The sequence below is a fragment of the Neoarius graeffei genome, chromosome 1 (genome assembly GCF_027579695.1).
Source record: "Neoarius graeffei isolate fNeoGra1 chromosome 1, fNeoGra1.pri, whole genome shotgun sequence".
Taxonomy (NCBI): domain Eukaryota; kingdom Metazoa; phylum Chordata; class Actinopteri; order Siluriformes; family Ariidae; genus Neoarius; species Neoarius graeffei.
Window position 1 is genome coordinate 27008323 of NC_083569.1, and position 60948 is coordinate 27069270.

General features: G+C 47.3%; 1 protein-coding gene and 8 non-coding genes across 9 annotated transcripts; 5 read left to right on the top strand and 4 right to left on the bottom strand.

Annotated features, from left to right (window-relative positions):
- Positions 1-40305: 40305 nt before the first annotated feature.
- LOC132897086 (U2 spliceosomal RNA) lies at positions 40306-40496 on the top strand. The gene has a single exon (XR_009656237.1). It is a non-coding gene; the product is annotated as a U2 spliceosomal RNA (small nuclear RNA).
- A 1504-nt stretch (positions 40497-42000) lies between these two features.
- Positions 42001-42115, top strand: LOC132895995 (U5 spliceosomal RNA). The gene has a single exon (XR_009655895.1). It is a non-coding gene; the product is annotated as a U5 spliceosomal RNA (small nuclear RNA).
- A 346-nt stretch (positions 42116-42461) lies between these two features.
- On the bottom strand, positions 42462-42652 carry LOC132897079 (U2 spliceosomal RNA). The gene has a single exon (XR_009656234.1). It is a non-coding gene; the product is annotated as a U2 spliceosomal RNA (small nuclear RNA).
- A 2653-nt stretch (positions 42653-45305) lies between these two features.
- LOC132887068 (uncharacterized) lies at positions 45306-46731 on the top strand. Its single transcript, XM_060922420.1, has 3 exons — positions 45306-45434; positions 45751-45927; positions 46301-46731. The coding sequence occupies exons 1-3, from the start codon at positions 45347-45349 to the stop codon at positions 46645-46647; spliced, it is 612 nt and encodes a 203-aa protein (XP_060778403.1). The 5' UTR covers positions 45306-45346; the 3' UTR covers positions 46648-46731.
- Positions 46732-52726: 5995 nt separating this feature from the next.
- On the bottom strand, positions 52727-52920 carry LOC132898699 (U2 spliceosomal RNA). Its single transcript, XR_009656574.1, has one exon. It is a non-coding gene; the product is annotated as a U2 spliceosomal RNA (small nuclear RNA).
- A 188-nt stretch (positions 52921-53108) lies between these two features.
- LOC132899177 (U5 spliceosomal RNA) lies at positions 53109-53223 on the bottom strand. Its single transcript, XR_009656656.1, has one exon. It is a non-coding gene; the product is annotated as a U5 spliceosomal RNA (small nuclear RNA).
- Positions 53224-53597: 374 nt separating this feature from the next.
- Positions 53598-53669, top strand: trnad-guc (transfer RNA aspartic acid (anticodon GUC)). The gene has a single exon. It is a non-coding gene; the product is annotated as a tRNA-Asp (tRNA).
- Positions 53670-56185: 2516 nt separating this feature from the next.
- LOC132899107 (U1 spliceosomal RNA) lies at positions 56186-56349 on the top strand. Its single transcript, XR_009656629.1, has one exon. It is a non-coding gene; the product is annotated as a U1 spliceosomal RNA (small nuclear RNA).
- Positions 56350-60069: 3720 nt separating this feature from the next.
- Positions 60070-60142, bottom strand: trnat-agu (transfer RNA threonine (anticodon AGU)). Its single transcript has one exon. It is a non-coding gene; the product is annotated as a tRNA-Thr (tRNA).
- Positions 60143-60948: the final 806 nt, after the last annotated feature.

Consider the following 60948-nt stretch of genomic DNA (forward strand, 5'->3'; position numbering starts at 1 on the left):
GGTACTCTCTCTTTCTTTTACAGACAATCGAACGTGAGTGGGACAGGCAAAGTGCCGCCAGGTACTCTTTCTTTCTTTTACAGACAAGCGAACGTGAGCGGGACAGGTAAAGTGCAGCCAGGTACTCTTTCTTTCTTTTACAGACAAGCGAACGTGAGCGGGACAGGTAAAGTGCAGCCAGGTACTCTTTCTTGCTTTTACAGACAATCGAACGTGAGCGGGACAGGCAAAGTGCCGCCAGGTACTCTTTCTTTCTTTTACAGACAAGCGAACGTGAGCGGGACAGGCAAAGTGCCGCCAGGTACTCTTTCTTGCTTTTACAGACAATCGAACGTGAGCGGGACAGGCAAGGTGCCGCCAGGTACTCTTTCTTTCTTTCACAGTCAATTGAACGTGAGTGGGACAGGCAAAGTGCCGCCAGGTACTCTTTCTTTCTTTTACAGACAATTGAACGTGAGCGGGACAGGCAAAGTGCCGCCAGGTACTCTTTCTTTCTTTTACAGAAAATCGAACCTGAGTGGGACAGGCAAAGTGCCGCCAGGTACTCTTTCTTTCTTTTACAGACAAGCGAACGTGAGCAGGACAGGCAAAGTGCCGCCAGGTACTCTTTCTTTCTTTTGCAGTCAAGCGAACGTGAGCGGGACAGGTAAAGTGCCGCCAGGTACTCTTTCTTTCTTTTGCAGTCAAGCGAACGTGAGCGGGACAGGTAAAGTGCCGCCAGGTACTCTTTCTTTCTTTTACAGACAATCGAACGTGAGCGGGACAGGCAAAGTGCTGCCAGGTACTCTTTCTTTCTTTTACAGACAATCGAACTTGAGCGGGACAGTCAAAGTGCCGCCAGGTACTCTTTCTTGCTTTTACAGACAATCGAACGTGAGCGGGACAGGCAAAGTGCCGCCAGGTACTCTTTCTTTCTTTTACAGAAAATCGAACTTGAGCGGGACAGGCAAAGTGCTGCCAGGTACTCTTTCTTTCTATTACAGACAATCGAACGTGAGTTGGTACAGGCAAAGTGCCGCCAGGTACTCTCTTTTACAGACAATCAAACGTGAGTGGGAGAGGCAAAGTGCCGCCAGGTACTCTTTCTTTCTTTCACAGACAATTGAATGTGAGTGGGACAGGCAAAGTGCCGCCAGGTACTCTTTCTTTCTTTTACAGAAAATCGAACTTGAGCGGGACAGGCAAAGTGCTGCCAGGTACTCTTTCTTTCTTTTACAGACAATTGAACGTGAGTTGGTACAGGCAAAGTGCCGCCAGGTACTCTCTCTTTCTTTTACAGAAAATCGAACTTGAGCGGGACAGGCAAAGTGCTGCCAGGTACTCTTTCTTTCTATTACAGACAATCGAACGTGAGTTGGTACAGGCAAAGTGCCGCCAGGTACTCTCTTTTACAGACAATCGAACGTGAGCGGGACAGGCAAAGTGCCGCCAGGTACTCTTTCTTTCTTTCACAGACAATTGAATGTGAGTGGGACAGGCAAAGTGCCGCCAGGTACTCTTTCTTTCTTTTACAGAAAATCGAACTTGAGCGGGACAGGCAAAGTGCTGCCAGGTACTCTTTCTTTCTTTTACAGACAATTGAACGTGAGTTGGTACAGGCAAAGTGCCGCCAGGTACTCTCTCTTTCTTTTACAGACAATAAAACGTGAGTGGGAGAGGCAAAGTGCCGCCAGGTACTCTCTCTTTCTTTTACAGACAATCAAACGTGAGTGGGACAGGCAATGTGCCGCCTGGTACTCTTTCTTTCTTTTACAGAAAATCGAACTTGAGCGGGACAGGCAAAGTGCCGCCAGGTACTCTTTCTTGCTTTTACAGACAATCGAACGTGAGCGGGACAGGCAAAGTGCCGCCAGGTACTCTTTCTTTCTTTTACAGACAATCGAACGTGAGCGGGACAGGCAAAGTGCCGCCAGGTACTCTTACGTTCGCTTGTCTGTAAAAGAAAGAAAGAGTACCTGGCGGCACTTTGCCTGTCCCGCTCACGTTCGATTGTCTGTAAAAGAAAGAAAGAGTACCTGGCGGCACTTTGCCTGTCCCGCTCACGTTCGATTGTCTGTAAAAGCAAGAAAGAGTACCTGGCGGCACTTTGCCTGTCCCGCTCAAGTTCGATTTTCTGTAAAAGAAAGAAAGAGTACCAGGCGGCACTTTGCCTGTCCCACTCACGTTTGATTGTCTGTAAAAGAAAGAGAGAGTACCTGGCGGCACTTTGCCTGTCCAGCTCACGTTCGCTTGTCTGTAAAAGAAAGAGAGCTGGACAGGCAAAGTGCCGCCAGGTACTCTTTCTTTCTTTTACAGACAATCGAACGTGAGCGGGACAGGCAAAGTGCCGCCAGGTACTCTTTCTTTCTTTTACAGACAATCGAACGTGAGCGGGACAGGCAAAGTGCAACCAGGCACTCTTTCTTTCTTTTACAGACAATCGAACGTGAGCGGGACAGGCAAAGTGCCACCAGGTACTCTTTCTTTCTTTTACAGACAAGCGAACGTGAGCTGGACAGGCAAAGTGCCGCCAGGTACTCTTTGTTTCTTTTACAGACAATCGAACTTGAGCGGGACAGGCAAAGTGCTGCCAGGTACTCTTTCTTTCTTTTACAGACAAGCGAACGTGAGCGGGACAGGTAAAGTGCAGCCAGGTACTCTTTCTTGCTTTTACAGACAATCGAACGTGAGCGGGACAGGCAAAGTGCCGCCAGGTACTCTTTCTTTCTTTTACAGACAAGCGAACGTGAGCGGGACAGGCAAAGTGCCGCCAGGTACTCTTTCTTGCTTTTACAGACAATCGAACGTGAGCGGGACAGGCAAGGTGCCGCCAGGTACTCTTTCTTTCTTTCACAGTCAATTGAACGTGAGTGGGACAGGCAAAGTGCCGCCAGGTACTCTTTCTTTCTTTTACAGACAATTGAACGTGAGCGGGACAGGCAAAGTGCCGCCAGGTACTCTTTCTTTCTTTTACAGAAAATCGAACTTGAGCGGGACAGGCAAAGTGCTGCCAGGTACTCTTTCTTTCTTTTACAGACAATCAAACGTGAGTGGGAGAGGCAAAGTGCCGCCAGGTACTCTCTCTTTCTTTTACAGACAATCAAACGTGAGTGGGAGAGGCAAAGTGCCGCCAGGTACTCTCTCTTTCTTTTACAGACAATCAAACGTGAGTGGGACAGGCAAAGTGCCGCCAGGTACTCTTTCTTTCTTTTACAGACAAGCGAACGTGAGTGGGAGAGGCAAAGTGCCGCCAGGTACTCTCTCTTTCTTTTACAGACAATCAAACGTGAGTGGGACAGGCAAAGTGCCGCCAGGTACTCTTTCTTTCTTTTACAGACAAGCGAACGTGAGCAGGACAGGCAAAGTGCCGCCAGGTACTCTTTCTTTCTTTTGCAGTCAAGCGAACGTGAGCGGGACAGGTAAAGTGCCGCCAGGTACTCTTTCTTTCTTTTGCAGTCAAGCGAACGTGAGCGGGACAGGTAAAGTGCCGCCAGGTACTCTTTCTTTCTTTTGCAGGCAAGCGAACGTGAGCGGGACAGGCAAAGTGCAGCCAGGTACTCTTTCTTTCTTTTACAGACAAGCGAACGTGAGCTGGACAGGCAAAGTGCCGCCAGGTACTCTGTTTCTTTTTCAGACAATCGAACTTGAGCGGGACAGGCAAAGTGCTGCCAGGTACTCTTTCTTTCTTTTACAGACAATCGAACTTGAGCGGGACAGTCAAAGTGCCGCCAGGTACTCTTTCTTGCTTTTACAGACAATCGAACGTGAGCGGGACAGGCAAAGTGCCGCCAGGTACTCTTTCTTTCTTTTACAGACAATCGAACGTGAGCGGGACAGGCAAAGTGCCGCCAGGTACTCTTTCTTTCTTTTACAGACAAGCGAACGTGAGCTGGACAGGCAAAGTGCCGCCAGGTACTCTTTCTTTCTTTTACAGACAATCGAACGTGAGCGGGACAGGCAAAGTGCCGCCAGGTACTCTTTCTTTCTTTTACAGACAATCGAACGTGAGCGGGACAGGCAAAGTGCAACCAGGTACTCTTTCTTTCTTTTACAGACAATCGAACGTGAGCGGGACAGGCAAAGTGCCACCAGGTACTCTTTCTTTCTTTTACAGACAAGCGAACGTGAGCTGGACAGGCAAAGTGCCGCCAGGTACTCTTTGTTTCTTTTACAGACAATCGAACTTGAGCGGGACAGGCAAAGTGCTGCCAGGTACTCTTTCTTTCTTTTACAGACAAGCGAACGTGAGCGGGACAGGTAAAGTGCAGCCAGGTACTCTTTCTTGCTTTTACAGACAATCGAACGTGAGCGGGACAGGCAAAGTGCCGCCAGGTACTCTTTCTTTCTTTTACAGACAAGCGAACGTGAGCGGGACAGGCAAAGTGCCGCCAGGTACTCTTTCTTGCTTTTACAGACAATCGAACGTGAGCGGGACAGGCAAGGTGCCGCCAGGTACTCTTTCTTTCTTTCACAGTCAATTGAACGTGAGTGGGACAGGCAAAGTGCCGCCAGGTACTCTTTCTTTCTTTTACAGAAAATCGAACTTGAGCGGGACAGGCAAAGTGCTGCCAGGTACTCTTTCTTTCTTTTACAGACAATCAAATGTGAGTGGGAGAGGCAAAGTGCCGCCAGGTACTCTCTCTTTCTTTTACAGACAATCAAACGTGAGTGGGACAGGCAAAGTGCCGCCAGGTACTCTTTCTTTCTTTTACAGACAAGCGAACGTGAGTGGGAGAGGCAAAGTGCCGCCAGGTACTCTCTCTTTCTTTTACAGACAATCAAACGTGAGTGGGACAGGCAAAGTGCCGCCAGGTACTCTTTCTTTCTTTTACAGACAAGCGAACGTGAGCAGGACAGGCAAAGTGCCGCCAGGTACTCTTTCTTTCTTTTGCAGTCAAGCGAACGTGAGCGGGACAGGTAAAGTGCCGCCAGGTACTCTTTCTTTCTTTTGCAGTCAAGCGAACGTGAGCGGGACAGGTAAAGTGCCGCCAGGTACTCTTTCTTTCTTTTGCAGGCAAGCGAACGTGAGCGGGACAGGCAAAGTGCAGCCAGGTACTCTTTCTTTCTTTTACAGACAATCGAACGTGAGCGGGACAGGCAAAGTGCCGCCAGGTACTCTTTCTTTCTTTTACAGACAAGCGAACGTGAGCTGGACAGGCAAAGTGCCGCCAGGTACTCTGTTTCTTTTTCAGACAATCGAACTTGAGCGGGACAGGCAAAGTGCTGCCAGGTACTCTTTCTTTCTTTTACAGACAATCGAACTTGAGCGGGACAGTCAAAGTGCCGCCAGGTACTCTTTCTTGCTTTTACAGACAATCGAACGTGAGCGGGACAGGCAAAGTGCCGCCAGGTACTCTTTCTTTCTTTTACAGAAAATCGAACTTGAGCGGGACAGGCAAAGTGCTGCCAGGTACTCTTTCTTTCTTTTACAGACAATCGAACGTGAGTTGGTACAGGCAAAGTGCCGCCAGGTACTCTCTTTTACAGACAATCAAACGTGAGTGGGAGAGGCAAAGTGCCGCCAGGTACTCTCTCTTTCTTTTACAGACAATTGAACGTGAGTGGGACAGGCAAAGTGCCGCCAGGTACTCTTTCTTTCTTTTCCAGAATATCGAACTTGAGCGGGACAGGCAAAGTGCCGCCAGGTACTCTTTCTTTCTTTTACAGACAATCGAACGTGAGCGGGACAGGCAAAGTGCCGCCAGGTACTCTTTCTTTCTTTTACAGACAAGCGAACGTGAGCGGGACAGGCAAAGTGCCGCCAGGTACTCTTTCTTTCTTTCACAGACAATTGAACGTGAGTGGGACAGGCAAAGTGCCGCCAGGTACTCTTTCTTTCTTTTACAGACAATTGAACGTGAGCGGGACAGGCAAAGTGCCGCCAGGTACTCTTTCTTTCTTTTACAGAAAATCGAACGTGAGTTGGTACAGGCAAAGTGCCGCCAGGTACTCTCTCTTTCTTTTACAGACAATCAAACGTGAGTGGGAGAGGCAAAGTGCCGCCAGGTACTCTCTCTTTCTTTTACAGACAATCAAACGTGAGTTGGATCAGGCAAAGTGCCGCCAGGTACTCTCTCTTTCTTTTACAGACAATCAAACGTGAGTGGGAGAGGCAAAGTGCCGCCAGGTACTCTCTCTTTCTTTTACAGACAATCAAACGTGAGTGGGACAGGCAAAGTGCCGCCAGGTACTCTTTCTTTCTTTTACAGACAAGCGAACGTGAGCAGGACAGGCAAAGTGCCGCCAGGTACTCTTTCTTTCTTTTGCAGTCAAGCGAACGTGAGCGGGACAGGTAAAGTGCCGCCAGGTACTCTTTCTTTCTTTTGCAGTCAAGCGAACGTGAGCGGGACAGGTAAAGTGCCGCCAGGTACTCTTTCTTTCTTTTGCAGGCAAGCGAACGTGAGCGGGACAGGCAAAGTGCCGCCAGGTACTCTTTCTTTCTTTTACAGAAAATCGAACGTGAGTTGGTACAGGCAAAGTGCCGCCAGGTACTCTCTCTTTCTTTTACAGACAATCAAACGTGAGTGGGAAAGGCAAAGTGCCGCCAGGTACTCTCTCTTTCTTTTACAGACAATCAAACGTGAGTGGGACAGGCAAAGTGCCGCCTGGTACTCTTTCTTTCTTTTGCAGGCAAGCGAACGTGAGCGGGACAGGTAAAATGCCGCCAGGTACTCTTTCTTTCTTTTACAGACAATCGAACGTGAGCGGGACAGGCAAAGTGCCGCCAGGTACTCTTTCTTTCTTTTACAGACAATCGAACGTGAGCGGGACAGGCAAAGTGCCGCCAGGTACTCTTTCTTTCTTTTACAGACAATCGAACGTGAGCGGGACAGGCAAAGTGCCGCCAGGTACTCTTTCTTTCTTTTACAGACAAGCGAACGTGAGCTGGACAGGCAAAGTGCCGCCAGGTACTCTTTCTTTCTTTTACAGACAATCGAACGTGAGCGGGACAGGCAAAGTGCCGCCAGGTACTCTTTCTTTCTTTTCCAGACAATCGAACGTGAGCGGGACAGGCAAAGTGCAACCAGGTACTCTTTCTTTCTTTTACAGACAATCGAACGTGAGCGGGACAGGCAAAGTGCCGCCAGGTACTCTTTCTTTCTTTTACAGACAAGCGAACGTGAGCTGGACAGGCAAAGTGCCGCCAGGTACTCTTTGTTTCTTTTACAGACAATCGAACTTGAGCGGGACAGGCAAAGTGCTGCCAGGTACTCTTTCTTTCTTTTACAGACAATCGAACTTGAGCGGGACAGGCAAAGTGCCGCCAGGTACTCTTTCTTGCTTTTACAGACAATCGAACGTGAGCGGGACAGGCAAAGTGCCGCCAGGTACTCTTTCTTTCTTTTACAGACAATCGAACGTGAGCGGGACAGGCAAAGTGCCGCCAGGTACTCTTTCTTTCTTTTACAGACAAGCGAACGTGAGCAGGACAGGCAAAGTGCCGCCAGGTACTCTCTCTTTCTTTTACAGACAATCGAACGTGAGTGGGACAGGCAAAGTGCCGCCAGGTACTCTTTCTTTCTTTTACAGACAAGCGAACGTGAGCGGGACAGGTAAAGTGCAGCCAGGTACTCTTTCTTTCTTTTACAGACAAGCGAACGTGAGCGGGACAGGTAAAGTGCAGCCAGGTACTCTTTCTTGCTTTTACAGACAATCGAACGTGAGCGGGACAGGCAAAGTGCCGCCAGGTACTCTTTCTTTCTTTTACAGACAAGCGAACGTGAGCGGGACAGGCAAAGTGCCGCCAGGTACTCTTTCTTGCTTTTACAGACAATCGAACGTGAGCGGGACAGGCAAGGTGCCGCCAGGTACTCTTTCTTTCTTTCACAGTCAATTGAACGTGAGCGGGACAGGCAAAGTGCCGCCAGGTACTCTTTCTTTCTTTTACAGAAAATCGAACTTGAGCGGGACAGGCAAAGTGCTGCCAGGTACTCTTTCTTTCTTTTACAGACAATCAAACGTGAGTGGGAGAGGCAAAGTGCCGCCAGGTACTCTCTCTTTCTTTTACAGACAATCAAACGTGAGTGGGAGAGGCAAAGTGCCGCCAGGTACTCTCTCTTTCTTTTACAGACAATCAAACGTGAGTGGGACAGGCAAAGTGCCGCCAGGTACTCTTTCTTTCTTTTACAGACAAGCGAACGTGAGTGGGAGAGGCAAAGTGCCGCCAGGTACTCTCTCTTTCTTTTACAGACAATCAAACGTGAGTGGGACAGGCAAAGTGCCGCCAGGTACTCTTTCTTTCTTTTACAGACAAGCGAACGTGAGCAGGACAGGCAAAGTGCCGCCAGGTACTCTTTCTTTCTTTTGCAGTCAAGCGAACGTGAGCGGGACAGGTAAAGTGCCGCCAGGTACTCTTTCTTTCTTTTGCAGTCAAGCGAACGTGAGCGGGACAGGTTAAGTGCCGCCAGGTACTCTTTCTTTCTTTTGCAGGCAAGCGAACGTGAGCGGGACAGGCAAAGTGCAGCCAGGTACTCTTTCTTTCTTTTACAGACAATCGAACGTGAGCGGGACAGGCAAAGTGCCGCCAGGTACTCTTTCTTTCTTTTACAGACAAGCGAACGTGAGCTGGACAGGCAAAGTGCCGCCAGGTACTCTGTTTCTTTTTCAGACAATCGAACTTGAGCGGGACAGGCAAAGTGCTGCCAGGTACTCTTTCTTTCTTTTACAGACAATCGAACTTGAGCGGGACAGTCAAAGTGCCGCCAGGTACTCTTTCTTGCTTTTACAGACAATCGAACGTGAGCGGGACAGGCAAAGTGCCGCCAGGTACTCTTTCTTTCTTTTACAGAAAATCGAACTTGAGCGGGACAGGCAAAGTGCTGCCAGGTACTCTTTCTTTCTTTTACAGACAATCGAACGTGAGTTGGTACAGGCAAAGTGCCGCCAGGTACTCTCTTTTACAGACAATCAAACGTGAGTGGGAGAGGCAAAGTGCCGCCAGGTACTCTCTCTTTCTTTTACAGACAATTGAACGTGAGTGGGACAGGCAAAGTGCCGCCAGGTACTCTTTCTTTCTTTTACAGAATATCGAACTTGAGCGGGACAGGCAAAGTGCCGCCAGGTACTCTTTCTTTCTTTTACAGACAATCGAACGTGAGCGGGACAGGCAAAGTGCCGCCAGGTACTCTTTCTTTCTTTTACAGACAATCGAACGTGAGCGGGACAGGCAAAGTGCCGCCAGGTACTCTTTCTTTCTTTTACAGACAAGCGAACGTGAGCGGGACAGGCAAAGTGCCGCCAGGTACTCTTTCTTTCTTTCACAGACAATTGAACGTGAGTGGGACAGGCAAAGTGCCGCCAGGTACTCTTTCTTTCTTTTACAGACAATTGAACGTGAGCGGGACAGGCAAAGTGCCGCCAGGTACTCTTTCTTTCTTTTACAGAAAATCGAACGTGAGTTGGTACAGGCAAAGTGCCGCCAGGTACTCTCTCTTTCTTTTACAGACAATCAAACGTGAGTGGGAAAGGCAAAGTGCCGCCAGGTACTCTCTCTTTCTTTTACAGACAATCAAACGTGAGTGGGACAGGCAAAGTGCCGCCTGGTACTCTTTCTTTCTTTTGCAGGCAAGCGAACGTGAGCGGGACAGGTAAAATGCCGCCAGGTACTCTTTCTTTCTTTTACAGACAATCGAACGTGAGCGGGACAGGCAAAGTGCCGCCAGGTACTCTTTCTTTCTTTTACAGACAATCGAACGTGAGCGGGACAGGCAAAGTGCCGCCAGGTACTCTTTCTTTCTTTTACAGACAATCGAACGTGAGCGGGACAGGCAAAGTGCCGCCAGGTACTCTTTCTTTCTTTTACAGACAAGCGAACGTGAGCTGGACAGGCAAAGTGCCGCCAGGTACTCTTTCTTTCTTTTACAGACAATCGAACGTGAGCGGGACAGGCAAAGTGCCGCCAGGTACTCTTTCTTTCTTTTCCAGACAATCGAACGTGAGCGGGACAGGCAAAGTGCAACCAGGTACTCTTTCTTTCTTTTACAGACAATCGAACGTGAGCGGGACAGGCAAAGTGCCGCCAGGTACTCTTTCTTTCTTTTACAGACAAGCGAACGTGAGCTGGACAGGCAAAGTGCCGCCAGGTACTCTTTGTTTCTTTTACAGACAATCGAACTTGAGCGGGACAGGCAAAGTGCTGCCAGGTACTCTTTCTTTCTTTTACAGACAATCGAACTTGAGCGGGACAGGCAAAGTGCCGCCAGGTACTCTTTCTTGCTTTTACAGACAATTGAACGTGAGCGGGACAGGCAAAGTGCCGCCAGGTACTCTTTCTTTCTTTTACAGACAATCGAACGTGAGCGGGACAGGCAAAGTGCCGCCAGGTACTCTTTCTTTCTTTTACAGACAAGCGAACGTGAGCAGGACAGGCAAAGTGCCGGCAGGTACTCTCTCTTTCTTTTACAGACAATCGAACGTGAGTGGGACAGGCAAAGTGCCGCCAGGTACTCTTTCTTTCTTTTACAGACAAGCGAACGTGAGCGGGACAGGTAAAGTGCAGCCAGGTACTCTATCTTTCTTTTACAGACAAGCGAACGTGAGCGGGACAGGTAAAGTGCAGCCAGGTACTCTTTCTTGCTTTTACAGACAATCGAACGTGAGCGGGACAGGCAAAGTGCCGCCAGGTACTCTTTCTTTCTTTTACAGACAATCGAACGTGAGTGGCACAGGCGAAGTGCCGCCAGGTACTCTCTCTTTCTTTTACAGACAATCGAACGTGAGCGGGACAGGCAAAGTGCCGCCAGGTACTCTTTCTTTCTTTTACAGACAATTGAACGTGAGTGGGACAGGCAAAGTGCCGCCAGGTACTCTTTCTTTCTTTTACAGAAAATCGAACTTGAGCGGGACAGGCAAAGTGCTGCCAGGTACTCTTTCTTTCTTTTACAGACAATTGAACGTGAGTTGGCACAGGCGAAGTGCCGCCAGGTACTCTCTCTTTCTTTTACAGACAATCAAACGTGAGTGGGAGAGGCAAAGTGCCGCCAGGTACTCTCTCTTTCTTTTACAGACAATCAAACGTGAGTGGGAGAGGCAAAGTGCCGCCAGGTACTCTCTCTTTCTTTTACAGACAATCAAACGTGAGTGGGACAGGCAAAGTGCCGCCAGGTACTCTTTCTTTCTTTTACAGACAAGCGAACGTGAGTGGGAGAGGCAAAGTGCCGCCAGGTACTCTCTCTTTCTTTTACAGACAATCAAACGTGAGTGGGACAGGCAAAGTGCCGCCAGGTACTCTTTCTTTCTTTTACAGACAAGCGAACGTGAGCAGGACAGGCAAAGTGCCGCCAGGTACTCTTTCTTTCTTTTGCAGTCAAGCGAACGTGAGCGGGACAGGTAAAGTGCCGCCAGGTACTCTTTCTTTCTTTTGCAGTCAAGCGAACGTGAGCGGGACAGGTAAAGTGCCGCCAGGTACTCTTTCTTTCTTTTGCAGGCAAGCGAACGTGAGCGGGACAGGCAAAGTGCAGCCAGGTACTCTTTCTTTCTTTTACAGACAATCGAACTTGAGCGGGACAGTCAAAGTGCCGCCAGGTACTCTTTCTTGCTTTTACAGACAATCGAACGTGAGCGGGACAGGCAAAGTGCCGCCAGGTACTCTTTCTTTCTTTTACAGAAAATCGAACTTGAGCGGGACAGGCAAAGTGCTGCCAGGTACTCTTTCTTTCTTTTACAGACAATCGAACGTGAGTGGGACAGGCAAAGTGCCGCCAGGTACTCTCTTTTACAGACAATCAAACGTGAGTGGGAGAGGCAAAGTGCCGCCAGGTACTCTCTCTTTCTTTTACAGACAATTGAACGTGAGTGGGACAGGCAAAGTGCCGCCAGGTACTCTTTCTTTCTTTTACAGAATATCGAACTTGAGCGGGACAGGCAAAGTGCCGCCAGGTACTCTTTCTTTCTTTTACAGACAATCGAACGTGAGCGGGACAGGCAAAGTGCCGCCAGGTACTCTTTCTTTCTTTTACAGACAAGCGAACGTGAGCGGGACAGGCAAAGTGCCGCCAGGTACTCTTTCTTTCTTTCACAGACAATTGAACGTGAGCGGGACAGGTAAAGTGCCGCCAGGTACTCTTTCTTTCTTTTGCAGGCACGCGAACGTGAGCGGGACAGGCAAAGTGCCGCCAGGTACTCTTTCTTTCTTTTACAGACAATCGAACTTGAGCGGGACAGTCAAAGTGCCGCCAGGTACTCTTTCTTGCTTTTACAGACAATCGAACGTGAGCGGGACAGGCAAAGTGCTGCCAGGTACTCTTTCTTTCTTTTACAGACAATCGAACGTGAGTTGGTACAGGCAAAGTGCCGCCAGGTACTCTCTTTTACAGACAATCAAACGTGAGTGGGAGAGGCAAAGTGCCGCCAGGTACTCTCTCTTTCTTTTACAGACAATTGAACGTGAGTGGGACAGGCAAAGTGCCGCCAGGTACTCTTTCTTTCTTTTACAGAATATCGAACTTGAGCGGGACAGGCAAAGTGCCGCCAGGTACTCTTTCTTTCTTTTACAGACAATCGAACGTGAGCGGGACAGGCAAAGTGCCGCCAGGTACTCTTTCTTTCTTTTACAGACAAGCGAACGTGAGCGGGACAGGCAAAGTGCCGCCAGGTACTCTTTCTTTCTTTCACAGACAATTGAACGTGAGTGGGACAGGCAAAGTGCCGCCAGGTACTCTTTCTTTCTTTTACAGACAATTGAACGTGAGCGGGACAGGCAAAGTGCCGCCAGGTACTCTTTCTTTCTTTTACAGAAAATTGAACGTGAGTTGGTACAGGCAAAGTGCCGCCAGGTACTCTCTCTTTCTTTTACAGACAATCAAACGTGAGTGGGAAAGGCAAAGTGCCGCCAGGTACTCTCTCTTTCTTTTACAGACAATCAAACGTGAGTGGGACAGGCAAAGTGCCGCCTGGTACTCTTTCTTTCTTTTGCAGGCAAGCGAACGTGAGCGGGACAGGTAAAATGCCGCCAGGTACTCTTTCTTTCTTTTACAGACAATCGAACGTGAGCGGGACAGGCAAAGTGCCGCCAGGTACTCTTTCTTTCTTTTACAGACAATCGAACGTGAGCGGGACAGGCAAAGTGCCGCCAGGTACTCTTTCTTTCTTTTACAGACAATCGAACGTGAGTGGCACAGGCGAAGTGCCGCCAGGTACTCTCTCTTTCTTTTACAGACAATCGAACGTGAGCGGGACAGGCAAAGTGCCGCCAGGTACTCTTTCTTTCTTTCACAGACAATTGAACGTGAGTGGGACAGGCAAAGTGCCGCCAGGTACTCTTTCTTTCTTTTACAGAAAATCGAACTTGAGCGGGACAGGCAAAGTGCTGCCAGGTACTCTTTCTTTCTTTTACAGACAATTGAACGTGAGTTGGTACAGGCAAAGTGCCGCCAGGTACTCTCTCTTTCTTTTACAGACAATCAAACGTGAGTGGGAGAGGCAAAGTGCCGCCAGGTACTCTCTCTTTCTTTTACAGACAATCAAACGTGAGTGGGACAGGCAAAGTGCCGCCAGGTACTCTTTCTTTCTTTTACAGACAAGCGAACGTGAGCGGTACAGGCAAAGTGCCGCCCGGTACTCTTTCTTTCTTTTACAGACAAGCGAACGTGAGCGGGACAGGCAAAGTGCCGCCAGGTACTCTTTCTTTCTTTTGCAGTCAAGCGAACGTGAGCGGGACAGGTAAAGTGCCGCCAGGTACTCTTTCTTTGATTTGCAGTCAAGCGAACGTGAGCGGGACAGGCAAAGTGCCGCCAGGTACTCTTTCTTACTTTTACAGACAATCGAACGTGAGCGGGACAGGCAAAGTGCCGCCAGGTACTCTTTCTTTCTTTTACTGACAAGCGAACGTGAGCTGGACAGGCAAAGTGCCGCCAGGTACTCTTTGTTTCTTTTTCAGACAATCGAACTTGAGCGGGACAGGCAAAGTGCTGCCAGGTACTCTTTCTTTCTTTTACAGACAATCGAACTTGAGCGGGACAGTCAAAGTGCCGCCAGGTACTCTTTCTTGCTTTTACAGACAATCGAACGTGAGCGGGACAGGCAAAGTGCCGCCAGGTACTCTTTCTTTCTTTTACAGAAAATCGAACTTGAGCGGGACAGGCAAAGTGCTGCCAGGTACTCTTTCTTTCTTTTACAGACAATCGAACGTGAGTTGGTACAGGCAAAGTGCCGCCAGGTACTCTCTTTTACAGACAATCAAACGTGAGTGGGAGAGGCAAAGTGCCGCCAGGTACTCTCTTTCTTTTACAGACAATTGAACGTGAGTGGGACAGGCAAAGTGCCGCCAGGTACTCTTTGTTTCTTTTACAGTCAATCGAACTTGAGTGGGACAGGCAAAGTGCCGCCAGGTACTCTTTCTTTCTTTTACAGACAATCGAACTTGAGCGGGACAGGCAAAGTGCCGCCAGGTACTCTTTCTTGCTTTTACAGACAATCGAACGTGAGCGGGACAGGCAAAGTGCCGCCAGGTACTCTTTCTTTCTTTTACAGACAAGCGAACGTGAGCGGGACAGGCAAAGTGCCGCCAGGTACTCTTTCTTTCTTTTACAGACAAGCGAACGTGAGCTGGACAGGCAAAGTGCCGCCAGGTACTCTTTGTTTCTTTTACAGACAATCGAACTTGAGCGGGACAGGCAAAGTGCTGCCAGGTACTCTTTCTTTCTTTTACAGACAATCGAACTTGAGCGGGACAGGCAAAGTGCCGCCAGGTACTCTTTCTTGCTTTTACAGACAATCGAACGTGAGCGGGACAGGCAAAGTGCCGCCAGGTACTCTTTCTTTCTTTTACAGACAAGCGAACGTGAGCGGGACAGGCAAAGTGCCGCCAGGTACTCTTTCTTGCTTTTACAGACAATCGAACGTGAGCGGGACAGGCAAGGTGCCGCCAGGTACTCTTTCTTTCTTTCACAGTCAATTGAACGTGAGTGGGACAGGCAAAGTGCCGCCAGGTACTCTTTCTTTCTTTTACAGACAATTGAACGTGAGCGGGACACGCAAAGTGCCGCCAGGTACTCTTTCTTTCTTTTGCAGGCAAGCTAACGTGAGCGGGACAGGCAAAGTGCCTCCAGGTACTCTTTCTTTCTTTTGCAGTCAAGCGAACGTGAGCGGGACAGGTAACGTGCCGCCAGGTACTCTTTCTTTCTTTTGCAGTCAAGCGAATGTGAGCGGGACAGGCCAAGTGCCACCAGGTGCTCTTTCTTTCTTTTGCAGGCAAGCGAACGTGAGCGGGACAGGCAAAGTGCAGCCAGGTACTCTTTCTTTCTTTTACAGACAATCGAACTTGAGCGGGACAGGCAAAGTGCTGCCAGGTACTCTTTCTTTCTTTTACAGACAATCGAACGTGAGTGGGACAGGCAAAGTGCCGCCAGGTACTCTTTCTTTCTTTTACAGACAAGCGAACGTGAGCGGGACAGGCAAAGTGCCGCCAGGTACTCTTTCTTTCTTTTACAGACAAGCGATCGTGAGCGGGACAGGCAAAGTGCCGCCAGGTACTCTTTCTTTCTCCCACAGACAATCGAACTTGAGCGGGACAGGCAAAGTGCCGCCAGGTACTCTTTCTTTCTTTTACAGACAAGCGAACGTGAGCGGGACAGGCAAAGTGCCGCCAGGTACTCTTTCTTTCTTTTACAGACAAGCGAACGTGAGCTGGACAGGCAAAGTGCCGCCAGGTACTCTTTGTTTCTTTTACAGACAATCGAACTTGAGCGGGACAGGCAAAGTGCTGCCAGGTACTCTTTCTTTCTTTTACAGACAATCGAACTTGAGCGGGACAGGCAAAGTGCCGCCAGGTACTCTTTCTTGCTTTTACAGACAATCGAACGTGAGCGGGACAGGCAAAGTGCCGCCAGGTACTCTTTCTTTCTTTTACAGACAAGCGAACGTGAGCGGGACAGGCAAAGTGCCGCCAGGTACTCTTTCTTGCTTTTACAGACAATCGAACGTGAGCGGGACAGGCAAGGTGCCGCCAGGTACTCTTTCTTTCTTTCACAGTCAATTGAACGTGAGTGGGACAGGCAAAGTGCCGCCAGGTACTCTTTCTTTCTTTTACAGACAATTGAACGTGAGCGGGACAGGCAAAGTGCCGCCAGGTACTCTTTCTTTCTTTTGCAGGCAAGCTAACGTGAGCGGGACAGGCAAAGTGCCTCCAGGTACTCTTTCTTTCTTTTGCAGTCAAGCGAACGTGAGCGGGACAGGTAACGTGCCGCCAGGTACTCTTTCTTTCTTTTGCAGTCAAGCGAATGTGAGCGGGACAGGCCAAGTGCCACCAGGTGCTCTTTCTTTCTTTTGCAGGCAAGCGAACGTGAGCGGGACAGGCAAAGTGCAGCCAGGTACTCTTTCTTTCTTTTACAGACAATCGAACTTGAGCGGGACAGGCAAAGTGCTGCCAGGTACTCTTTCTTTCTTTTACAGACAATCGAACGTGAGTGGGACAGGCAAAGTGCCGCCAGGTACTCTTTCTTTCTTTTACAGACAAGCGAACGTGAGCGGGACATGCAAAGTGCCGCCAGGTACTCTTTCTTTCTTTTACAGACAAGCGATCGTGAGCGGGACAGGCAAAGTGCCGCCAGGTACTCTTTCTTTCTCCCACAGACAATCGAACTTGAGCGGGACAGGCAAAGTGCCGCCAGGTACTCTTTCTTTCTTTTACAGACAATCGAACTTGAGCGGGACAGGCAAAGTGCCGCCAGGTACTCTTTCTTTCTTTTACAGACAATCGAACTTGAGCGGGACAGGCAAAGTGCCGCCAGGTACTCTTTCTTTCTTTTACAGACAATCGAACTTGAGCGGGACAGGCAAAGTGCCGCCAGGTACTCTTTCTTTCTTTTACAGACAAGCGAACGTGAGCGGGACAGGCAAAGTGCCGCCAGGTACACTTTCTTTCTTTTACAGACAATAGAACTTGAGCGGGACAGGCAAAGTGCCGCCAGGTACTCTTTCTTTCTTTTACAGACAATCGAACGTGAGCGGGACAGGCAAAGTGCCGCCAGGTACTCTTTCTTTCTTTTACAGACAAGCGAACGTGAGCGGGACAGGCAAAGTGCCGCCAGGTACTCTTTCTTTCTTTCACAGACAATCGAACATGAGCGGGACAGGCAGAGTGCCGCCACGTACTCTTTCTTTCTTCTACAGACAATCGAACGTGAGCGGGACAGGCAGAGTGCCGCCACGTACTCTTTCTTTCTTCTACAGACAATCGAACTTGAGCGGGACAGGCAGAGTGCCGCCACGTACTCTTTCTTTCTTCTACAGACAATCGAACGTGAGCGGGACAGGCAGAGTGCCGCCACGTACTCTTTCTTTCTTCTACAGACAATCGAACGTGAGCGGGACAGGCAGAGTGCCGCCAGGTACTCTTTCTTTCTTTTACAGACAATCGAACGTGAGCGGGACAGGCAGAGTGCCGCCACGTACTCTTTCTTTCTTCTACAGACAATCGAACTTGAGCGGGACAGGCAAAGTGCTGCCAGGTACTCTTTCTTTCTTCTACAGACAAGTGAACGTGAGCGGGACAGGCAAAGTACCACCAGGTACTCTTTCTTTCTTTTACAGACAATCGAACGTGAGCGGGACAGGCAAAGTGCCGCCAGGTACTCTTTCTTTCTTTTGCAGACAAGCGAACGTGAGCGGGACAGGCAAAGTGCCGCCAGGTACTCTTTCTTTCTTTTGCAGGCAAGCGAACGTGAGCAGGACAGGCAAAGTGCCGCCAGGTACTCTTTCTTTCTTCTACAGACAAGCGAACGTGAGTGTCACAGGCAAAGTGCCGCCAGGTACTCTTTCTTTCTTTTGCAGGCAAGCGAACGTGAGCGGGACAGGCAAAGTGCTGCCAGGTACTCTTTCTTTCTTTTGCAGGCAAGCGAACGTGAGCAGGACAGGCAAAGTGCCGCCAGGTACTCTTTCTTTCTTCTACAGACAAGCGAACGTGAGTGTCACAGGCAAAGTGCCGCCAGGTACTCTTTCTTTCTTTTGCAGGCAAGCGAACGTGAGCGGGACAGGCAAAGTGCCGCCAGGTACTCTTTCTTTCTTTTGCAGGCAAGCGAACGTGAGCAGGACAGGCAAAGTGCCGCCAGGTACTCTTTCTTTCTTCTACAGACAAGCGAACGTGAGTGTCACAGGCAGAGTGCCGTAAGGTACTCTTTCTTTCTTCTACAGACAAGCGAACGTGAGCGGGACAGGCAACGTGCCACCAGGTACTCTTTCTTTCTTTTGCAGGCAAGCGAACGTGAGCGGGACAGGTAACGTGCCGCCAGGTACTCTTTCTTTCTTTTGCAGTCAAGCGAATGTGAGCGGGACAGGCCAAGTGCCACCAGGTGCTCTTTCTTTCTTTTGCAGGCAAGCGAACGTGAGCGGGACAGGCAAAGTGCAGCCAGGTACTCTTTCTTTCTTTTACAGACAATCGAACTTGAGCGGGACAGGCAAAGTGCTGCCAGGTACTCTTTCTTTCTTTTACAGACAATCGAACGTGAGTGGGACAGGCAAAGTGCCTGCAGGTACTCTTTCTTTCTTTTACAGACAAGCGAACGTGAGCGGGACAGGCAAAGTGCCGCCAGGTACTCTTTCTTTCTTTTACAGACAAGCGATCGTGAGCGGGACAGGCAAAGTGCCGCCAGGTACTCTTTCTTTCTCCCACAGACAATCGAACTTGAGCGGGACAGGCAAAGTGCCGCCAGGTACTCTTTCTTTCTTTTACAGACAAGCGAACGTGAGCGGGACAGGCAAAGTGCCGCCAGGTACTCTTTCTTTCTTTTACAGACAAGCGAACGTGAGCTGGACAGGCAAAGTGCCGCCAGGTACTCTTTGTTTCTTTTACAGACAATCGAACTTGAGCGGGACAGGCAAAGTGCTGCCAGGTACTCTTTCTTTCTTTTACAGACAATCGAACTTGAGCGGGACAGGCAAAGTGCCGCCAGGTACTCTTTCTTGCTTTTACAGACAATCGAACGTGAGCGGGACAGGCAAAGTGCCGCCAGGTACTCTTTCTTTCTTTTACAGACAAGCGAACGTGAGCGGGACAGGCAAAGTGCCGCCAGGTACTCTTTCTTGCTTTTACAGACAATCGAACGTGAGCGGGACAGGCAAGGTGCCGCCAGGTACTCTTTCTTTCTTTCACAGTCAATTGAACGTGAGTGGGACAGGCAAAGTGCCGCCAGGTACTCTTTCTTTCTTTTACAGACAATTGAACGTGAGCGGGACAGGCAAAGTGCCTCCAGGTACTCTTTCTTTCTTTTGCAGTCAAGCGAACGTGAGCGGGACAGGTAACGTGCCGCCAGGTACTCTTTCTTTCTTTTGCAGTCAAGCGAATGTGAGCGGGACAGGCCAAGTGCCACCAGGTGCTCTTTCTTTCTTTTGCAGGCAAGCGAACGTGAGCGGGACAGGCAAAGTGCAGCCAGGTACTCTTTCTTTCTTTTACAGACAATCGAACTTGAGCGGGACAGGCAAAGTGCTGCCAGGTACTCTTTCTTTCTTTTACAGACAATCGAACGTGAGTGGGACAGGCAAAGTGCCGCCAGGTACTCTTTCTTTCTTTTACAGACAAGCGAACGTGAGCGGGACATGCAAAGTGCCGCCAGGTACTCTTTCTTTCTTTTACAGACAAGCGATCGTGAGCGGGACAGGCAAAGTGCCGCCAGGTACTCTTTCTTTCTCCCACAGACAATCGAACTTGAGCGGGACAGGCAAAGTGCCGCCAGGTACTCTTTCTTTCTTTTACAGACAATCGAACTTGAGCGGGACAGGCAAAGTGCCGCCAGGTACTCTTTCTTTCTTTTACAGACAATCGAACTTGAGCGGGACAGGCAAAGTGCCGCCAGGTACTCTTTCTTTCTTTTACAGACAATCGAACTTGAGCGGGACAGGCAAAGTGCCGCCAGGTACTCTTTCTTTCTTTTACAGACAAGCGAACGTGAGCGGGACAGGCAAAGTGCCGCCAGGTACACTTTCTTTCTTTTACAGACAATAGAACTTGAGCGGGACAGGCAAAGTGCCGCCAGGTACTCTTTCTTTCTTTTACAGACAATCGAACGTGAGCGGGACAGGCAAAGTGCCGCCAGGTACTCTTTCTTTCTTTTACAGACAAGCGAACGTGAGCGGGACAGGCAAAGTGCCGCCAGGTACTCTTTCTTTCTTTCACAGACAATCGAACATGAGCGGGACAGGCAGAGTGCCGCCACGTACTCTTTCTTTCTTCTACAGACAATCGAACGTGAGCGGGACAGGCAGAGTGCCGCCACGTACTCTTTCTTTCTTCTACAGACAATCGAACTTGAGCGGGACAGGCAGAGTGCCGCCACGTACTCTTTCTTTCTTCTACAGACAATCGAACGTGAGCGGGACAGGCAGAGTGCCGCCACGTACTCTTTCTTTCTTCTACAGACAATCGAACGTGAGCGGGACAGGCAGAGTGCCGCCAGGTACTCTTTCTTTCTTTTACAGACAATCGAACGTGAGCGGGACAGGCAGAGTGCCGCCACGTACTCTTTCTTTCTTCTACAGACAATCGAACTTGAGCGGGACAGGCAAAGTGCTGCCAGGTACTCTTTCTTTCTTCTACAGACAAGTGAACGTGAGCGGGACAGGCAAAGTACCACCAGGTACTCTTTCTTTCTTTTACAGACAATCGAACGTGAGCGGGACAGGCAAAGTGCCGCCAGGTACTCTTTCTTTCTTTTGCAGACAAGCGAACGTGAGCGGGACAGGCAAAGTGCCGCCAGGTACTCTTTCTTTCTTTTGCAGGCAAGCGAACGTGAGCAGGACAGGCAAAGTGCCGCCAGGTACTCTTTCTTTCTTCTACAGACAAGCGAACGTGAGTGTCACAGGCAAAGTGCCGCCAGGTACTCTTTCTTTCTTTTGCAGGCAAGCGAACGTGAGCGGGACAGGCAAAGTGCTGCCAGGTACTCTTTCTTTCTTTTGCAGGCAAGCGAACGTGAGCAGGACAGGCAAAGTGCCGCCAGGTACTCTTTCTTTCTTCTACAGACAAGCGAACGTGAGTGTCACAGGCAAAGTGCCGCCAGGTACTCTTTCTTTCTTTTGCAGGCAAGCGAACGTGAGCGGGACAGGCAAAGTGCCGCCAGGTACTCTTTCTTTCTTTTGCAGGCAAGCGAACGTGAGCAGGACAGGCAAAGTGCCGCCAGGTACTCTTTCTTTCTTCTACAGACAAGCGAACGTGAGTGTCACAGGCAGAGTGCCGTAAGGTACTCTTTCTTTCTTCTACAGACAAGCGAACGTGAGCGGGACAGGCAACGTGCCACCAGGTACTCTTTCTTTCTTTTGCAGGCAAGCGAACGTGAGCGGGACAGGCAAAGTGCCGCCAGGTACTCTTTCTTTCTTTTGCAGGCAAGCGAACGTGAGCAGGACAGGCAAAGTGCCGCCAGGTACTCTTTCTTTCTTTTGCAGGCAAGCGAACGTGAGCGGGACAGGCAAAGTGCCGCCAGGTACTCTTTCTTTCTTTTGCAGGCAAGCGAACGTGAGCGGGACAGGCAAAGTGCCGCCAGGTACTCTTTCTTTCTTTTGCAGACAAGCGAACGTGAGCGGGACAGGCAAAGTGCCGCCAGGTACTCTTTCTTTCTTTTGCAGGCAAGCGAACGTGAGCAGGACAGGCAAAGTGCCGCCAGGTACTCTTTCTTTCTTCTACAGACAAGCGAACGTGAGCGGGACAGGCAAAGTACCACCAGGTACTCTTTCTTTCTTTTACAGACAATCGAACGTGAGCGGGACAGGCAAAGTGCCGCCAGGTACTCTTTCTTTCTTTTGCAGACAAGCGAACGTGAGCGGGACAGGCAAAGTGCCGCCAGGTACTCTTTCTTTCTTCTACAGACAAGCGAACGTGAGTGGCACAGGCAAAGTGCCGCCAGGTACTCTTTCTTTCTTTTGCAGGCAAGCGAACGTGAGCGGGATAGGCAAAGTGCCGCCAGGTACTCTTTCTTTCTTTTGCAGACAAGCGAACGTGAGCGGGACAGGCAAAGTGCCGCCAGGTACTCTTTCTTTCTTCTACAGACAAGCGAACGTGAGTCGCACAGGCAAAGTGCCGCCAGGTACTCTTTCTTTCTTTTGCAGGCAATCGAACGTGAGCGGGATAGGCAAAGTGCCGCCAGGTACTCTTTCTTTCTTTTGCAGACAAGCGAATTTGAGCGGGACAGGCAAAGTGCCGCCAGGTACTCTTTCTTTCTTTTGCAGGCAAGCGAACGTGAGCAGGACAGGCAAAGTGCCGCCACGTACTCTTTCTTTCTTCTACAGACAAGCGAACGTGAGTGTCACAGGCAAAGTGCCGCCAGGTACTCTTTCTTTCTTTTGCAGGCAAGCGAACGTGAGCAGGACAGGCAAAGTGCCGCCAGGTACTCTTTCTTTCTTCTACAGACAAGCGAACGTGAGTGTCACAGGCAAAGTGCCGCCAGATACTCTTTCTTTCTTTTGCAGGCAAGCGAACGTGAGCGGGACAGGCAAAGTGCCGCCAGGTACTCTTTCTTTCTTTTGCAGGCAAGCGAACGTGAGCAGGACAGGCAAAGTGCCGCCAGGTACTCTTTCTTTCTTCTACAGGCAAGCGAACGTGAGTGTCACAGGCAGAGTGCCGTAAGGTACTCTTTCTTTCTTTTACAGACAATCGAACGTGAGCGGGACAGGCAAAGTGCCGCCAGGTACTCTTTCTTTCTTCTACAGACAATCGAACTTGAGCGGGACAGGCAAAGTGCTGCCAGGTACTCTTTCTTTCTTTTACAGACAATCGAACGTGAGCGGGACAGGCAAAGTGCCGCCAGGTACTCTTTCTTTCTTTTACAGACAATCGAACGTGAGCGGGACAGGCAAAGTGCCGCCAGGTACTCTTTCTTTCTTTTACAGACAATCGAACGTGAGCGGGACAGGCAGAGTGCCGCCACGTACTCTTTCTTTCTTCTACAGACAAGCGAACGTGAGCGGGACAGGCAAAGTGCCAACAGGTACTCTTTCTTTCTTTTACAGACAATCGAACGTGAGCGGGATAGGCAAAGTGCCGCCAGGTACTCTTTCTTTCTTTTGCAGGCAAGCGAACGTGAGCAGGACAGGCAAAGTGCCGCCAGGTACTCTTTCTTTCTTCTACAGACAAGCGAACGTGAGTGTCACAGGCAAAGTGCCGCCAGGTACTCTTTCTTTCTTTTGCAGACAAGCGAACGTGAGCGGGACAGGCAAAGTGCCGCCAGGTACTCTTTCTTTCTTTTGCAGGCAAGCGAACGTGAGCAGGACAGGCAAAGTGCCGCCAGGTACTCTTTCTTTCTTTTGCAGGCAAGCGAACGTGAGCAGGACAGGCAAAGTGCCGCCAGGTACTCTTTCTTTCTTCTACAGACAAGCGAACGTGAGTGTCACAGGCAAAGTGCCGCCAGGTACTCTTTCTTTCTTTTGCAGGCAAGCGAACGTGAGCAGGACAGGTAAAGTGCCGCCAGGTACTCTTTCTTTCTTCTACAGACAAGCGAACGTGAGTGTCACAGGCAAAGTGCCGCCAGGTACTCTTTCTTTCTTTTGCAGGCAAGCGAACGTGAGCAGGACAGGCAAAGTGCCGCCAGGTACTCTTTCTTTCTTCTACAGACAAGCGAACGTGATTGTCACAGGCAAAGTGCCGCCAGGTACTCTTTCTTTCTTTTGCAGGCAAGCGAACGTGAGCGGGACAGGCAAAGTGCCGCCAGGTACTCTTTCTTTCTTTTGCAGGCAAGCGAACGTGAGCAGGACAGGCAAAGTGCCGCCAGGTACTCTTTCTTTCTTTTACAGACAATCGAACGTGAGCGGGATAGGCAAAGTGCCGCCAGGTACTCTTTCTTTCTTTTGCAGACAAGCGAACGTGAGCAGGACAGGCAAAGTGCCGCCAGGTACTCTTTCTTTCTTCTACAGACAAGCGAACGTGAGTGTCACAGGCAAAGTGCCGCCAGGTACTCTTTCTTTCTTTTGCAGGCAATCGAACGTGAGCGGGATAGGCAAAGTGCCGCCAGGTACTCTTTCTTTCTTTTGCAGACAAGCGAACGTGAGCAGGACAGGCAAAGTGCCGCCAGGTACTCTTCCTTTCTTCTACAGACAAGCGAACGTGAGTGTCACAGGCAAAGTGCCGCCAGGTACTCTTTCTTTCTTTTGCAGGCAAGCGAACGTGAGCAGGACAGGCAAAGTGCCGCCAGGTACTCTTTCTTTCTTTTGCAGGCAAGCGAACGTGAGCAGGACAGGCAAAGTGCCGCCAGGTACTCTTTCTTTCTTCTACAGACAAGCGAACGTGAGTGTCACAGGCAAAGTGCCGCCAGGTACTCTTTCTTTCTTTTGCAGGCAATCGAACGTGAGCGGGATAGGCAAAGTGCCGCCAGGTACTCTTTCTTTCTTTTGCAGACAAGCGAACGTGAGCAGGACAGGCAAAGTGCCGCCAGGTACTCTTTCTTTCTTCTACAGACAAGCGAACGTGAGTGTCACAGGCAAAGTGCCGCCAGGTACTCTTTCTTTCTTTTACAGACAATCGAACGTGAGCGGGACAGGCAAAGTGCCGCCAGGTACTCTTTCTTTCTTTTACAGACAATCGAACGTGAGCGGGATAGGCAAAGTGCCGCCAGGTACTCTTTCTTTCTTTTGCAGACAAGCGAACGTGAGCAGGACAGGCAAAGTGCCGCCAGGTACTCTTTCTTTCTTCTACAGACAAGCGAACGTGAGTGTCACAGGCAAAGTGCCGCCAGGTACTCTTTCTTTCTTTTGCAGGCAATCGAACGTGAGCGGGATAGGCAAAGTGCCGCCAGGTACTCTTTCTTTCTTTTGCAGACAAGCGAACGTGAGCAGGACAGGCAAAGTGCCGCCAGGTACTCTTTCTTTCTTCTACAGACAAGCGAACGTGAGTGTCACAGGCAAAGTGCCGCCAGGTACTCTTTCTTTCTTTTGCAGGCAAGCGAACGTGAGCAGGACAGGCAAAGTGCCGCCAGGTACTCTTTCTTTCTTTTGCAGGCAAGCGAACGTGAGCAGGACAGGCAAAGTGCCGCCAGGTACTCTTTCTTTCTTCTACAGACAAGCGAACGTGAGTGTCACAGGCAAAGTGCCGCCAGGTACTCTTTCTTTCTTTTGCAGGCAATCGAACGTGAGCGGGATAGGCAAAGTGCCGCCAGGTACTCTTTCTTTCTTTTGCAGACAAGCGAACGTGAGCGGGACAGGCAAAGTGCCGCCAGGTACTCTTTCTTTCTTTTGCAGGCAAGCGAACGTGAGCAGGACAGGCAAAGTGCCGCCAGGTACTCTTTCTTTCTTCTACAGACAAGCGAACGTGAGTGTCACAGGCAAAGTGCCGCCAGGTACTCTTTCTTTCTTTTGCAGGCAAGCGAACGTGAGCGGGACAGGCAAAGTGCCGCCAGGTACTCTTTCTTTCTTTTGCAGGCAAGCGAACGTGAGCAGGACAGGCAAAGTGCCGCCAGGTACTCTTTCTTTCTTTTCCAGACAATTGAACGTGAGTGGGACATGCAAAGTGCCGCCAGGTACTCTTTCTTTCTTTTACAGAAAATCGAACTTGAGTGGGACAGGCAAAGTGCCGCCAGGTACTCTTTCTTTCTTTTACAGACAAGCGATCGTGAGCGGGACAGGCAAAGTACCGCCAGGTACTCTTTCTTTCTTTTACAGACAATCGAACGTGAGCGGGACAGGCAGAGTGCCGCCAGGAATCTTTCTTTCTTTTGCAGGCAAGCGAATGTGAGCGGGACAGGCAAAGTGCCGCCAGGTACTCTTTCTTTCTTTTACAGACAATCGAACGTGAGCGGGACAGGCAAAGTGCAGCCAGGTACTCTTTCTTTCTTTCTTTTACAGACAATCGAACTTGAGCGGGACAGGCAAAGTGCCGCCAGGTACTCTTTCTTTCTTTTACAGACAATCGAACTTGAGCGGGACAGGCAAAGTGCCGCCAGGTACTCTTTCTTTCTTTTACAGACAAGCGAACGTGAGCGGGACAGGCAAAGTGCCGCCAGGTACTCTTTCTTTCTTTTACAGACAATCGAACGTGAGCGGGACAGGCAAAGTGCCGCCAGGTACTCTTTCTTTCTTTTACAGACAAGCGAACGTGAGCGGGACAGGCAAAGTGCCGCCAGGTACTCTTTCTTTCTTTCACAGACAATCGAACATGAGCGGGACAGGCAGAGTGCCGCCACGTACTCTTTCTTTCTTCTACAGACAATTGAACTTGAGCGGGACAGGCAAAGTGCTGCCAGGTACTCTTTCTTTCTTTTACAGACAATTGAACGTGAGTGGGACAGGCAAAGTGCCGCCATGTACTCTTTCTTTCTTCTACAGACAAGCGAACGTGAGCGGGACAGGCAAAGTACCACCAGGTACTCTTTCTTTCTTTTACAGACAATCGAACGTGAGCGGGACAGGCAAAGTGCCGCCAGGTACTCTTTCTTTCTTTTGCAGACAAGCGAACGTGAGCGGGACAGGCAAAGTGCCGCCAGGTACTCTTTCTTTCTTTTGCAGGCAAGCGAACGTGAGCAGGACAGGCAAAGTGCCGCCAGGTACTCTTTCTTTCTTCTACAGACAAGCGAACGTGAGCGGGACAGGCAAAGTACCACCAGGTACTCTTTCTTTCTTTTACAGACAATCGAACGTGAGCGGGACAGGCAAAGTGCCGCCAGGTACTCTTTCTTTCTTTTGCAGACAAGCGAACGTGAGCGGGACAGGCAAAGTGCCGCCAGGTACTCTTTCTTTCTTTTGCAGGCAAGCGAACGTGAGCAGGACAGGCAAAGTGCCGCCAGGTACTCTTTCTTTCTTCTACAGGCAAGCGAACGTGAGTGTCACAGGCAGAGTGCCGTAAGGTACTCTTTCTTTCTTTTACAGACAATCGAACGTGAGCGGGACAGGCAACGTGCCGCCAGGTACTCTTTCTTTCTTCTACAGACAATCGAACTTGAGCGGGACAGGCAAAGTGCTGCCAGGTACTCTTTCTTTCTTTTACAGACAATCGAACTTGAGCGGGACAGGCAAAGTGCTGCCAGGTACTCTTTTTTTTTTTTTTTTTTTTACAGACAATCGAACGTGAGTTGGTACAGGCCAAGTGCCGCCAGGTACTCTTTCTTTTACAGACAATCGAACGTGAGCGGGACAGGCAGAGTGCCGCCAGGTACTCTTTCTTTCTTTCACAGACAATCGAACATGAGCGGGACAGGCAGAGTGCCGCCACGTACTCTTTCTTCTACAGACAATTGAACTTGAGCGGGACAGGCAGAGTGCTGCCAGGTACTCTTTCTTTCTTTTACAGACAATTGAACGTGAGCGGGACAGGCAGAGTGCCGCCACGTACTCTTTCTTTCTTCTACAGACAAGCGAACGTGAGCGGGACAGGCAAAGTACCACCAGGTACTCTTTCTTTCTTTTACAGACAATCGAACGTGAGCGGGACAGGCAAAGTGCCGCCAGGTACTCTTTCTTTCTTTTGCAGACAAGCGAACGTGAGCGGGACAGGCAAAGTGCCGCCAGGTACTCTTTCTTTCTTTTGCAGGCAAGCGAACGTGAGCAGGACAGGCAAAGTGCCGCCAGGTACTCTTTCTTTCTTCTACAGACAAGCGAACGTGAGCGGGACAGGCAAAGTGCCGCCAGGTACTCTTTCTTTCTTTTGCAGGCAAGCGAACGTGAGCGGGACAGGCAAAGTGCCGCCAGGAATCTTTCTTTCTTTTGCAGGCAAGCGAATGTGAGCGGGACAGGCAAAGTGCCGCCAGGTACTCTTTCTTTCTTTTACAGACAATCGAACGTGAGCGGGACAGGCAAAGTGCAGCCAGGTACTCTTTCTTTCTTTCTTTTACAGACAATCGAACTGGAGCGGGACAGGCAAAGTGCAGCCAGGTACTCTTTCTTTCTTTCTTTTACAGACAATCGAACTTGAGCGGGACAGGCAAAGTGCCGCCAGGTACTCTTTCTTTCTTTTACAGACAATCGAACTTGAGCGGGACAGGCAAAGTGCCGCCAGGTACTCTTTCTTTCTTTTACAGACAATCGAACTTGAGCGGGACAGGCAAAGTGCCGCCAGGTACTCTTTCTTTCTTTTACAGACAAGCGAACGTGAGCGGGACAGGCAAAGTGCCGCCAGGTACTCTTTCTTTCTTTTACAGACAATCGAACGTGAGCGGGACAGGCAAAGTGCCGCCAGGTACTCTTTCTTTCTTTTACAGACAAGCGAACGTGAGCGGGACAGGCAAAGTGCCACCAGGTACTCTTTCTTTCTTTCACAGACAATCGAACATGAGCGGGACAGGCAAAGTGCCACCAGGTACTCTTTCTTTCTTTCACAGACAATCGAACATGAGCGGGACAGGCAGAGTGCCGCCACGTACTCTTTCTTTCTTCTACAGACAATTGAACTTGAGCGGGACAGGCAGAGTGCTGCCAGGTACTCTTTCTTTCTTTTACAGACAATTGAACGTGAGTGGGACAGGCAAAGTGCCGCCAGGTACTCTTTCTTTCTTCTACAGACAATTGAACTTGAGCGGGACAGGCAAAGTGCCGCCAGGTACTCTTTCTTTCTTTTACAGACAATCGAACGTGAGTTGGTACAGGCCAAGTGCCGCCAGGTACTCTTTCTTTTACAGACAATCGAACGTGAGCGGGACAGGCAAAGTGCCGCCAGGTACTCTTTTTTTTTTTTTTTTACAGACAATCGAACGTAAGTTGGTACAGGCCAAGTGCCGCCAGGTACTCTTTCTTTTACAGACAATCGAACGTGAGCGGGACAGGCAAAGTGCCGCCAGGTACTCTTTCTTTCTTTTACAGAAAATCGAACTTGAGCGGGACAGGCAAAGTGCTGCCAGGTACTCTTTCTTTCTTTTACAGAAAATCGAACTTGAGCGGGACAGGCAAAGTGCCGCCAGGTACTCTTTCTTTCTTTTATAGAAAATCGAACTTGAGCGGGACAGGCAAAGTGCCGCCAAGTACTCTTTCTTTCTTTTACAGACAATCGAACGTGAGTGGCACAGGCAGTGTGCCGCCAGGTACTCTTTCTTTCTTCTACAGACAAGCAAACGTGAGCGGGACAGGCAAAGTGCCGCCAGGTACTCGTTCTTTCTTTTGCAGGCAAGCGAACGTGAGCGGGACAGGCCAAGTGCCGCCAGGTACTCTTTCTTTCTTTTACAGACAATTGAACGTGAGTGGGACAGGCAAAGTGCCGCCAGGTACTCTTTCTTTCTTTTGCAGGCAAGCGAACGTGAGCGGGACAGGCAAAGTGCCGCCAGGAATCTTTCTTTCTTTTGCAGGCAAGCGAATGTGAGCGGGACAGGCAAAGTGCCGCCAGGTACTCTTTCTTTCTTTTACAGACAATCGAACGTGAGCGGGACAGGCAAAGTGCAGCCAGGTACTCTTTCTTTCTTTCTTTTACAGACAATCGAACTTGAGCGGGACAGGCAAAGTGCCGCCAGGTACTCTTTCTTTCTTTTACAGACAATCGAACTTGAGCGGGACAGGCAAAGTGCCGCCAGGTACTCTTTCTTTCTTTTACAGACAAGCGAACGTGAGCGGGACAGGCAAAGTGCCGCCAGGTACTCTTTCTTTCTTTTACAGACAAGCGAACGTGAGCGGGACAGGCAAAGTGCCGCCAGGTACTCTTTCTTTCTTTCTTTTACAGACAATCGAACTTGAGCGGGACAGGCAAAGTGCCGCCAGGTACTCTTTCTTTCTTTTACAGACAATCAAACTTGAGCGGGACAGGCAAAGTGCCGCCAGGTACTCTTTCTTTCTTTTACAGACAAGCGAACGTGAGCGGGACAGGCAAAGTGCCGCCAGGTACTCTTTCTTTCTTTTACAGACAATCGAACGTGAGCGGGACAGGCAAAGTGCCGCCAGGTACTCTTTCTTTCTTTCACAGACAATCGAACATGAGCGGGACAGGCAGAGTGCCGCCACGTACTCTTTCTTTCTTCTACAGACAATTGAACTTGAGCGGGACAGGCAGAGTGCTGCCAGGTACTCTTTCTTTCTTTTACAGACAATTGAACGTGAGTGGGACAGGCAAAGTGCCGCCAGGTACTCTTTCTTTCTTCTACAGGCAATTGCACTTGAGCGGGACAGGCAAAGTGCCGCCAGGTACTCTTTCTTTCTTTTACAGACAATCGAACGTGAGCGGGACAGGCAGAGTGCCGCCACGTACTCTTTCTTTCTTCTACAGACAATCGAACTTGAGCGGGACAGGCAAAGTGCTGCCAGGTACTCTTTCTTTCTTCTACAGACAAGCGAACGTGAGCGGGACAGGCAAAGTACCACCAGGTACTCTTTCTTTCTTTTACAGACAATCGAACGTGAGCGGGACAGGCAAAGTGCCGCCAGGTACTCTTTCTTTCTTTTGCAGACAAGCGAACGTGAGCGGGACAGGCAAAGTGCCGCCAGGTACTCTTTCTTTCTTTTGCAGGCAAGCGAACGTGAGCAGGACAGGCAAAGTGCCGCCAGGTACTCTTTCTTTCTTCTACAGACAAGCGAACGTGAGCGGGACAGGCAAAGTGCCGCCAGGTACTCTTTCTTTCTTTTGCAGGCAAGCGAACGTGAGCGGGACAGGCAAAGTGCCGCCAGGAATCTTTCTTTCTTTTGCAGGCAAGCGAATGTGAGCGGGACAGGCAAAGTGCCGCCAGGTACTCTTTCTTTCTTTTACAGACAATCGAACGTGAGCGGGACAGGCAAAGTGCAGCCAGGTACTCTTTCTTTCTTTCTTTTACAGACAATCGAACTTGAGCGGGACAGGCAAAGTGCCGCCAGGTACTCTTTCTTTCTTTTACAGACAATCGAACTTGAGCGGGACAGGCAAAGTGCCGCCAGGTACTCTTTCTTTCTTTTACAGACAATCGAACTTGAGCGGGACAGGCAAAGTGCCGCCAGGTACTCTTTCTTTCTTTTACAGACAATCGAACGTGAGCAGGACAGGCAAAGTGCCGCCAGGTACTCTTTCTTTCTTTTACAGACAAGCGAACGTGAGCGGGACAGGCAAAGTGCCGCCAGGTACTCTTTCTTTCTTTTACAGACAATCGAACGTGAGCGGGACAGGCAAAGTGCCGCCAGGTACTCTTTCTTTCTTTTACAGACAAGCGAACGTGAGCGGGACAGGCAAAGTGCCACCAGGTACTCTTTCTTTCTTTCACAGACAATCGAACATGAGCGGGACAGGCAGAGTGCCGCCACGTACTCTTTCTTTCTTCTACAGACAATTGAACTTGAGCGGGACAGGCAGAGTGCTGCCAGGTACTCTTTCTTTCTTTTACAGACAATTGAACGTGAGTGGGACAGGCAAAGTGCCGCCAGGTACTCTTTCTTTCTTCTACAGACAATTGAACTTGAGCGGGACAGGCAAAGTGCCGCCAGGTACTCTTTCTTTCTTTTACAGACAATCGAACGTGAGTTGGTACAGGCCAAGTGCCGCCAGGTACTCTTTCTTTTACAGACAATCGAACGTGAGCGGGACAGGCAAAGTGCCGCCAGGTACTCTTTTTTTTTTTTTTTTTTTTTTTTACAGACAATCGAACGTGAGTTGGTACAGGCCAAGTGCCGCCAGGTACTCTTTCTTTTACAGACAATCGAACGTGAGCGGGACAGGCAAAGTGCCGCCAGGTACTCTTTCTTTCTTTTACAGACAATCGAACTTGAGCGGGACAGGCAAAGTGCCGCCAGGTACTCTTTTTTTTTTTTTTTTTTTACAGACAATCGAACGTGAGTTGGTACAGGCCAAGTGCCGCCAGGTACTCTTTCTTTTACAGACAATCGAACGTGAGCGGGACAGGCAAAGTGCCGCCAGGTACTCTTTCTTTCTTTTACAGAAAATCGAACTTGAGCGGGACAGGCAAAGTGCTGCCAGGTACTCTTTCTTTCTTTTACAGACAATCGAACGTGAGCGGGACAGGCAAAGTGCCGCCAGGTACTCTTTCTTTCTTTTACAGACAATCGAACGTGAGCGGGACAGGCAAAGTGCCGCCATGTACTCTTTCTTTCTTTTACAGACATTCGAACGTGAGTGGCACAGGCAGTGTGCCGCCAGGTACTCTTTCTTTCTTCTACAGACAAGCGAACGTGAGCGGGACAGGCAAAGTGCCGCCAGGTACTCGTTCTTTCTTTTGCAGGCAAGCGAACGTGAGCGGGACAGGCCAAGTGCCGCCAGGTACTCTTTCTTTCTTTTACAGACAATTGAACGTGAGTGGGACAGGCAAAGTGCCGCCAGGTACTCTTTCTTTCTTTTGCAGGCAAGCGAACGTGAGCGGGACAGGCAAAGTGCCGCCAGGAATCTTTCTTTCTTTTGCAGGCAAGCGAATGTGAGCGGGACAGGCAAAGTGCCGCCAGGTACTCTTTCTTTCTTTTACAGACAATCGAACGTGAGCGGGACAGGCACAGTGCAGCCAGGTACTCTTTCTTTCTTTCTTTTACAGACAATCGAACTTGAGCGGGACAGGCAAAGTGCCGCCAGGTACTCTTTCTTTCTTTTACAGACAATCGAACTTGAGCGGGACAGGCAAAGTGCCGCCAGGTACTCTTTCTTTCTTTTACAGACAAGCGAACGTGAGCGGGACAGGCAAAGTGCCGCCAGGTACTCTTTCTTTCTTTTACAGACAATCGAACGTGAGCGGGACAGGCAAAGTGCCGCCAGGTACTCTTTCTTTCTTTTACAGACAAGCGAACGTGAGCGGGACAGGCAAAGTGCCGCCAGGTACTCTTTCTTTCTTTCACAGACAATCGAACATGAGCGGGACAGGCAGAGTGCCGCCACGTACTCTTTCTTTCTTCTACAGACAATTGAACTTGAGCGGGACAGGCAGAGTGCTGCCAGGTACTCTTTCTTTCTTTTACAGACAATTGAACGTGAGTGGGACAGGCAAAGTGCCGCCAGGTACTCTTTCTTTCTTCTACAGACAATTGAACTTGAGCGGGACAGGCAAAGTGCCGCCAGGTACTCTTTCTTTCTTTTACAGACAATCGAACGTGAGCGGGACAGGCAGAGTGCCGCCACGTACTCTTTCTTTCTTCTACAGACAATCGAACTTGAGCGGGACAGGCAAAGTGCTGCCAGGTACTCTTTCTTTCTTCTACAGACAAGCGAACGTGAGCGGGACAGGCAAAGTACCACCAGGTACTCTTTCTTTCTTTTACAGACAATCGAACGTGAGCGGGACAGGCAAAGTGCCGCCAGGTACTCTTTCTTTCTTTTGCAGACAAGCGAACGTGAGCGGGACAGGCAAAGTGCCGCCAGGTACTCTTTCTTTCTTTTGCAGGCAAGCGAACGTGAGCAGGACAGGCAAAGTGCCGCCAGGTACTCTTTCTTTCTTCTACAGACAAGCGAACGTGAGCGGGACAGGCAAAGTACCACCAGGTACTCTTTCTTTCTTTTACAGACAATCGAACGTGAGCGGGACAGGCAAAGTGCCGCCAGGTACTCTTTCTTTCTTTTGCAGACAAGCGAACGTGAGCGGGACAGGCAAAGTACCACCAGGTACTCTTTCTTTCTTTTACAGACAATCGAACGTGAGCGGGACAGGCAAAGTGCCGCCAGGTACTCTTTCTTTCTTTTGCAGACAAGCGAACGTGAGCGGGACAGGCAAAGTGCCGCCAGGTACTCTTTCTTTCTTCTACAGACAAGCGAACGTGAGTGTCACAGGCAAAGTGCCGCCAGGTACTCTTTCTTTCTTTTGCAGGCAAGCGAACGTGAGCGGGACAGGCAAAGTGCCGCCAGGTACTCTTTCTTTCTTTTGCAGGCAAGCGAACGTGAGCAGGACAGGCAAAGTGCCGCCAGGTACTCTTTCTTTCTTCTACAGGCAAGCGAACGTGAGTGTCACAGGCAGAGTGCCGTAAGGTACTCTTTCTTTCTTTTACAGACAATCGAACGTGAGCGGGACAGGCAACGTGCCGCCAGGTACTCTTTCTTTCTTCTACAGACAATCGAACGTGAGCGGGACAGGCAGAGTGCCGCCACGTACTCTTTCTTTCTTTTACAGACAATCGAACGTGAGCGGGACAGGCAAAGTGCTGCCAGGTACTCTTTCTTTCTTTTACAGACAATCGAACGTGAGCGGGACAGGCAAAGTGCTGCCAGGTACTCTTTCTTTCTTTTACAGACAATCGAACGTGAGCGGGACAGGCAGAGTGCCGCCACGTACTCTTTCTTTCACAGACAAGCGAACGTGAGCGGGACAGGCAAAGTGCCACCAGGTACTCTTTCTTTCTTTTACAGACAATCGAACGTGAGCGGGATAGGCAAAGTGCCGCCAGGTACTCTTTCTTTCTTTTGCAGGCAAGCGAACGTGAGCAGGACAGGCAAAGTGCCGCCAGGTACTCTTTCTTTCTTCTACAGACATGCGAACGTGAGTGTCACAGGCATAGTGCCGCCAGGTACTCTTTCTTTCTTTTGCAGGCAATCGAACGTGAGCGGGATAGGCAAAGTGCCGCCAGGTACTCTTTCTTTCTTTCTTTTGCAGGCAAGCGAACGTGAGCAGGACAGGCAAAGTGCCGCCAGGTACTCTTTCTTTCTTCTACAGACAAGCGAACGTGAGTGTCACAGGCAAAGTGCCGCCAGGTACTCTTTCTTTCTTTTGCAGGCAAGCGAACGTGAGCGGGACAGGCAAAGTGCCGCCAGGTACTCTTTCTTTCTTTTGCAGGCAAGCGAACGTGAGCAGGACAGGCAAAGTGCCGCCAGGTACTCTTTCTTTCTTTTGCAGGCAAGCGAACGTGAGCGGGACAGGCAAAGTGCCGCCAGGTACTCTTTCTTTCTTTTGCAGACAAGCGAACGTGAGCGGGACAGGCAAAGTGCCGCCAGGTACTCTTTCTTTCTTTTGCAGGCAAGCGAACGTGAGCAGGACAGGCAAAGTGCCGCCAGGTACTCTTTCTTTCTTCTACAGACAAGCGAACGTGAGCGGGACAGGCAAAGTGCCGCCAGGTACTCTTTCTTTCTTTCTTTTGCAGGCAAGCGAACGGGAGCAGGACAGGCAAAGTGCCGCCAGGTACTCTTTCTTTCTTCTACAGACAAGCGAACGTGAGTGTCACAGGCAAAGTGCCGCCAGGTACTCTTTCTTTCTTTTGCAGGCAAGCGAACGTGAGCGGGACAGGCAAAGTGCCGCCAGGTACTCTTTCTTTCTTTTGCAGGCAAGCGAACGTGAGCGGGACAGGCAAAGTGCCGCCAGGTACTCTTTCTTTCTTTTGCAGACAAGCGAACGTGAGCGGGACAGGCAAAGTGCCGCCAGGTACTCTTTCTTTCTTTTGCAGGCAAGCGAACGTGAGCAGGACAGGCAAAGTGCCGCCAGGTACTCTTTCTTTCTTCTACAGACAAGCGAACGTGAGCGGGACAGGCAAAGTGCCGCCAGGTACTCTTTCTTTCTTTCTTTTGCAGGCAAGCGAACGTGAGCAGGACAGGCAAAGTGCCGCCAGGTACTCTTTCTTTCTTCTACAGACAAGCGAACGTGAGTGTCACAGGCAAAGTGCCGCCAGGTACTCTTTCTTTCTTTTGCAGGCAAGCGAACGTGAGCGGGACAGGCAAAGTGCCGCCAGGTACTCTTTCTTTCTTTTGCAGGCAAGCGAACGTGAGCAGGACAGGCAAAGTGCCGCCAGGTACTCTTTCTTTCTTTTGCAGGCAAGCGAACGTGAGCGGGACAGGCAAAGTGCCGCCAGGTACTCTTTCTTTCTTTTGCAGACAAGCGAACGTGAGCGGGACAGGCAAAGTGCCGCCAGGTACTCTTTCTTTCTTTTGCAGGCAAGCGAACGTGAGCAGGACAGGCAAAGTGCCGCCAGGTACTCTTTCTTTCTTCTACAGACAAGCGAACGTGAGCGGGACAGGCAAAGTACCACCAGGTACTCTTTCTTTCTTTTACAGACAATCGAACGTGAGCGGGACAGGCAAAGTGCCGCCAGGTACTCTTTCTTTCTTTTGCAGACAAGCGAACGTGAGCGGGACAGGCAAAGTGCCGCCAGGTACTCTTTCTTTCTTTTGCAGGCAAGCGAACGTGAGCAGGACAGGCAAAGTGCCTCCAGGTACTCTTTCTTCTACAGACAAGCGAACGTGAGTGTCACAGGCAAAGTGCCGCCAGGTACTCTTTCTTTCTTTTGCAGGCAAGCGAACGTGAGCGGGACAGGCAAAGTGCCGCCAGGTACTCTTTCTTTCTTTTGCAGGCAAGCGAACGTGAGCAGGACAGGCAAAGTGCCGCCAGGTACTCTTTCTTTCTTCTACAGGCAAGCGAACGTGAGTGTCACAGGCAGAGTGCCGTAAGGTACTCTTTCTTTCTTTTACAGACAATCGAACGTGAGCGGGACAGGCAAAGTGCCGCCAGGTACTCTTTCTTTCTTCTACAGACAATCGAACTTGAGCGGGACAGGCAAAGTGCTGCCAGGTACTCTTTCTTTCTTTTACAGACAATCGAACGTGAGCGGGACAGGCAAAGTGCCGCCAGGTACTCTTTCTTTCTTTTACAGACAATCGAACGTGAGCGGGACAGGCAAAGTGCCGCCAGGTACTCTTTCTTTCTTTTACAGACAATCGAACGTGAGCGGGACAGGCAGAGTGCCGCCACGTACTCTTTCTTTCTTCTACAGACAAGCGAACGTGAGCGGGACTGGCAAAGTGCCACCAGGTACTCTTTCTTTCTTTTACAGACAATCGAACGTGAGCGGGATAGGCAAAGTGCCGCCAGGTACTCTTTCTTTCTTTTGCAGGCAAGCGAATGTGAGCAGGACAGGCAAAGTGCCGCCAGGTACTCTTTCTTTCTTTTACAGACAAGCGAACGTGAGTGTCACAGGCAAAGTGCCGCCAGGTACTCTTTCTTTCTTTTGCAGGCAATCGAACGTGAGCGGGATAGGCAAAGTGCCGCCAGGTACTCTTTCTTTCTTTTGCAGACAAGCGAACGTGAGCGGGACAGGCAAAGTGCCGCCAGGTACTCTTTCTTTCTTCTACAGACAAGCGAACGTGAGTGTCACAGGCAAAGTGCCGCCAGGTACTCTTTCTTTCTTTTGCAGGCAAGCGAACGTGAGCGGGACAGGCAAAGTGCCGCCAGGTACTCTTTCTTTCTTTTGCAGGCAAGCGAACGTGAGCAGGACAGGCAAAGTGCCGCCAGGTACTCTTTCTTTCTTCTACAGACAAGCGAACGTGAGTGTCACAGGCAAAGTGCCGCCAGGTACTCTTTCTTTCTTTTGCAGGCAAGCGAACGTGAGCGGGACAGGCAAAGTGCCGCCAGGTACTCTTTCTTTCTTTTGCAGGCAAGCGAACGTGAGCAGGACAGGCAAAGTGCCGCCAGGTACTCTTTCTTTCTTTTGCAGGCAAGCGAACGTGAGCGGGACAGGCAAAGTGCCGCCAGGTACTCTTTCTTTCTTTTGCAGGCAAGCGAACGTGAGCGGGACAGGCAAAGTGCCGCCAGGTACTCTTTCTTTCTTCTACAGACAAGCGAACGTGAGCGGGACAGGCAAAGTGCCACCAGGTACTCTTTCTTTCTTTTACAGACAATCGAACGTGAGCGGGACAGGCAAAGTGCCACCAGGTACTCTTTCTTTCTTTTGCAGGCAAGCGAACGTGAGTGGGACAGGCAAAGTGCCGCCAGGTACTCTTTCTTTCTTTTGCAGGCAAGCGAACGTGAGTGGGACAGGCAAAGTGCCGCCAGGTACTCTTTCTTTCTTTTGCAGGCAAGCGAACGTGAGCAGGACAGGCAAAGTGCCGCCAGGTACTCTTTCTTTCTTTTACAGACAAGCGAACGTGAGTGTCACAGGCAAAGTGCCGCCAGGTACTCTTTCTTTCTTTTGCAGGCAATCGAACGTGAGCGGGATAGGCAAAGTGCCGCCAGGTACTCTTTCTTTCTTTTGCAGACAAGCGAACGTGAGCGGGACAGGCAAAGTGCCGCCAGGTACTCTTTCTTTCTTCTACAGACAAGCGAACGTGAGTGTCACAGGCAAAGTGCCGCCAGGTACTCTTTCTTTCTTTTGCAGGCAAGCGAACGTGAGTGGGACAGGCAAAGTGCCGCCAGGTACTCTTTCTTTCTTTTGCAGGCAAGCGAACGTGAGCAGGACAGGCAAAGTGCCGCCAGGTACTCTTTCTTTCTTTTGCAGGCAAGCGAACGTGAGCGGGACAGGCAAAGTGCCGCCAGGTACTCTTTCTTTCTTTTGCAGGCAAGCGAACGTGAGCGGGACAGGCAAAGTGCCGCCAGGTACTCTTTCTTTCTTCTACAGACAAGCGAACGTGAGCGGGACAGGCAAAGTGAATGATAAAAACATGTTAATGTCTACATGATTAAAAACAGAAAACAAGTAGGCCTACTAATTTTACATTTTTTTTTTTCTTGTTTAGATTTGCAGAATATCTGAAGAACAAGATCATCCCAAGTGAGACAGAGCAGCCGTCCATTTCTGGATTCCTTACTGCAAAAGATACACAGTACAATGCTACCCACCCACAACAAAAAGCCATCACAAATTCAATACTAACAGATTTGGTCATTGGATGCAACATCCCTCTCTCAGTAGTGGAGAACAGTTATTTCCGGAATTTTTTGTCAGTTAGTTGGTCTCTCTCACACACACAAACGTACTCAAGTCACGTTGTATTGTGTTAAAGGCATGTCATGTTGTATGTTGGGACAGTGCCTAACTTCAGAAGGAAAACCATTCTTTGATTCTAAAAGTACACAGATCATCTGTTAGCTTGGACTTTGAGTTTCATGTCTTAAAATGCACATGAAAAGCATTTTTATGTGAAAAATGACATGAATGAAATAAAAAGAAAATGATTTTTGTTACACAGTACCAGTACTAGTTTTGTTTAGAATTTTGTTTTAATTTCTCACTAATTTTCCAATAAAAATTTTCCATTCTCACACCCTTAGCCTCAGATGTACACTGACTCACTCAAACTAAACTCACTGAAAATTTAGGATGCTTTACTAACGTTAACTAACTAATCATTGTCTCCTCTGAGATTCTTTGATTGTCTTGGGGCACAAGCTCTAAAACATTTTAAAATGGAAAAGAATGGGTGTACTGTAGTTACTTGTGCTGACTCTATGAATCATTGACATTACATTACATTTAGCAGACATTTTTATCCAAGGTGACTGGAAAAGGAGGACATACACTGCAGTGTGGAGAGGTAATACATTTGTGATCAAAAATGTGTTGATTGCCTGTAGAATAAATGGTGACTTGTTAGGGACTTGGGGAAAAAATGAGACTTGGACTCGACTTGGCTTGGGTAGGACTTGGACTTGACTTGGTCAAAAGTGCCTTGACTTGAGTGGTAGGACTTGAGACTTACTTGTGACTTGCACATTAGTGACTTTGTCCCACCTCTGTTTATAAATATTGCCCCAAATCTCTACACAGTAATTTAAGTATGATAATATCTTTTACAATTCCCGAATAACATGAATTTAGTTTTGTTAAGGTTTAAAGATAATTTGTTCCTGTCGAACCCCTTCTTTAATTTAGACAGTTCTGCAGTGATCATCCCCAGAACATCCTGTAAACTGTGTGTAAAATGTAACTCGCGCAGTAACGTTAACTTGGCGGGGAGGGGAGAGGAGGCGGGGCGTGATGGGGGCAGCATGGGATTGGCTATTGGTTCTCTAAAGGTTAGGTTAGAACCAAACCAAAACCTAACGTTTAAAGAACGTTCCCTTTTGTTATGCAAAGAACTGTAAGTTTTCCACAAAGTTAGCCACAAGTGCCCCAGAGGTTTGCCACAAAATTAATTTGCATGTGAAAATACGACCTTGCCACAAATTTGCGGCAACATTGCCAAAGGTTCACCACAACTGTCTACCAGAAACCTGATTTTAAAAATAAAATCCTGATGTAATTATTGAATAATAATTAGTTCAAAATTAAATTATTTGCACTGCATTGTTGTGACTATTAGCTGTTCCTGCTTCCAGTTTGCATTTGCTTACAATGTGCTAAAATCAGGTTCCATATATGAGGCTGAATGTAAAGCCAGGATTATTCAGTAAGAATCATCAATCAGTCAATAACATTGGCGACACTGTCATGTGATGCTGTGGGGCGGAGCTTCATGAACCTTTATGATCTTAATATATCAGAGCACAGAAAGAATATTCTCATTCAGCTGAGACCATTCGTCATGTTCACTGTTATATTCATGTGTCTGTGGCTCTCACTCGGTGAGTTAACATTTTTCTGTGACTTCAGAAATATTAGAACCTTCTTGCTGTGGTTCGACAGTGCGAACCACTCCATCCCCCTGCTGCACAACTTAATACATTTTAAAAGTCTGGGCTTTGGAGAGATGATGGATCTCTTTTGGTGGAACACAACGGAGCAGAATATTGTGACCCCCCAAGGCGATGTCTCTCTTCAAAAGGATCCAGCTGTTGGGGGCGGAGTCTAGCTGTGTTTACCTTCCTGGAGTTTAATATTTGGAAGTGGTTTATTTAAAGCTGTTCACTGCAGTAAATTATCGCTTCTCGGCCTTTTGGCTAAGATCAAGTGTAGTATCTGTTCTTATCAGTTTAATATCTGATATGTTCTCTAAATGGGAATGTTATATTAAACAGTTTTTTAGAACAGGGAGCTGGAATAAGGGCTTGCTCTTTCTGCTCCATGTATCAGCCTGGTATTGCAGTATCTCCAGAAATGGTGCCCTTGTTTAAAAACAAAAAAAAGATGAGCTACTTTTTTTTTTCTCCCTAGTAAATCAATTTAATTTTATGTTTTCTAAATAATAATAAATAGGTGTTTAAAAATATAGAGCTAGAATTGTGGTTTGTTTCTTTTATTCTATGTGTCTGTATGACACAGTAGCTCTAGAAATAGTTACTTTGTTTAAAAGGGAAAGATATATATATATATTTTTTTTTTTTTTGCTTGATCTGGTCTGACTCCTCATTTCCTGGTTTTCTCCCTGCTTAATAAGCAACTGGACTGTGAGTCTGCAGTAATTCTTTCTTTTACTTTTTCATGAGAGAGATCACACAACACCACCTATCTTCTTTTTCTTTTTATTTACTTATTGGCTTATTTATTTCTCTGCCTGTTTGCAATGGCTAAGAAAGCTGTAAAGGTGCAAGAGATTGGCCCAGGCCACCTGACCCTATACCAGCTTTGTGGACCTCCAATAGTGTTTTCACCAACATCACCAAAACACAAAAGTTCTGGATGTGTGCCATGTTGGTGGTTTTGATTTCCATAAACAGTGCTTGCATTTCATCCAGAAAAAAAAAAATCACATTTTTTGTAATGGTATTGGTTAAAGAAACTTGCAATAAGAAGACAGAAGCTGCTAGAAAGCATGTAGAAGGCCTAGAGCCCAGTGTAAGAGCCTACTATCTGGGAAAACTGCAGTTAATCAACAGCCTGGAAAAATATGAAATGGGAGAGAAACTGAGTGAAGACAATGTATTGCTGCCCGCTGTAATATACCCAGACATCATCAGCTATTTAATTTATTTGCCAAGTCCATATACTGCTGAGGATCTGAAGTGTTTCAAGGGACTAGAAGCCTATAACCAGATGTGCTGTGGCTGGGTCAGGGAATGAAAAGCACGGAAATTTGGTGACAAATGTCTGGTGAAAGCAAAGGTGTGTACTGTGTGCATTACATGTACAGTGATATACTATAGGTCATGCGTGCACATCCCCTGTGGGCCGACCTCAGCAGATGGCTGATTGTGATTTTTAACTTTAGCTTACTCTCAAGAGAACATACAGAAGCACCATCACGGCTACACAGTAGAAATATGGTGTCATGCTTAATTTTAAGACATTGATTAAAACTTAAAAAAAAAAACCTCAGACCTGATACAAAGTGAACTGAACACACTATGTTGTGCAGATTTTTGTCGGTCAGATCCTGGTTTAGTTTGGAAAGCCAGACATGATGACATGCCTCTGACAATTTTCTGGTTTCCTCTCCCTGATTTTTGATTATTTTAGGTAATCGGTAGAAGTGCAGATGTTTCTCAAGATCTGAGCGATTGTGGCAACCCAAAACTGTGCAGTAATTCACCATTATTTGGTTTGTTTATTGAAAAATTCACAAAGCTTGCTTTGCTGTTCATGTGTCCAATGCCTCTAATATGGCTGACTTTCAGTTTGATGACATCATGTGAAAATACTCTATACAGTGCCACTAGCCTGATCCAGTGTTAAGTGTAGCTCAGGTTTCTCTTCATTGACACATAAATCTTTCGCCTTTTACTAAAGATTTCTGTGGAGAGGAATGTTAATGAGATCAACTTATTTTTACAGGCTTTGCTCTGGGGGAGCTGAAAATTTTTGGTGGTCAAAGATGAGAAATATCAAGCTTTTGGTATAGCTCCAAAACTTTTCTCCATTTCCTGGTTTTCTCCATGCTCAACAAGCAGCTGGACCATTAGTCTGCAGTTATTCTTTCCCTGCACGCCTAAAATTATGTCTCTTTTCAAAAGAATTCGGCTGTAATTTTTTTAATAAGGTCACCATTTCTAGAGCTACTGCAATGCCATGTTGATGTATAGAGCAGAAAGAGTAAGCCCCTATTCTAACTCTCTGCTCTAAAAAAATGATAAATTTAATTGATCATCATCATTCAGAAAACACATCGAACATGAAAGTGACATAGGATTTTTTTTTTCAAGAAGGGCACTATTCCTGGAGGTACTGCAATACCAGGTTGATGCATGGAGCAGAAAGAGCAAGCCCCTAATCCAGCTCCATGTTCTCAAAACCTGTTTAATATAACGTTCTTAGTTAAAGAACATATCAGATATTAAACTGATAAGAACAGATACTACACTTGATCTTAGCCAAAAGGCAGAGAAGCAATAACTGGCTGCAGTTAACAGCTTTAAATATACCACTTCCAAATATTAAACTCCAGAAAAGTAAACACAGCTGAATCATTCTGAAGAGAAATATTGTCTCAGGGGTGCACCAAATGGTTGGAGAAGATTCTTTGTAAGAAGCTTGATATTTCTAATACTTGACCACCAAAAATGTACAACTCAGCCAGAACAGAACCTACAAAAAAAAAAAAAAAAAAAAACACAGTTGAACTTATTAATATACCTTTCTGCAGCAATCTTTAGTAAACCACAAAAGCTTTATATGTTAATGAAGAGAAACCTGAGCTATTAACACTGGATCAGGTTAGTGAAACTGTATTGGAGGTCCAGAAAGCTGGTATAGGGTAATTTGGCCTTGGCCAATCTCTTACACCTTTACAGCTTTATTATCCATTGCAAACAGGCAGGGAAATGTCTGACCAACGAGCATTTCTGATAGATAGATAGATAGATAGATAGATAGGTAACATTTTTGGTGGTCAAATGTTAGAAATATTGAGCTTTTTGCATGGACCCCCCCACACACGCCCCCAAGACGATGTCTCTTTTCAAAAGGATTCAGCTGTCAGTAAGTAAGTAAGTAGGGAGTGGGGATTGTTGAATTTTGAAAAGGAACAGCTGAGTGTTGTGTGATCTGTCTAATGAAAAAGTAGGGGAAAGAATTACTGCAGACTAACAGTCCAGCTGCTTGTTGAGCATGGAGAAAACCAGGAAATAGGGAAAAGTTAGGTCGGGCAAAGAAAGAAATATTTTTTTCTTTATTATTTTAACAAGGTCACCAATAAAGAAATAATATCTTGACAAATAATATCTGGAAATAATATTTTGTCATCAAAAATGGCAAAAGCAACAACAGAGGTTTGGTCAGACCTCAGGTTATTTGACACATGGAGAGTCACTAATCCATGAGAGAAAGATTTCACATTTTTCCTCACATCCCCATCATTCTTTTTCTAGAATTGATTATATTTTCATCTCTAGATCGGCCCTTGACAGAACCGGAGCCTGCTCCATTAACACATGCATTCTCTCAGACCACTCATCAATCTCTATAGAACGCCTGCCTCTTTACGATGACCCTTTATCTAGACATTGGCGTTTAAATCCATCTCTTCTTAGCAATCCTGCATTTTTGACATATTTAGGAAATCAATGGGAACTTTTTATTTCTACAAATGATTCACCTGAGGTTTCAGCCTCTACCGTATGGGAAACAGACAAGGCCTTCCTCAAAGGGTCTATCATTTTTTACACAACTGCGAAGAGGAAGAATATATTAGCAAAACAGTTGGAGCTTGAACAAGACATTGCTATCTTGGAAAGAGATTTTAAAGTGTCTTTCTCCAGTTCTGTGTTGAAGAAATTAGAAGCAGCCAGATCTGCTTTAGATCAACTGCTAACTCAAAAGCAGAATGTTCAAATGTTCAAATGGGTTTTATTCAAAGAACATTTGGCAGCCCAAGAGCTGAATTACATGTTCTGTACATTGGATAAAAGGTACATTAACAAATCAAACATATTTAGAGTTAAAATCACAAACAAATATATATACAAAATAAAACATCATGATTAGCCATTCCAATTACAATGTGCTATTCAGAAGTTGAACAAGGTAAGGAAGTGGACTTTTAGAGTATCGTACAGTGCGAACTGGCAACTGATCAAGTTTTTTGTTCTGTCTAGTTTCCCTACCACTTATCTCTCCCCGCAGTCGTGGAAACCAATGTTTGTACTGTTCAGACTTGTACAGTTTCTGGGCAAACTTCAGACACAGCGTAACATGTCGGTCCTCAAGTTTTTGGAGTCGTCGAGCTTCACAAGCTGTAGAGTAACTGTGAAAGTTATTGCCAAGGATGATCTTAGTTGCACGCACTTGGATGTTCTCTATCTTCATCCGTTGGCTGTTCGTTAAGCCTGGATGCCACAGGGGTGTTGCATACTCCAGGACCGGTCGTACAAAACATGTGTAGACTGTAAGCAGGTTCTGTATGGGTAACTGAAACTGCTTCAGCTTACATAGGAGGTACAACCTCTGTTTCCCTTTATTATGGGCCTTTTCCACTACCCTTTTTCAGCTCACTTCAGCCCAACACGGCTCGCGTTTCGACTACCTCAGAGCAGCACGACTGAGCTCACTTCAGCCTTACTCAGCACCCAAAACTCGCACGGTTTTGGAGTGAGGCTGAAGTGAGCCCAACCGAGCCGAGTGGGGCAAGGGGCATGAGGAGACACTCCCCTGTGCACTGATTGGTGAGGAGGAGTGTCCTCACATGCCCACACATGCCCCGCGAGCACGCTGGGATCTTTAACCACCATCTGTAAACACCGTAAACCCGGAAGAAGAAGAATTACGACAAAGAAGAAGAAGAAGATCAGAAAACTAGAAGATGGAAGACTAACCCAAGTGAGGAAAGGCCAGCCAGTGGTCCATCGTGGAGACACAGACGTTTCTCTGTGTTGTGGCTGAGGAGCACATTCAGAAAAATCTCGACGGTGCTACGCGTAATGAGAAGGTGTTCCAGGAGATATCCCGGCTGATGTCGGAACACGGTTATCCCCGCACCGTGGTTCAGTGCTGGGATAAACTGAAGAAACTGAAGAGTGAATATAGGCAAGTCAAGGACCACAACGGACAAAGTGGGGCTAGCCGCAAGCGGTGGAAATGGTATGATCAGATGGACGCTATCTACAGCCACCGTCCGGCGAACCAGAGGGACATGGGTCTTGACACCGCAATGTCTTTGTTGGAGGCGATAGATAATGGTAAGTCACGTTTCAGTTATTTTGAGTTACCAATAGCTGCTAGACTTGGTGTGGTTTTAAACACATTAACAACGAATGCATAGGATACTACATACCAAGCGGTATTGCAGTGTTGCCATGTGAGAACTACGTGTGTGTCTTTTGCTCTGCCATTTTGAGTTAGCAATAGCTGTTACATGTTGGTGCGGTTTTTAACACAACAACGAATGCATAGGATACTACATACCAAGCGGTATTGCAGTGTTGCCATGTGAGAACTACGTGTGTGTCTTTTGCTCTGCCTTATTTTCATACACCTTTTTTTCTCCTCCCAAAGACTTGGTTGAGGAGGAGTCCGCCTCAGAACTGGCGTCTACCTCAGAACTGGCGCCTACCTCGGAACAGTCCGAAAACGTTCCTCCCTCGCCGTCCACAGACTTCACGCCTGCAGGAGTTTCGACACCGGCGTCGGAACCGCAAGTGCTGGCTGTGAGCGCTCCACGTCCTCACGCTGGTATGTGCAAACTAAACATACATCTTGTCTTGCTGTCACAACGAATTGCCTGAATAATTTTACGTGTACAATTCCATTGACTTGTATTCTGGGTTGCAACACAACGCATTTCAACAGTAGCCACTTCACAAGTGATCACAATACTTCTGGGTACTCAAATCAAACCCAGTCACACCACCAGAAACACTCTGCCACTCCTGTAGAAAATCAGGCATGACATGAAGACATAGAGCATTGTAATCTCTAACAAAAGTGAGCTGGCCAGCCTACATTATGTTTGGTATGGTCTCACTGGTTGCAGAGGAATCACTGCATGAAAAATGTCTACTGCCCCCCATTTATATGTTTCTCTTTGAATATCTCCATTGTTTAGGAAAGAGGAAAAGGAGCTTATTCCAGGAACAGGGCACTGTCCTGCGTGAGCTGCAGGCGTCCGCAGAGGCCCAGCGCGAACGCCATGAGGCGCAGCATGTGGCCCAGCGCAAACAGCGTGAGGCACGGCGTGAGGCCCAGCAAGAACAGCGTGAGGCCCGGCGTGAGGCCCATCGGGAACGCCTCTTTGAGCTGATGTTGGAAGACTCCCATGCTGCGAGGGAGTTAGAATTCGCCGCACGAAGCCACCAGGCAGCTCAGTCTGAAGCCTTTGGGCAAGCACTACTCTGGGTGCTGGACCGGATGGCGCAGGCGATGGCTGACAGGAACCGGACATCGCAGCTGTAGTGGCACTACAAACCCCTGACTCTGGGTTCCCTGATCCCTGACTACTGCCTTTGCACAATGCATAGTCCACTGACTATTGCACAACGCACTTGTATATAGTTCATACCCATGTATATAGTTTGCACTATTCACCATCGTCGTTGTGTTTCGTTGTTATTGTATGTTTGTGTCATTTGAATCACTTAAATTTTGCACCTTATTTTTAATTGCACGTGTTATGGTCACTGGTGAGAGTTTTAATAAACAGTTGTGTTTTACAGAAAAAAAAACAAAATGCCTTGTGTCATAAATGTATTGACATGGTTCATAATGTGGCAATGAACCCAGCTAACCTGACAACAGGTTTCTGAATCTTGCAGTGAACCATCCATTACTTAATGGGGGGACCCCAGGTGACCTGACCGCTTGACCTTATCAATCTCACAATGAACCTGCCTAATACCCCTGTAATGTGTCATTTACAACCCCAAAACATTCAACCCATACTTAAGTTGGAGAATTATGCAAAGACAACAACTTATTTCTTGTTCTAGACATGATTTTAGCAGCTCAATTGGTAGGTTTCTTCATCATGTTTTCGCTTGACCTCAAGGTGACCTGACTTCAGGGTTACCAATCTCACTATGAACCAGCCTAATGTCCCTGTAATGTGTCATTTGCATCATCTTCAGTAGACAAAAAGGGGTGGTGTGGCTCACACTTGACCTCAGGTGACCTGACTCCAGGGTTATAACATCTGCATTGCTGAGGTTATTTATTTTTTATTTAGCTTTTATTTATTTATATTTTGTTTATCCTGTCTGTTTTATTAATTTTATAGGCCTAGTTATTCTGTTTAATTTATTTTTGTCTACATCCATGTATTTTCTTCATCTGTTATCCTGATTTTTGTGGATTTGTTAGATTAACTCACAATGAACCAGCCTAATGTCCCTGTAATGTGTCATTTGCATCATTTTCAGTAGACAAAGGGGGGCCCTCACACTTCACCTGACTCCAGGTAACCTGACCACAGGGTTATGAGGCCCCTTATGAACGACCCCTGTAATGAGCCCAGGGGACAAAATATGAAGTGTTTGTGTAGAATATGTTTTAAGATCATTGTATGTATGTTTGAATTGAGATAGTATGTGATAATGTGCATGTTACACATGCATTTCATAAGCGCCGGAAAATGGCAGCTTTGACTGCCAACATAAATATACATGATTAAAGACCATCACAGAGGCACCGAGTCAATCAGAATTGAAGATGTGGAGGCATTAGTTATTACATAAAAATATTGAATGACCAAGATTGCATGTACGTACAAGTAATTGAGACCTACATCTGTAATGAAACTCATAGTATGGGTTTATGAGATCATGGGATGCTCATTGTCTGTAAACATACTCTGACACTCCAACAGTTACAGCTGGTGAAAACTTGACCATGAAAACAATGCTTCATATGTGCACTTGATATTTGCCTCTTCGTGTATCGTGAATGCTGCACTATGAGACAAACCAAATATGTTGCGATGTCACTAAAAGCTGAAATCAAAACGCAGATGGATCTATTGCATTGGTGTTTTATTCAAAGATTGAAGGCACATTACAAATAACAGGGTCTGTTTCCATGCGCAAGTAGTGGGTGGACAACATCACTGAGGAGAGGGCAGGAAAACTGCAACACAGGTATCAACAGCAATAACAAAAATTTTACTATATACATACAGGAAGTGTTACTTCACATTCACATTTAACTGTTTGACAACAAGTAATGCATCAACCCCTCCCGAACATCTCTGCCCTCCCCTTCAACCTCTTGTGGTCCTGCAACACCTGGCAGTGGCAATGCTACTGCTGCAGGGTCCCACTCTGTATCGTATCTTTCACCATGACTTTCACATAGGTTGTGAAGAGCACAGCAAGTCACCACCATAGACCTCACCAGTGAGAGATCACACTGAAGGAGTGCGGCGTGTTCCAATAACCGCCTGAAATGCACACAACACAACACATTTTAGTACTTCACGCTGATTTACAATGTTGTTGCGCTATAGAGGGATATTACTGACGTCACCCAAAACCGGAAGTAAACAGACCCTGCGCCATATTGGAAGACCAACAAACTTGTGATTGGGGGAAATAATGGCAGCGGTATATGAACCCACGAGAATAAAGTGGAGTAGCAAACGACTTAAACAAACAAATCTGAGCTGTTTTATTTATGATTTATTGGCCCAACAGTAGATTTGAAAGAAACCTGTGTGAGACTTGGCAAAAAACTGTGGATATAATGGATAAGTCTGTGCATGATCTGTGGACATGGCAGATTATTTCAAAACCCTGAAGCCTGCTGAAAGGAAGCGATATGGTTTTGTCCCTTGGCTGCGTTTATTGCAGCCAGCCACTGACACATTTAGTGTGTCTAATGATTAGGGTGTTTTCGTTAGAATTTCATGCACTTGGTTCATCAAACAACCTACAATGGTAAACTTTTGTGCTGTGTTTGGGTTCTAACAAAGGTGATGGGAAAGGTGAAAAGAAGTCTTTCTACAGAATACCAGCTGTGATTGAGACACAAGGGGAGCAAACCAAGGAGCTTTCTGCCAGGAGACAGAGAGAGGATTTAGCTTCTTTATGCAGAGCGGATCTGAATACTTCAAATCTACAACAGTACAGAATATGTTCAGACCATTTTGTTACTGGTAAGTCACTAGGGTAGAGTATTGTAGAACATTTTTTTAAATGTTTACTGAATAAAAACATCCTTAATTTTATCACATTTATGTTATATATTTCATTTCTTTCTTTTGTTTTAATTTTCCTCCCTTCATCCCTCTTTGGATTTTAAATATAGTTTTTCCCCATGTCCAAATAATTCAAAGATACATAAATAAAAACTTCACTCTCGCTCGTAGTTTGTTTTATATTGTATCTATGTACTTGAGGTCTTCCAATATGGCGCCCTAACAAAATCTTGCGGTACGGTGACGTCACGCGATAGCCCTCTATAGACCCCTTTCACATGACGTCACCGCGCCGCGAGATTTTGTTAGGCGCCATATTGGAAGACCAAGTACATGCACTCACAATATAAAACAAAGTGCGAGCGAGAGTAAAGTGACACGATGGCTGATAATTCTGGTTATGTGAGTACATTACCAGCTGCAGAAAGGGCACGGTATGTGGAGAAACTGGCTGTGATTGATGGGTTTGACCCATATGATAAGACTTGCGGCAAGGGAGAATGGAAACATAAGGAGGACCTGACACCAATTCGCTACCCAGACATTGTAAACTATTTGTTGTTTACACCCAGTGCCTACACTCAGTGTTCGAACTATGCCGATATTTTCGGGGGGTCCCTTTTTTTCCCTTGGGGCGCTTGCGCTTGTCTCGGAGCACGGATCTCCAAACACATGAGAAGCCTATCTTACGCACATATCACGCGGACTCCACACCTCCACACACGCATCGCGTCTGAAGTCATAACTCATCAGGGGAAATCGTGTCCGCATTGGCATGTTCAAAAAACAACCTCGCGTCAACAATGATACCACACGCAAGAAAAAAAACCAGTCAGGCTACTCAACAACCAACCTGGCAGCAGCGAGCAAGCCCCAAACCATCCTAAATTATTATTATTATTAAATTGTAGAAGTCTGGGAGGCTTGCTCCTCATACAGTTATCAACTTGGGGCCAATTTAGCATGTTTTAAATCTGAATTTCTTGCGTTTGCTTACCTCAAAGTGTCCGCAGATCATGCACAGACTTATCCATTATATCCACAGTTTTTTGCCAAGTCTCACACAGGTTTCTTTCAAGTCTACTGTTGGGCCAATAAATCATAAATAAAACAGCTCAGATTTGTTTGTTTAAGTCGTTTGCCACTCCACTTTATTCTCGTGGGTTCACATACCGCTGCCGTTATTTCCCCTAATCACGAGTTTGTTGGTCTTCCAATATGGCGCAGGGTCTGTTTACTTCCGGTTTCGGGTGACGTCAGTGAAAGGGGTCTATACGAGACAGAGCGGAAAGCTAGAAATGTAACTGTTAGCTTACCATTACACGTCGTCTCTTGCTAGCGAGCTCGAACTCCGTGTCAGAAACTGTTCCATCGTCTGTGTCTGTATCGTCTGTGTCCTCGTCGTCTTCATTGAGAAGGAATTGAAGAAGTTCCCTCTCTTTCTGAAGCCTTATGCGCCTCGCCTCATCTATTGAGGTATTTCACTCACGTGACCAAGTCATGTGACGCTGCCATTTTGGACGGCTCGGCTCGAATCAGTTTGAATGCGAGGAAGGCGACAAACGAAAAACACAAAAGAAAAAGGAGCGAGATGCAGAAAACACCTTCACTATCCAGCGACGTAGGGCATTTACAGGGTGAGCAGAGGGAGAGGTATTTGCAAAAATTGAGGTTAGCAGGCTTAGAGAACGACGTTTACCTGCTTCCACCAGGATTGTTCACTGACGCACGGAAGTACACGAAGCCCTCGTCTTTACCTGACTTCGGCCCACATGATCTGTATACCTATGTCATTAAAAACCCATCGCCATACACAGGTATTGATCTGAAAGCGTATACGAGTTTGGATGCCTACAAATATTTTGTGTCAGGCTGGGTAACATGCCTACATCAGCGGGTCGTCCCTGGAGCCGGTGGTCGCCATCTGATTACAGCTAAGGTTTGTTCACATTTTCATTTACTTTCGGTCCTCAGGATAAACAAAATGTTATTAAATGTCATTGAAATAACTTCTTAGTCTGTTGAGACATGGCCCGTTATAAATTTGCTGTTACCAGGCAATGACCAAGAACTGTATTATTAGGGTCGGTGTAGTTGTAGCAGTGTATTAGCAACTAGCTGTTAGCACTAGCTAATGTCAACAACATAGTAGCTGGTATGTTACTGTAGCAATGTTTACGTTCAGTCATTTGGATGACTGTTAAAACCTTTCAGTCTCAAGTTTTTCCTTTACTGGATTTACTAGTTTACTGAGCCATCGCGCGCTCTCCGGCCGAGCCGGGAGCCATCGCGCGCTCTCCGGCCGAGCCGGGAGCCATCGCGCGCTCTCCGGCCGAGCCCGGAGCCATCGCGCGCTCTCCGGCCGAGCCCGGAGCCATCGCGCGCTCTCCGGCCGAGCCCGGAGCCATCGCGCGCTCTCCGGCCGAGCCGGGAGCCATCGCGCGCTCTCCGGCCGAGCCGGGAGCCATCGCGCGCTCTCCGGCCGAGCCCGGAGCCATCGCGCGCTCTCCGGCCGAGCCCGGAGCCATCGCGCGCTCTCCGGCCGAGCCCGGAGCCATCGCGCGCTCTCCGGCCGAGCCGGGAGCCATCGCGCGCTAGCTCAGTAAACTAGTAAATCCAGTAAAGGAAAAACTTGAGACTGAAAGGTTTTAACAGTCATCCAAATGACTGAACGTAAACATTGCTACAGTAACATACCAGCTACTATGTTGTTGACATTAGCTAGCTTGCCGTCCAAAATGGTGGACACCGGGGCGTCACGTGACCCTGTGACGTCAGGTGAAATACCTCAATACGCTCTTGCCAGTATCTGTTGGTGTTGTCGGTGACAACAAGCCACAGCACCAAGACCAGCAACACTAACGACTCCATGTCCTCCATGTTTATTGTTTACTATCCGGGTTGTGAGACTACCGCTTAAAAGGCCACTGATGTCACTGTTTGCGCCGCCTAACGACATCACCTGACGTCCACCCACTTTCGCTAACTCCACCCAATGTGTCCACCCACTTCCAGCCAGCACGGTTCAGCGCGGTTGTAGTCGAAATGCAACTCCAACAGCCCCGCTCAGCTCGACTCAGCACCGCACGGCTCAGCCCGACTCAGCCGCGTTGGTAGTGGAAAAGCACCATTTGTTTACATGTTTGAAATAAACTATCATCATCATCACTGCAACCGCACTTGCTAATTGACACGGTAGCCAAATGTGCTTGCTGTTTTCGCGACCACGCCCCCAGAGTGAATATTCATGAGCGAATACCATATGAGAGTATAGAACAAAAGGACCAAATTCCTATTTTTATTCTCTACTCTAAAAAACCCATTCACCAGCTTCATTTAAAAAGAAAAAAAATTTCTAGAACAAAAAAATACTACAACATCAGGTTGGTATATGAAGCCGAAAGAGCGAACTCCTATCACAGCTCGTTGCTCTAAAAAAAATTTGCTTGATATAACACTGTCACTTAGAGAACAAATCAATGTTAAATTGATTAGAATAGATACTACACTTGATCCTGATCAAAATGCGGAAAAATGATAATTTACTGTAACTAATGGCTTTAAATATACCACTTCCACATATTAAACTCCAGAAAGGTAAACACAGCTAGACTCCGCCCCCAACAGCTGGATCCTTTTGAAGAGAGACATCGCTTTGTGGGGAGTGTGGGAGATGCTTTAATGCAAAAAGATCAATAGTTTTAACATTTGTTGACTAAAAACGTTCAGCTCTGCCAAAGCAAAGCCTGCAAAAATATACTGAGCTCATTAACATTTCTCTCCACGGAAATCTTCAGTAAAAGGCGAAAGATTTATGCGTTAATGAAGAGAAACCTGAGCTGCACTGAACACTGGATCAGGTTAGTGACACTGGATTGGAGGTGCAGAAAGCTGGTAGAGGGTAAGGTGGCCTGGGCCAATCTCTTACACCTTTACAGCTTTATTAGCCATTGCACACAGGCAGAGAAATGTCTGACCAACGAACTTTTTTGAATGAAAGAAAGAAAGAAAGATAAGTAAGCGGGGTGGGGGGTGTTGAATTTTGAAAAGGAACAGTTGAGTGCTGTGTGATCTGTCCAATATCACGGATGTAGGCCTATAAATTAAATATGAAAACAACAGCTGGAGTTTGATTATTGACAGGAACGCTGTTGACCCCAGCAGTAAGTGCTTTCCATACCACATTTTTTATTGATAAATGACGGCTATTGTGTCGTCCTCGTTAGTATAGTGGACAGTATCTCCACCTGTCACGCGGAAGCCCGGGGTTCGATTCCCCGACGGGGAGACTTTAAACATTTATTAACTTGTGCAGCAGGGGGGTGGGGTGGTTCGCACTGTCGCCTCACAGCAAGAAGGTTCTGGGTTTGAGCCCAGCGGCTGGTGGGGGCCTTTCTGTGTGGAGTTTGCGTGTTCTCCCTGTGGCAGCTCTGGTTAACCCCACGATTCAAAGACATGGGGTGGTGTTGGGCTGAAATGCCCTTGAGCATATGTATATAAAGTGTGTGTGTATGAATAACCACATATTATGTCAATTAAATCTTATTAATAGTAACAGATCTAGATAAATCCAGTGACTATAGACCATACTTTAATATGCCTAAAGTCAATGTTAATGTCAATATTATGAATTGCCAATGGTAGACCCTCTGATGGTGTTCTTCTAATAATATTCTATTTCTAAGTCTAGTAAAAGTCAGACAAAAAAAAAGTTTTCTGTGTTTTTAGCTTTTAGGTAAATATCAGAAAATTGAGTTAACTAATTTAATGGACGCCCACTAACCTATCTTTGTGCATGGAGTGTTAGCAAACCTCCCTCGTGATAGTGAGAACTGGCAGCCTGGATTTTTCCATTGGCTCGCGCGCTTGACCCCCAATCCAATGTTGCTTTGGTTGGCCAAAGTTATGAGGTTGCTGTGGGGTACTAAGACTAGACTAAATAACAAAATTAAACAATTCAGACATCCCTAGTCTCCCGGACGATCTGGGAGTCTCCCCAGGAGCATGTAGACAGAGACAGGAAAGGCAGGAGAAACTTGATCTAAGTCTTATTTGGAAAGTTGTAAATTAAATTGTAATGACTGGCTATTGCTGATATGTGGTTTGATGTTGTGACATGTAAGTAAGGTGGGGTTTACATTAGACCGTATCAGCAGATCATCAGATTAACGTTTTTAAAACAATTAGTGTGCACACAGCAACGCCAATACACGATTCACGTGCACACAGCAACACCAATATACGGATACGCTCGGCTCCGCAGGCATCCTGCGCTCCAAATCACTCCACCCTGAACAGCGAGTGCCCTCTGGAGGGTGCGCACTCCGGCCCTGCGCAGCTCACAGAGCGCGCGAGTATAGCGCACGAGCAGTGATTCGGGACTGAGCCGCTGTGTGTGTGATCTCAGTGCATGTCGGGCATGCGCGTCACTTACCACTTGCAAGTGGAAGGATGGCAAGCCTAAAGACAATCATAACTACACAATGGGCAGTATTTGCATCAGTATTTGCAGTATTTTCATACTTTTATACTCTTTAATGAAAGGTGATACAAGGCGGAAGTCCGCGCCGTTTTTCAGCAGTCGCGTCACATGACCAACGCCAGCGAATCAGGAAGGTGGATGTCACAGTGACGTTGTCCAATGACGACGCCAGCTAGAGCTCAGCACAGCGTATCCACGTATTCTCAATGTTTACACAGCACCGGAGCTGACACGATCTGGATTGAATACGTGGACCCTGGCGGATTCCCGTTTCCCGGCGTTTCCAGGCGTTTTAATGTAAACGGACAGTGCATCCGCGAAGAAAACGAGACAGATACGGTCTAATGTAAACTTGGCCTAAGTGTAGCAAACAATTGATTTGATTGATGTAGATTTATGGTGTGAGATGTAAAGAACTATTGCTAATATGTGAATTGGTGGTGTATATTGTGAATAGGTTTTACAAATTACAGTGTAGATTGATGGTGAAACATAGGCTTAATAAGTTACCAATATGTGCATTGATGTGAGATATAAATAACTAGGCCATAAGCTGATAAAATATGTATTAAACTGATGGTGCGATAAATAAAAATGTTTTGAGAGATATTGACCACTGTGAGCAAGAAGGTCCTGGGTTTGAGCCCCGGGGCCGGCGAGGGCCTTTCTGTGCGGAGATTGCATGTTCTCCCCGTGTCCGCGTGGGTTTCCTCCGGGTGCTCCGGTTTCCCCCACAGTCCAAAGACATGCAGGTTAGGTTAACTGGTGACTCTAAATTGACCGTAGGTGTGAATGTGAGTGTGAATGGTTGTCTGTGTCTATGTGTCAGCCCTGTGATGACCTGGCGACTTGTCCAGGGTGTACCCTGCCTTTCGCCCGTAGTCAGCTGGGATAGGCTCCAGCTTGCCTGCGACCCTGTAGAAGGATAAAGCGGCTAGAGATAATGTGTGTGATGTGTGATGTGACCACTGTGAGTGAAGAAGAGCTCCCCCTCCTTACAAAAGCCAATTTAACCACTGTCCGAACCAATGGATTTTTGACCAAAATGCTCTGAACGGATCAAACTTTGGTGCGCAAACCAGAACGGAACCCGTTCCCTGTTGGTGGAAAAGGGCGACGTGTCGGTCCGTGCAAAGTCTTGTCGGGTCCATATCTTGTCTGACTAATAGAGGGAGCGCACATGAAATCACCACCAGTGTCTTGTGCTGAATTGGAAGAGGAGGGGCCAAAAATTATGCAAAACCCTGTTCAGACGCTTTGCCCACCCTCATGGAGCAGCCTAAACCCTTGCAGGGTTACATCTCAGCCAGACAAGAAAACTCATACTTACCTGGCAGGGGCAACACCATGATCAAGAAGGTGGTTTGCCCAAAGTGAGGCCCAGTCATTACACTCAGGCTGTGCTGACCTTTGTGAATTCCTCAAATACAGGAATCTCAACTGCATAATTTCTGATAGTGGGGGACTGCGTTCGCGCTCTCCCCTTTTGCCTAATTCTGTGGGAGTCAAAGATAGAGCTGTTTGTTTTTCTGAAGTTTTTATTTTCTTTGTATTCAGATATTTAATATCAAGAGCTACTCGCTGCTTTAAATCTTTGAGGAGCTGGAACGGTTATGCTCTTAAGGGTAACATGTGGAAAAAATTTCTCTGGTTCTGTGTATTGCTGCGTTCTGAGCAGTAGGAAACAGGTTTTGTTCAGGCTTCTTTTATCCTTAGCACCCAGCTAGGGTTTCCATGAGTTTTGAGCAGAAAATGGTTGTTGAGGATGCACCGTGGACGGAGAGAATTTCACCGGGGTCATGCAGACCTTTGCGAATTCCTCAAATGCGGGAATATCGACTGCATAATTTCTGAAAGTGGGGGAATGCGTTCCTGCTCTCTCCTCTTTCCCATAACCCTGACAGAGTCAAAAATAGAGCTGGTGGCTTTTCTATCTATCTATCTATCTATCTATCTATCTATCTCCTTCCTTCCTTCCTTCTTTCCCCTCCCGTGATGTTGTGCGCTGGAGTGCAAGTTGCACGATGTGTTTGAAGTCTTATGAAGACAAGTGGGCTCAGGGACCAAAGTGCAGCATGTGGAGAAAATGTAGCTGGCTCCGCATGTTGCTGTTATTTTCACTCTGCTCGCACGGCTTTCCGACCACCAGGGAACGTGTTCTTGAACGGGTTTAGGTCAGGCTTCTGGGAACCTTGGCACGAGCAAGGGTCTCGATCAGGGGCATCACTAGGAATTAAGCTTTACTGGGGCACTGCACCCCCCCCCCGCACAATGCACCTTAACGTTCCTGGACAACCTATGCAAAGTGGATAATTCTTATGCTCTCGTGGATTAAGTTATGCAAGGAATAGGCCAACTAGACGGAAAACACATCCCAGTCCCCAAAAAAATTATTGTTGGCATTTGGGCTTTTAATGCATGCTGATGCTAAATGTGTCACCTCAACTCTCACGATTCACGAACTTAGCTGGTTAGTTATGACTGACTAGCACATAGCCTACAACCTTAATCTTCCCTCTCTCACCCTCCTCCTCATCTGTCACTGTTTCCCTGCCCCTGTCTCTGCTTCGTGAGAAGAATTGTCTGATATCCATCTGGAAAAGTAATTTAATATCGTTTAATTCGATGTAGTTTAATGGGTTTGTTAGAATATGGTTTGCTTAGTTTTGTTGCAAAAACTTTGTGCTACCTTAACTCATCCAGAGCCCGTTCTCTGACTCATCCAAAGAGTAGACTCATCTCTCCAGTAGGCTAAATGGACTCATGGCACGCCGCACGCACGCTATGTTTACAGTGAGAATCTCCCAGACCAATCAGAAAATTAGTTAGAAAGAAGAGGCGATAGAAGTTTGAAACACACTCTGTCCTACAACTTACAGTAGATAAATGATCTGCCAAAGAAACTAGTTTGTTACAAAAATCTTTCAACATTTTCTTACTGGGGCACAGCTGATTTTTACTGGGGCACGTGCCCCAGTAAAAAAGGCCTAGTGATGCCCTTGGTCTCCATGAGTTTTCAACAGAAATTTGTCATCAAGAATGCGTCATCGACAGGAGGCATTGCACAGTGCACAGCAGAAGTAAACAGTAGTCCAGAGATGGTGGATCGCATTGCTTGCCCGCAAGCTTTGTTCTGTTATTTCTTCCCCGGTGGTCAGAAAGCCGTGCGAGCAGAACGAAAACACCAGCAACATGCGGAGCCAGCTACATTTTCTCCACACACTGCGCTTTGGTGCCTGAGCCTCCTTGTCTTCATAAGACTTGCAGACATAGCAGATATTTGCTTTCTTCCAAAATACGAGCACAGACCAACTAGTAATCATAAGAAGATGTAGAAACTTATCCTAAACTAAAAACACGCCCTCTGATGTCGTCACGGTTCGCACCAGGAAAAAAACAAAAAACAAAACTTCTATCCAGAAGGGGACCGACTTTTCAGGTTCCGAACCCAGAGATTAAATTGGGCGGAGCCCTCCGGAGCTCAGCTCCGCCTCCTCGCCTCGGCAGTACAGCCAGCAGGAGCTGAGCTCCCTCTGCTTCAGTGTTTATTATAATATAATACTTTTATTCATTTTCATCTATTCTAAAAACACCATCAATATGAGAGTTCATCAATAATGATTTAGACAACAAAAAATAAGCTAAAGTGAATTACACCCATCAATAAAAAAAAAACATTTTCATTGGAATTATCATTGAATGCGCATGCGCTGTGAGAATGCGTGACATCACACAGCATCATCATACGTTTAATGTTAACGTTAATGGACTTCAGCTCGAGAAACTGGCGACACTGTTTTCTATCAGTCCGTCATACTTTATATTTTATGAGGATTTGTGTCGTATGAAGTTGTAACTATCTGCTAAACACGATGCCTTAGCAAAGTAGACAGAGGTAAGTCTTGGTTCTTTTATTTATTTTGTCTTTAGTTGAGAAACTTTCTCAGGCAAAATATACTAGTGCAGCAGATGACATAAGTAGCGTTAGCTAACACTGACAGACAGGATGCTAGTTGAAAAATTCATGCATCCATTTGCTGAAGTTCCGATCTTTTTGTCTGTAGTTCTGTCATATTTTATCTTCATTTACTAAGTTGTAGCTGTTTTCTGTGTTTTTAGCTTTTAGGTAAATATCAGAAAATTGATTTAGCTAATTTAATGGATGCCTTCAATGGTCGACCTGAACTGCTGGCGACATGGATTTCTCTTGGCTGCATCGTTCTGAAAGTGCTTGTTTCATGAAAGGTACATCAGAAAATACCGTACCTGGTTTTCTGTGTGTGCTGTGCTCACTTACACTGTAAAGTTGGCGAATAAAGAAAAAACTGGTTCAAAAAATGCTTTTTTGCATCTGAATCCTGTTCCAAAAATCACTAAAAGCTTGCCCGCCATTATTAGATCACAGCGATTTGCAGCTTGGCGGCGCTGCACGCTTGATGTTATTTGCACCAGTACCTTCTTTTGTTTCCACACGGACTCTATAATATTCTCCTCAGTGGCATGAATTCTTGATACCGATTCTTTTGAAAGAGACACGAAAGCGCTTCAAATTCGTCCTCAATCTTTGTTTTTTTGTTTGAGGATGATTTGGAGCCAATAGCTGAGCAAGCAGACTCAAAAGAGAACCCATCCTCATCTGAGTCACACCAGATAGTGAGATTATAAAGAAGTTCCCTTCTATAACTTTGTGCCACATTATCAAAATTTGCAACAGACCCCTTGCACTGGTGTCACACTTACATTAGCAACCGTTACTGCCATTATCCTGGGGGACAAGCGAACTTTGTTTACATACTGAAGGCAAGCAATATTGAAGATGTCAGATGTCTGCAGTTTGAAGAAAGCTACCACTAGAAAAGCTTTACTACCAGATTGCTTGGATAATCTAAGTCAGAGAGAAGCAAAGGATAGATACAGATAGAAGTTAGCTTATTTATGGTTATGATGTGTGCAAAATTGCTCGAAATTATTGGAGTGACGATGTCCATTTTTGGCCTAGGTTTACCTACATGGATGTTGGAATGTACCTTCTCACTGCATTTTTTCTGTTTTAATAATTTAAAAAAAAAACTTATCGTTTACAGAAAGAGAAGGGCAGGGAGGATTGAGAATCCATCAGCTGTGGTTTGTTTACACCCGATATGAAAACTGGTAGCGTCCTAGCCAACAAAAGTAAGATTCAGAGACAGTTTCACAAACTCTTTATAGGCTCCAGTGAGAATTGAACTCACAACCCCTGGTTTACTAGACTAGTGCTCTCACCACTGAACTATGGAGCCTTAACTCTTTTGCAGCTCCTGAAGATTGGGGCAACAGCAGAACCTTGAAGACCCTGCACTGAGCCCCAAAACAGCCCCCAGAAACTGCTGTAAAGTCACTCACAAATTTAGTTCCTAGCTGCAGTTAGCTTCTGTATACTATTTGTCTCGCAAAAATTGGACACGCATTTTAAATAATGCAGTGTGTCAATCGTAGAGTGGGCTGTGGGCTGTGGATTCTGGCTACTTTCTCATCTGAGCTAACAAAAACACTGGACAGGCCAAGACCTCAAGAGACAAACCATAAGCACCATGAGTGACCTCACCACACTGTCCTGCACATATGCTGGATCAGTTTGGCGTGTCCACTGGTATTGACAAAAGCCTGGATCAAGACCAGATTTTCTGATGCTGATTGATGAAGTTACTGAAAGTGTCACCAAGGCTCAACCGCCTCGTTCACAATTTTCCATAAAACTTGATAAAACGAGTAAGAAAGTGGATCTGCTCATCTCCCCTGCTGCAGTGACAGACTCTGCACTGTACTACTGCGCTCTGGGGCCCATAGTGACAGGAAACCCAACTACACTGTACAAAAAGCACTACACATGACTGGAGCAGAGTCGTGCTTTTCTCATAAGATGGAGCTATTTATATGTTCACATGCACATTCTAACTGCCTGTATGTCAATTCGCTTTCGGATGATCAATCATCATTTTTGTCCTGATTATAAACTGTTAATGTTTAATTTGGACTTAGACCTAAATACTAATCCACACCACTAACTTCTTAAAAATACTAATGATTCGTTAAAACTTTACTTGTG

What these genes read in the sequence shown, in the direction of transcription:
- LOC132887068 (XM_060922420.1), top strand. Translation starts at nt 45,347, where the DNA reads ATGGACGCTATCTACAGCCACCGTCCGGCGAACCAGAGGGACATGGGT. An exon ending in GTTGGAGGCGATAGATAATG is followed by an intron (nt 45,435 to 45,750) that starts GTAAGTCACGTT and finishes CTCCTCCCAAAG; the next exon opens with ACTTGGTTGAGGAGGAGTCC. An exon ending in CGCTCCACGTCCTCACGCTG is followed by an intron (nt 45,928 to 46,300) that starts GTATGTGCAAAC and finishes TCCATTGTTTAG; the next exon opens with GAAAGAGGAAAAGGAGCTTA.